The sequence below is a fragment of the Quercus lobata genome, chromosome 4 (assembly GCF_001633185.2).
Source record: "Quercus lobata isolate SW786 chromosome 4, ValleyOak3.0 Primary Assembly, whole genome shotgun sequence".
NCBI classification, from domain to species: domain Eukaryota; kingdom Viridiplantae; phylum Streptophyta; class Magnoliopsida; order Fagales; family Fagaceae; genus Quercus; species Quercus lobata.
Genome location: NC_044907.1, coordinates 96,646,683 through 96,718,771, shown reverse-complemented (window position 1 = coordinate 96,718,771; position 72,089 = coordinate 96,646,683). Strand labels below are relative to the sequence as shown.

General features: G+C 36.3%; 2 protein-coding genes, 1 non-coding gene and 1 pseudogene across 5 annotated transcripts; 3 read left to right on the top strand and 1 right to left on the bottom strand.

Moving 5' to 3' along the window:
- Positions 1 to 4,017: 4,017 nt before the first annotated feature.
- On the top strand, positions 4,018 to 12,565 carry LOC115986262 (annotated as a pseudogene).
- LOC115988243 lies at positions 4,031 to 4,139 on the bottom strand. Its single transcript, XR_004091413.1, has one exon. It is a non-coding gene; the product is annotated as a small nucleolar RNA R71 (small nucleolar RNA).
- A 20,843-nt stretch (positions 12,566 to 33,408) lies between the features above and the next one.
- LOC115986261 (protein RETICULATA-RELATED 1, chloroplastic) lies at positions 33,409 to 45,458 on the top strand. Its single transcript, XM_031109107.1, is given in 10 exon segments — positions 33,409 to 33,590; positions 34,265 to 34,697; positions 37,007 to 37,207; positions 37,309 to 37,401; positions 37,477 to 37,592; positions 43,335 to 43,433; positions 43,536 to 43,670; positions 43,672 to 43,836; positions 43,960 to 44,124; positions 44,852 to 45,458. Coding segments are annotated over 10 exon segments (1,872 nt in total). The 3' UTR covers positions 45,135 to 45,458.
- An 18,848-nt stretch (positions 45,459 to 64,306) lies between these two features.
- On the top strand, positions 64,307 to 71,676 carry LOC115987356 (probable polyamine aminopropyl transferase). Of its 3 annotated transcripts, none has more exons than XM_031110876.1 (8): positions 64,307 to 64,854; positions 64,971 to 65,023; positions 67,173 to 67,274; positions 67,361 to 67,438; positions 68,971 to 69,100; positions 69,468 to 69,520; positions 69,807 to 69,992; positions 71,250 to 71,676. In XM_031110876.1, exons 1-8 carry the CDS (start codon positions 64,449 to 64,451, stop codon positions 71,397 to 71,399), a joined length of 1,158 nt encoding a protein of 385 aa, XP_030966736.1. In that variant the 5' UTR covers positions 64,307 to 64,448; the 3' UTR covers positions 71,400 to 71,676. The 3 variants fall into 3 exon arrangements, with proteins under 3 accessions (XP_030966736.1, XP_030966738.1, XP_030966737.1); XM_031110877.1 differs by having other exon boundaries at positions 64,309 to 64,854; positions 67,173 to 67,232; XM_031110878.1 differs by lacking the exon at positions 67,173 to 67,274.
- Positions 71,677 to 72,089: the final 413 nt, after the last annotated feature.

The following is a 72,089-nucleotide window of genomic DNA, read 5'->3' as shown; positions in this document are numbered from 1 at the left end:
ACCAAGAGTTATATCTTAAAAGTTCCAAGCACTTTGTAAGGTATCACATTCATGGACGAGTAGAAGTTTATAACAAAAACACAACTTTCGTCCTTGTTATAACAAAAAGAAATAAACAAGTGTTTTAAGGGTGGACGACCAACGTCCAAACACCCTCTAAAGTAAAACTTGATAACTCGTCTGAAAGCTATGGACGAGATTAACATAAAGTTGAAACTTGTCTGAAAGATATGGACGAGATTAACATAAAGTTACAACAACAGTCTTAAAAAAGAAAAGAAAAAAGAAAGTAGAGTAAAAAAGCATAATCAGGCTGGAGGGGCGTCTGTGTGCTGGTCGTCCTGAGGTGGCTGGGTTGTAGCATCATCCTCTACGTTAACATCTTCTGAGCTCGTCTAGAGGAGGGAACTGCTAGGAGCACCACTAAGATTGAGTTTGATAGAGCTGAAATCAATATTGGGGAAGTTCTCCACGGCGTCCATCCTGAAGTCCTCAAACCCAGCTGCATAGTTGGTATTCAGTAGGTCCGTATACTGCTTGGACGCCTTAAACTCTGTAACCGCGTCTTCCTTGGCCTTCTTGAGAAGATCACTCAGCTTGTCATTCTTCTTTTGCAAGTGGTCAAGATGGGTGACCTTCTCCACAACATCAGTCTTCAACTCGTCATCCTTGTCCTTCACTTCCTTGATTCTCTTTTCTAACAAGACCCTCGTCTTGTCCAGATCAGTTGCTTGCCTGGATGTAGCGATGAACTTGGACATGGCCTTAATCATGGTTTAGTTAGGAATCTTGTCAAAAAGGACAAGACAAAAAAAAAGGGAAAACATACATACTTTGAAAAGATCATGAAGCCCAGAATGCTCGAAGTCCTTCAAAGACATGTTATAGCAGGTAGACACGTTCGCATCAGTCACAGCCATCCAAAATCTTTCCCAAGCAAGATCCTCGTTCCCAATGAGGTGTTGAGGTACTTCGTGAGAAGGCTAAGACGAGGAAGGCGCCTTAACTGTGGACAGGGCTTGCATAGGAGAGTCCTTGGGCTCTAAATCAAGGATCTGGATGTCTTCAGGGTCATGAACAGTAGGTGTGGATTGAACGTCCTTAGGCTTGGACGACTTGTGCTTGACCTTTTTCTCCCTACGCCTGCTTGGAAGATTCCCCAAGTCAACCCCTAGATAAGTTCTTTCTTTTATCACCTACGGACGGATGAGATTGAGGCGGTGCCTCTTGCCCAACTGCAGCTGCCTCATTCACAACTTCTTTGCCTTTGTTTTCCTTCATTGTTGCTATTACTGAAAAGAAAGGTATTAAAAAACAAACAAAAAAAAAAAAAAAAAGAGGAAAGAGGAAACAATTAGCCAAACTTACGTCTACAAATAGTAAGCTCGTGTGCAAGGGATTCAGTGGACGGGTTGGGACCCAAACCCCAAGTGGCAAGATGTTGGAGACTAACCAAAGAATGGAAAGCCCTGTTAGTGTGCAGACGAACCTTTTAAATTCGTTCAATATAAAACTTGCCTAAGTGAGGTCGTCTAGTACCTGTGCAAAAAAAAAAAAAAAAAAAAATATTATTATTAAACAGCCGTCTACAAAGATAAGTACAAACATAAAGCAAAATGACAACCATAAGCATACCTTCAGGATGAAGGTTCCCTAACTCTCCTGTGTAGGGAGGAAATGGGTCTTGAGAAACCTCGAGAGGGCGTCCAGCCCAGAAACCTGAGACGAAGAAGAATTCCGTCTTCCAGTTCCTATCCGAGGAAACTATAGACTTAATCAATCTATAATCCTTCCCTCTGGCTGTGAATTGATAAAAGCCAAGGGACTGATTGATCTTAGAAAGCTTGTAACAATAAAAGAACTCGTCCACAGTTAGAGGACGGTTCCCCTCAAGTACCTCCCTTCACAAAACTTCCATGGAGACAATTAACCTTCATGCATTGGGGTTAAGTTAACAAACACCTATACCTAACCTAGTAAGTAATTCTCTGGCAAAAGCATTTAAAGGTAACCTAAGTCCACCTAAAAGATAGGCTTCGTAAATACCTATCCCAAAATGTGGCTGACAACACCACTCCCCACTAACTGCTAACTCAGGTTTGAGGTTGTCTGGGATCTGGTACCATTTTTTAAGCAAATCTAATCTCCTATCATCCGTCTTGGATTCTATTCCTATAGCACAACTGTACACTACCTCAACCTCGTCCTGAACTGTAGACGAGGGGGGCACTTGTACCAGCCTGGGATCCAGACTCGCTCCTCATCTTGAGTCCTTGGAAAACCTCTAAAGGTACCCCAAGGACACCGGACACATACTCGTTCGTGGTGCTTCCGCCACTACTAGTGCTGCTATTACTACTATCACTAGAGCCACTAAAACTACTTGGGTCATGATACTCGTCTATGACTTTGCCCAGACTATTACTAGATGAAGAAAGAATGGTCTTAGACATTTTCAGGAAAACTTAAAATCTAAGGACAAGGATTAAAGAAATACCTGAAATCTAGAAGAGGAAACTAAGAACGAGATGATACTTCTAGACGAGGCGCTAAGACGAGGATGCTCAGGGAAGGAAATCTCAGAAATGTGAAGGGTACTGGAGGAATTCTACTATTTATAGGCTGTAAACTTTGGGATGCGAAACAACGCAGCTAACCAAAGTATGACACGTGGCATACTCCTCGAAAAAATAACCAGACGCATCAGTTTATCAATTAGATTGTGATACGTGGCATTAAGTGCACACTTTGAAAATTACCTAAAATTATCCTTAAGATGACCCATGGACAAAGGGGCAACTGATGGTGTCTAAAAAATAACCAATTCCTTATTCGTCCATAGAGGTCGTCCATATAAAGGGTAAGAGTGAACACTCGTCCTTAGTCCACAAGGCATAGATTACTTGTCTGTCGTCCACAGACACCTCTGGACGACGTCTACTGATTGATGAACAATCTCTCGTCCAACAGCGCTTAGGACGAGCCTAACGGCAGTTTTGACATGAAAAGATAACCGCTGTAGCGGTTATCAAGTTATACGCTCCGGTCTCCGTGAAAAGGGGGGAAGTTATCTAATGGATAACTGTTTCCTAAACCTATAAAAAGGGATGAATCTCCGACAAGAAGAGGGTTAAGTATTTTTATTTCCAAACACTATCTTTCTTTAAAAGGAGAATTCTTTCTTTCATGAGAAAAGGCTAACTTCACCATCGGAGAGTTTGTGACTGGCCAACCCTGGTCTCCTCTATCTCTTGTTTCTTATCTTTTAGGCCCTCAACATCATCGCAATCTGTGCTGTTCAACTAACTGATTCCTTGATCGTTATCAACAGCTATCGAGAAGCTATCGAGGAGCTGTCGAGGAGACAGAAGCTTTCTCGATCGATCCACCAGCTATCGAGAGGTGTCGAGCTATCTGTCCGCAGCTATCGAGAGATGTCGAGCAGCTGTCGAGCAATCTGTCGCAAGTGTCGAGCTATCTGTCCAGCTTTAATGAACAGCTTTTCTTCACTTGTTTCTTGGTCCAATCTTCATGGCTTTAATACTAGACTTGAACAACATGTTTCTTGAAGTATTAAACACATCCTAGATCTACCCAAATAAAAATAAAGTGCGTCTTGTCAGAGGATTAGTCAATTACATAAAAGAATGACATATGTTCTTAACAAGTGAAACACATATGTCCTAACAGTTGTTCTCACCTATTACCACCAATCCTTCATCTCGCATAGTATTGCCTGCAACCACTACTGCACATTTTGAGTTGAAGCCACAGATAATCCACCTTCTTCCTACTTTTCATGGCTTGGATAGAGAAGATCCTTATATGCATGTAAAGGATTTTCTTAAGATTTGTACTACTTGTAAGTTCCAGAATTTCACTGATGACTTTGTTTGTTTACGTTTATTCCCTTTTTCCTTGAAGGATAAAACAAAAGCATGACTTAATTCTTTGTCACCTAGATCTATCACTTCGTGGGAACTGTTGGTCACAAAATTCCTCTCTAAATTTTTCCCAATGGCCAAGACCAATACTTTAAGGAGAGAAATTGCAGGTTTTTATTAGGATGAACAAAAGAAATTTTATGAGAGTTGGGAGAGATTTAAGGACTTGATCTTAAAGTGTCCTCACCATGGTTTTGAAACATGGAGACTAGTACAATATTTTTATAATGGTTTGACTCAGACAAATTGTAACATGACTAAGTCCATGAATGGTGGTGGATTTTTGAGTCTAACAAATGATGTGGCATACAAATTTCTAGAGGATTTATCAGAAAGTTCACAACAGTGGGATTTTTCCAACCATAGAGAAAGATCAACCCCTATGTATTTTTCAAAGGAACTTTTTACTCTGATTCTTTATTGCTAACCCGTTTTTGCTATTGGCTCCGTCCCCTTTTATAGGGCTTTCCTAGGGCTTTTGGTGTACCACTAATTTCCTACATTTGCTGCCTTGGGTACCAAAACTAATGTTATGTCGACAACATTGATGGCTGGTCCTTTCCTTATTCTCTCATTATTTCTCCCTTTTGAGGTTTCCCCTCCAAAAGTCCCAAGCTAGCCTTCCTCTTTTGGTAGGTCCTAAGGGCTAACTTTCAATCTTCCTTTTCCAAGGCTTCTAGATGCTACTTTTCAAACCTACCTTTTTGGTTGCTTCACCTTTTGTCATTTTCTCTAAATGGGCAGATTCTTCTCTATTAGGCTGAAAGAACCCCGACCACTTTCCTTCTGGTCCATTTTCCTGTGTTCCCCGAGGTACTAGGCTTCTTTTCATAAAGTGCCAATTTCCTAAGTCATCAGCCTTTTTCTGAACCATGGGTGGCTGATGGGACATATCCACCTTCGTCCTTTGTGTCCATAAGCATACTTCTTTGAGCTGTCTCAATTCCAGCTATTTTTTTCTGCATATCTTGAGGATCCCAGGTTTTTGGGAATTCCCAAGTATCCTGGTTTAATCCTTTCTAGGCTCCCTTGCAAATTTCTTTCACAAGGGTTGGGCTGAGCTTCCTTTTTTCTTTTCCTTTATTTTTTAAGGCCCAAAGTTTACCTATTCATGGGTTTGGACCCCCTCCTACTTGTTTTAAGTGGCCTTTAATTGGCACATTTGGGCCTTGTCCCTTCTTTGAAGACCTGAATGGGTTTTAAATTTCAATTTTGTAATGTTTTGGGCCTTGATACAATGCTTGTGATATTTTGGACCTCAACAATAAGCAAGATCATTTTTTTTTGCAAAGAGACTACTCCTTGTGCAATGGACACAGAGGAGTCTAAAGAATACAAAAGAACAAAATCATGTACCAAGAGACAATGGCTATATGAATTTTGGAAGGGAAATGGTATGAGTATATCCTCATGCTTGAGACCAATCAAATAAAGAACCACTATACAAAGCTAACAATTGAGTTCCTGTTGTTTTTGGATCCTCAAACATATGACGATTTTGTTCCTTTCAAATTGTCCACATCAAACATAGTGGAACTAAATTCCAAATGTTTGATAAATGCTAACCAACCCAATTATGTATGATGTGGACAATTTGAACTAAAATCCTTTGTTCTCCAATTATGTACATTTCATTTGTTGTATTCTTGTAGGGTCATTTATAAAAATGAACTTTTGGGTTGGCTATGGATCTTTGGATCCCCACAGATCAACTGAGGTTGGCTCATTTAATCCTCTTTAACTAGCATCATACCAAAGACAAAGCCCTTTGGACAAACCCCTAGTTAGTAAATCAGTGATACACGACCCCAGTTGCCACAAATACTTTCTAACACCTTCCTAATCAACATGTCCTTTATTCTTAGTAACAATATTAGTTTAGGTGTTCTTATACCTCTTTTGTTTGTTGACTTGAATCAAATGACTCTTTCTCATTAATGCATTAATTGTTCTCCTTTGCTCACGACCAAACCATATTAAGTAACTCTCCTCATCTTTTCATCAATTGGAACCACCCTTGTCCCTATCCTTAAACAAATTTATTTGTTTCATAACCTATCTTTCCTTATATTTATATTTATCCATCTTAATGTTCTTATTTTAGTTTGACTCTTTTTATGAATATATTGCGTCTCAATAGCCTAACATTTAGTACCATAGAGCATAGTTGACCTTGTATTAGCCTTATTACATTTTTTTTCTTTAACTTAATAGGTTTTATAACTCTTATATAGCCTTCTGAGATAAAGTGGACTTCTGGTTGTGTTTGAAACTGGTGAAATTGGTAGTTTTGACACCATCTAAATTATATAACTCCTAAATAATGCAAATATTATTTTAGGGGGAACCAACATATTTATAGATTTGGACTTGGGTGCTAATCTAGGTCTAAGTACTCTGATTCGAGGTTTTGCATTCCTTTTACCAATTAACTAAATTTTACTGCTTTAATTTGGTTTAAACATGTTGTGATGAAAATTGTTCATTGTCTTGGGCAACATGACTGATACTTCTGGAATTGCAGACTGCAATCGGGGGAGGTGTTGGAGATATTGGAAAGAAAATAAATCATGGTGGCGGTGATGGTGGTGAGGATGATGGCGATGACGACGATTACTTTGATGACTTTGTTGATGGTGATGAAGGGGATGAGGGAGGCCTATTTAGGAGACGTAAATTTCTTAAGGAGGTTAAAATTCTTTTATATGCTCTTGAGTAGATTAAATGTTTTGCCTGAGTGCTGTTAATTAGTATTTTCTAATGCAGTAATAATTTTGTGCCTTTTATTAGCTTTTTTATCGTAAATACGTAGATGCGGTGTTAAACAAGTGGCAAAAGACAATGATGGATTTGCCTGCTGGATTCCGACAAGCTTATGAAATGATATGGTATTTCTCTAACTACATGCTTTTGGCAAAGAATTCTCTCTCCATATACCAACTCAAATGGTAAAATTCCTAGCAATCATTGCCCGGCTGACTACTACTAGATTTATCTCCTGAGCACTTCCTGAAGGAATGTCGAGGGCATTTATTGGCAGGTGAATATGCTTCCTTTAATTCCACATCATCGGCTTTCAAAGTTGCAGAGTTCCCATATAATCCTATGCTACATTTACATATTAATCTCTCTCCCTTTCTCTCTCTCTGTTTTTGGCTGTAGTTCACATTCACAGTCTTAGCCTTGTATTATGCAATTATCAGGTCCAATGGGAGCATCACTTTGTAATCTGATCCATCTTGAACCCCTTCATCATGCTTGATATCTTACCAACAACATGGATAACATCTAATTTTAAAAATCAAGATCTATAGCACAAGCATGGGCAAAAAGTTTGTGAAAGAAAAAGAAATATAATGAAAATGGGTGATCTTGCTAGTGAAAATTATGTGATATAAGATTGCTAATTTCTAGAGCAAATTCAGGAAGATGTGCAATCCATTTCAATAGAGATGCTCTCTGATGTTTGAAAAAGTATTAGAATTTACTACCATCTGATGCTCACTTGACGAAAAATGCTGAATATTTGACCACTCTGTTTGCCGACAGAGTGGTCAAATATGGACATATACCATTCCAAGAATCTTGTTATGCCCGGGTGTTAATTTGATTCTTATCTGGTTGAAGTTCATTAAAATTTGCGAGTTTCCTCCAATCTCATGTTCTTCTCTTCTGATGTCTCCCTTTTAACAAAATGTAAGCTTCATGATTTCTCTATTTCATGTACTTATAAAAAAAATATTTGTCTATTTCATGTGCTATTTACTAAATTTCTTGATATTCCAAAAACTGTCATTATAATGCAATGGAAAGGAATGACTGCGTTCGTGAAGATAAGTGAATTAATAAGTTAGGCACTTTCCTTTATCTTCTAATATTCCTCCTCAAATTTATTCTTCTTTTTTAGGTTCAAATTTTGTGGCAAATTGATGGCACTTGGGACTTGCGTACCCTGCACATGTTATGATTATCATTGATGTTGGATTCTTGAAGGTTTTATTCCTTTTATTCATTTATCTTTTTCTATGCTTTTCATTTTTATTTTTTCTTATTCATTTTCTATGTATTGGAATAAAATTATGCGCCTTGGAGATTTCCTCTTTCACACTTTGTGACTATAGATGAACCCAATGACAGATATCTGCCAAAATTTATGGCACTGATATTAAACTGTAACAAATGTTTTATATCTACCTTTGGTTTATGTGCTGCTATTGTTTATTTCATTAGACGGTGAATCCCATGCTTCACTATTGTAGTATAATGCCTTGTACGTTGGGACTAAAGATTGATTTCTGTTGGACAAGGCTAAATGTTTAGGGGTTTTATGCACCACCTCAAGTCTGCCTCATCGGCTTCAACACACAGCACCATAATATTTAAAACCATAGAATTAATGGACTTTTTATTTCTTCTATAGTTGGGGGGAACCCTTCATTTCTACATCATCTGCCTGTTAACAGTTGTAAGAAGCCGGAATATCTACTAGCGTCAGATGTGGTGCAGTGCCTCATTAAATTACGGGTGCCAATATTTATCAACAGGCTCTCAATCTGCCTTGTTCCCTTCAAACAGCTGAAAATAGTTTTAAGCAAAACAATGAAATTCTTTCATTTGACTTGTCTGTAAATTACCTATCTATATCCCCAAGAAGAGCAACTTGAGATTCAAATCAAAGAGAGCCTCTTTGCATTCTCTGTCTGATTTCAAGTTCACACAATTTTGGGTAAACCATATTAGTTCTTCTGAGTTTCTTCTTCTTCTTCTTCTTACCTCTGTGAAATTTCTAGCTGCTGGCCAATAGGAATTATACTGCGTCTATATCTACAAATGTTCATAAGTTTAGTCTATGTGGTAGTACAACCCTATGTTGCACGGACACGGACACGACATGGACACGGATAAGGGGATACAACAATTTTTGAAAATAAATGACACGACACGGCGTGGACACAGCAATTAAATAATTAATTAAAATTTATATTTAGGCATATTTTTTAATATTTTTAGACATAAAATACGTTTATATTTAGAATTTAAATTATGTAAGAACTACAAATAAGTAAACTAACACCCAAAGTAGTACAATAATACACATAAAATGTTTAGAGTACAAACCAAAAGTTTAAATAGGCTACATTCAACATCAAAACTAAAAACATAAAAGGAAAACAAGCAGACACAAAAACAAAAATCACAAAAACAAACTTTAGTAAAATCATCTACAATATTTAACTTTAATAAATAAATAAAACTATAGCATTACACACAAAAACAAAAATCACTATATTCATAATGAACATTATAATTTATAAGGCAAGGCTGAGTAAAGAAACAAAATATATAAATATATATATATATATATATAGTAAAGTATAATATTGAGTGGGATTAAAAAAAAAGAAAAAGAAGCTTTGGGTGTTATAAATATAACACGCCACAGTACACCAAACCAAAGGTCCAAAGCAATTAGCAGATAAAAGAAAGAAAAAAGAAAAAAAGAAAAAAAAGAAATCGCGAAACAGAGAGAGAGAGAGAAGAGAAGCTCGGACCTGTCCACACCGAGAGAGAGAGAGAGATCGAAAAGGACAAAGCGACAGAGGGAGCTCGCCGAGTCGTCGATTGGCCCGATGTAGCGCTCGCGAGGGACAGAGGGCAGCGAACAGAGTGAAATCAATGGTAGGGTTGTGTGGGTTTCTGATTTGAAATTTCTCACTTCTCACTCAAGGGTCTATCACAAAATCAACAGTAAGGATTTGTCCATTTGTCAAAATCTTGAATTTTTTTTTTTTAACTGCGGGCGTGTCGGTGCCGTGTCAGAGAAGCAAAAAAAAAAACGACATTGCTCGGACATCGGAGTCCGACGAGTCGTGTTGGTATCTGTGTCCGACACCGACACGTCGCCAAAAATGGCGTGTCAGTGCAACCTTTGTCAACCAACAAAATATCAGGTGCGTCTAAGTTTTCCAGACTTTACATCATGGTTTATTCCATCTCTGATGTACTTAACAATGATCTTACATGTTTGATTTTCTAAATAATTTCTTCTCCATGTCTTTCTAGCTTCAATTAATATCAGTTTTATTCTTCTCTCTATACTCTCTTTCTCTACACACATAAACCTAATACCTCTAACAGATGGAAAGTTGATCTCAGAAGATGGGCTGCTTCAGCATAATGAGAAAAGCATTCCTATCTCAGGTGATGTTGAAATTGCTGGGCTGGCTTTTCCCTCCTACACGCCTTATTTGTCAAAGAGCACAATGATGTATGTGGTATGCTAAAAGTAATTTATTTTTGTTTTAGTTTATATTCTATGATTCTTTTTCCCCATGGTGAAGTTGGTGTTATGTACTTGAACATTTCTGTCATCTAATTTGAACAGTTTTGGACCAGTTTCAGAAAAATTGCAATATTGCTGCATGAAAATTAAACTGTCATATTTAATGCATTTCTAATGCCATTGCTTTCTACTTTACACTTCACTGAAAATCAAATATGTAAACCATGTTTTTTTAAGGTATGGACTTTTGGGGAAGAAATTTAAGGAGTTATTTGGACATATATTGGGATCAAAACTGAGTGGATTGGTTGGTCTTAAAAAGCCAAGAAATCATGGAGTTCCCTGTTCACTAACTGAAGAGCTACAGAATGCATTCACTTCTACCTAAAACACTTGTCCTTAGGGACATCATGTCTACAACTTCAGAAGACAAACATCCTCCCATACTACATGAGTACTTCCCATTCTCTCTTCTTACATTGTATCCGCAAATATTAGGCACTAGTACGATGAACATTTTCTCGCCATTTTTTTCCCACCTTTTATGGGTTTTCTGCATCTTGCTGCAAAGTTTATAGTTTTCTTTGTAGACGTTGGCACAAATGTTCTGGGAGCCCAGAACTATGTGTGCAAGGGCAGAATCAGGATTACAGAATTGGAGGTCAAATTAGAGAGCATTATTTATAATTTAATATCATAAGGTTAAATGTGTAATGGCTACTCTTCTTTTTTTTTTTCTTCTTTTCCGGGGGGGGGGGGGCATCCATATATGTTGTTAAGAATGAAAAGACAAGGAGACTGAGAAACATTGTAGTATTGTGCAAGAGAGAGCCTTTATATAGGCATAATAGGTGTGGAGAACAAGTACAATTCAATGGGCCCAAGAGGGCTAATAGACTAGCATATTCTACAAAAAAAATGGCCTTGAATGTTAGTAAAACTAAGAACATTTCAAGGCTCCCAAGCTCCAGCACAGTACCACTTGCAATGTTGATGGAGGAGAGATGTGTATTATTGGTAGTGGTTGCATATGGTGTTGATGTTGTGCTAGTATTTCCATTTTATAATTCGTTAATAATTTTTTTTTTCTGATTGTGTTGTTAATGATGTGGGGGTAAGAAACAAAGGCTTTCAGATGTAAAAATAGGGTTTAATTTTCCTCAACCTAGTAAGCAACATTGCAATTTTTTTCATTGCAACAGAATAATGTTTAGAATTAATTTTCAAAAGGAAAGTAGTTTGAGATACTAATTAAATGTTACCTTGCTAGAAACTCTACATGACTAACTATAGGGATTATGAATCCAGGGTGCCTATGAGGGAATTGGTGGGTATTGAAGGAGAGAGAAAACTGTCAACAATCGGAATGGAGCAAATGCTAATATCATTGGGTCATTAGTCTTGTGGGGCACTCACATTATGGAACTATCCATCATGGATGAGGAACCCTTGTAGCCCATGATATTAATAGAGAAGACAGACCAGATCCTGTTAATATGGCCAGCTTGGAAAGTATATCATCTCATTCTTCAATTTATATTTACAACTCTCATTTTATTTCCACTTTCATAGTCCAAATCTAATTTTACAATGCTGGACCATTAGTTTATAGAGATAGAGAGAGGGAAGTTCCCAGGTACAATGAGTTCCGGAGGAACTTGATGATGATTCCTATTAGTAAGTGGGAGATTTGACGGATGATGAAGAAGTCATAGAAGCTCTCTATGATGTGTAGGGAGATGATGTGGAGAAGCTGGACTTGCAAGTTGGCTTATAGGCAAAGAAGAAGATCAAAGGCTTTGCAATCAGTGAGACTGCTTTCTTTCTCTTCCTACTAATTGCTTCAAGGTATGCTCCATGTCATACTAAGAATAAGATGACAAATTTGATTTATTTATTATTATTTTTTTAGAGTGCACTAATGCTTTGTTTTGTACGATGATGTTGTTCAGGAGGCTAGAAGCTGATCGCTTTTTCATGACCAGTTTCAACTCCAAAACTTACACACAGAAAGGCCTAGAATGGGTTAACAAGACTGAGACTTTGAAGGATGTGATTGATCGACATTTCCCTGAAATGACGAGGAAATGGATGACATGTTCAAGTGCATTCTCAGTGTGGGATTCAATGCCAAATCCAGTGAATTACATACCCCTGTACCTTCGACTATCCACCTAATAGTCATCTATTTAGTACTTCCAGTAAGTACGGATATCTGGTTGTACGCCATTTTATTATAGACAAGAGTTTAGTTTTAGCTCAAATAAATTGGTATATGCTAAACAGAAGTATGCGTAATCATATGCCAGAGAAATTTCCGTATGAAATATTATTTTAATACATCAAAACGTTACCAACCTTTTCTTTTCTTTTTTTTATAGAAATTTTAAGAAGAAGCTTTACGTCACATTTTCTATTTTACTATTTTAAGATTAGAAATAATAATACAACACATTAAAAAATAAAATAAAATAATTCAACAAAAACATATCACAGCAACAGCCCAAAAATCTACCCCGCAACATAGAACCACTTCCACAACCATGGCAAAAACCACCACTAACAACCAACAAACTGACCAATACACATAACTACAAAAACACTAAGACTAACATTACAGTAGTCACCAACAATCCCCAAACCAAAAACGTATAAAATCCCAAAACAAAACAGCAAAATCGCAGGACACAGCTACCAAATCTGAACCCACCGCTGACCTAAAATCGCAGAATAGGAAAAGAGTCTTATAAATAGACAATACTACAAAAAAAATTGATAGCTTTGGCCTTAGAGTCCTCCCTATGGGGAGAGAGAAAATAAAGTATGAAATCAAGAGATAAAAAAATGGATTTTCACTTGAGAGGTAATGCAAGGAAAAAGACAACAAAGTCTAGGTTTTGTATCAACAACGTTTTTTTGTAAAGCACACAAATCAAAGAGAATTTTGAAACTTTGTTTGATGTTGCAGAGTGCCCAAGAAAGAGGTGCCGCATAGAGAGATATCCAAGGAAAGCTACATGGAAAAGAGAAAGAAGAAGAGAAGAAAGCTAGAGAGGAGATGAGTTCCTTTTATTTGGAGCAACACTTTGTTAAAAGATATGGAACCTTAGAAATAAGTTGTTTGAAGGTGTTAGAGATATATATTATTTATATTAGCCCAATGTAATAGGCCCAAGCCCACTCTTGCTTGTACTAGTAGTCTAGGGTTTAGTCGCCTATATATACTCATGTTAGGTTCATTGTAACACAGGTTATTGTACTACACTCTTACACAATAAAGATGTAACCCTTAAGGGATTCTTCTGTGGATGTAGGCCGTCATAGCTGAACAACGTAACCCTCGTGTTCTCAGTGTTCTTATTCTATACTTCCTCTTCCGCATCCACTCTAGCATATACAATATGGTATAACATATTGCGTTGCTAATAATAATTATATTTAACATGGTATCAAAGCCAAACTTCGTTCTTGGCACTAAACAAACATCACTACACAATAAAGAAGATTTTCGCATGCATACCACCATCTGAGGTCACACATGTTTATCTGCTGGATCTAGACTCCACGGCATCTCGCAGCCACCATGGCTCTGTGTTATATTAAAATCCAACAAACCAAGAAAGCCGTGACTTAACTTTTTAGATCTGTGCAAATCCATGCTTCGCCTGATGAAACCAACACCACGGACGTGCTCCACGACCTCCCGTGACAAAAACCCAGAAACTTGGCCCTCAACGGAAAGCTCACGCGCCACCACGTGTCGCTTATAGCTCTGGAATGTCTCCATGCACCGCCAAACTCTCGAGACCCAGTTAGATCATAGCCACACGCGCCGCCATGTCATCCTCATTGCTCGGCGATCTGTAAAACCCGAGAAGTCCGACCGTCTATTGCGTTCACACGCGCCAAAACGCGTCGCCTGTGTTTCCGGATCCTTCCCAAGCACCGCCACGATTTCCTATTGTGTAGCTCATCCATTGGCCACACGCGCCGTCCTTTTGGCCATGTCGACCACCGATCTGCCTACAGAAGAAATATGGCTTTCAACTACTATTGCACGTGCCTCCATGCGCTACCTGGGTTTCTGGCTTCTCCTCCACGCACTGGTGGAACACCCACGCACTTGCCACGCGCTGAAATCTGTGATGCCATTAATTGATGATGTTAGCAAAGAGCCACGTCAGCCTTAGACACGTCATCAGACACATCAGCTAGCCACGTCAGTAGTGTTGTCTCGTCAGCACCACGTCACCTAGCTGACTGTTGACCTGGACCGACCCGACCCGGACCGCTCAGATCTGACCCGTGAGCACTAACCGTTGACTTTGACCAAGATCCGTTGACTTTGAATTTTGCGTTGACCTTTGACCAAAAGTTAAATTTTCTGAAAGGGCCTATTTTGCTCAGTTTTTCACGTAGATTCCAATTTTGGACTCCGTTTCTTCATTTGAAACTCCAAAATTGGTCAATTGGCACATTCTTCATTATGGTTTCTTCAAGGCATCTCCAAGTGATCTTCTCATGCTTATCCAACCTCAAACCTTCATCGAGCTTCCACCTTGAGTTTGAGGGAGGGTGTTAGAGATATATATTATTCATATTAGCCCAATGTAATAGGCCCAAGCCCACTCCTGCTTGTACTAGTAGTCTAGGGTTTAGTCGCCTATATATACTCATGTTAGGTTCATTGTAACACAGGTTATTGTACTACACTCTTACACAATAAAGATGTAACCCTTAAGGGATTCCTCCGTAGATGTAGGCCATCAAGGCTGAACCACGTAACCCTCGTGTTCTCGGTGTTCCTATTCTATGCTTCCTCTTCCGCATCCACTCTAGCATATACAATATGGTATAACACATTGCGTTGCTAATTGTAAGGTTGAATTTATTCAACCATCTAATTGGCTTTATTCCGTGCCAAATTTGCTTGTAATTCAGCATTTAGTAACCCTGTATTTAGGTGGGTTTGATGTAAGGGTAGTAAGTGAGAGAGAGTGAAGATTGCTCAAGAGTGTGCAAGAAAACAGAGACTCACGGCTGGGACTCGCGGGTGACTCGCGGCTGCAAGCCGCCAGACGCAGCACACGTGCCAAGCATGCTGGAAGGTGAACAGTCATGCAAACTGGAGCACTACAGGACAAAACAGGACAACTGGCCATACGGTTATCTCGCGACTGGATCTCGCGACTGGATCTCGCGACTTAGTCAAGCCGCGAGCCACCCCTGTTTTGTAAAACCTGACGTTTCACATTCCTCTCCCACTCCAGTATAAATACCCCTTTTACCCACGATTGAAAGAGAACTTCCAGAGAGAATTTTGAGAGAGAAACCCTAAAGAAAAACAAGATTGATTCACCCACAATCTATACCTTAGAGTCTCTTCAAATTCCTCAACTCTCTTCCTCTCCATTGTCAAATCCTTGAGAGGCATTATACCAAACCTGGTTCTCACCATCATCATCACTGTGAGACAGCTGTTTGGATTTCTGGGAAGCAGTTAGGAAGGAACCAATCTTCATTGGTTGATGCTACGGTCTAGTAGCGGAATCCGAGAAGCTAGAAAAGAAAAAGGTTCGGCGCAACCTCGTTGGAGCAAGAAGCTTGGAGGGCTTAGATGCATTGGGTAGATTAAGCTTGGAGGGTCTATTGCTGTCCATGTATCCCAACTGTATTTTCTAGTGGATTGTTTACTGCTTGGAGGGCGGCGGAGAGGTTTTACGCCGAGGGTTTCGGTTTCCTCTTCGATAACACATCGCGTGTTGTCTTTGTGTTTGCATCTTCCTTCCTCTCTAGCTTTGCCTTTTTATTATCTGCTGTGGATTGTCTTTTGTTTTGGCTTAGATAGTTTTTAGCCAATTTCATATTATAGCATATGTTAAGTTTCCGCACACTAGTTGTTTGACATATTGCTTGAATTGGTTAAGTTGTTATTTGGGGGTCTAAACGTACAAAGGTGTTTATACACGTTTTTGAACTTTCAATTGGTATCAGAGCGGGTACACTGTTATTGGTTTCATTACCATTGTGTGATCCTTGACTCCCTTTTGAGATGAATCGGTCTCAGTCCCTAAATGCACCTCCATATTTTGATGGTAGTAATTATGCTTTTTGGAAGGTTCGCATAAGAGCTTTTCTGTGTTATATTGATGAATCTGTTTGGGATGCTGTTGAGATTGGTTGGACCAGACCTGAGGCAGCCAAATCCACTTGGGATAAGGCAGCACTTGCTGCATCTAATGCTAACAGTAAAGCACTAAATGTTATTTTCTGTGGTGTGTCTCCAGATGAATTTCACAGGATTTCTCACATTACCGTTGCCAAAGAAGCATGGGAGATTTTGGAAACCACCTATGAAGGCACGAAGAAAGTGAAAGACACCAAGTTGCAAATACTGACCACTCGGTTTGAGGAGCTCAAAATGAGTGAGGATGAGTCTTTTGACTCTTTCTATGGGAAGCTAAATGAGGTGGTTGTCAGTAAGTTCAACTTGGGGGAGAAAACGGAGGATTCAAAAATTGTAAGGAAGATCCTTCGATCATTGCCGGAAAGTTTTCGTGCTAAAGTGACAGCGATTGAAGAGAGCAAGGACCTTGATGACATCAAAGTACAGGAGCTGGTTGGTTCTCTGCAGACTTATGAGATGTCGCTGCCCAATCAACGGAAGAGTAAATCTCTTGCTCTAAAGACCATTAATGAGAAGGTGGAAGATCAAGACTCATCGGGAGAAGATGTGGTTGACAAAGATGTTGCATACCTTGTCAAAAATTTCAGAAAGTTCTTGAAATTCAAAAATAATGGCAAATTTGATGATAAAAGAAAATTCCAAAGTTCTGGAAGGGAGAAGAGGGAATTCAAAAAGAAAGATGGAAAAGAATCCCAACCCACACAAGGTGTCACTTGTTTCGAATGTAACGGACATGGACACTTTAAGAAGGAATGTCCGAATTATTTGAAATCGAAAGGTAAAGTGTATGCCACGACCTTGAGTGACTCGGATTCGTCTGACTCAGAATCTGAAGAGAGCTGTGATGGAGAGGGGAACTATTCGGCTTTTATGACTATTGCTCATGTTGAGTCTTCAGATGAGTTGAATCTGCTTGTACGAGACCTTGGAGAACATAGTGATGATGAATCACTAGGAATTGTTGAAGAATCAGATGCTGAAGAAGATGAAAGCACAGCAAATCTTCAAGAGAATTATAACTCACTCTTGGAGAAGTCGGGTGAGTACACAAGGGTGGCCAAGGTTGCTGTGAGAAAAATGAAGAAGGCTGAGGAGGACTACAAAAGTCTCCTAATCCGATATAGGGAGGCCAAATGTGAGATAGAAACACTGAATGGTGAGTTGTCCGAAACTTACACAAAAGTGAGATTTCTTGAGAATGAGGTTGTGCAAGCAAATGCTAAAGTAGAGAGGGTCACCACCAAGAAGCTAGATGATGTTATCTCATCTCAAAAGAGCTTTTCAGACAAATCCGGATTGGGATATACCGGAGGAAGTAGTTCATCTGGAAATGTCACTAAAGAAGTGAAGTTTGTAAAGGCCAAAGATCCAGTTGTAGCTGACCTTACTGGTGAGAAGCTCGAGGTGGAGGAGAAGAAGAATGTGGTGAACCAACGGATGCTGAATCCCCGTAATCAATCTGTGGGCAGGTCTGAATCTCGTGCCAAGTCACGCCCACGACCACAAAGAGGTCCTAGAGCAACTTATGTGTGTCATTATTGCGGACTTCAAGGGCATACTCGACCAAATTGCCAAAAGCTGAGAGCAAAGAATAGTGTAACTCCTCAAAGGTCAGGAGGACCTAGAAATGATAGAAGAAATTGGGCAGGTGATCAATCTAGAGATCAGAATGGTGATCCCGGAATGATGAACGTGATGAAGATGATTGGTGCATTCACCAACTGCTTGGAAAGCTTCTCACGAAGGTTTGAAAGCCCTAACTCCCGTACCCAATCCTATAAGGAAATCACCCCAAACGCAAGTGACGTGTGGGTGAAAAAGGGTACTCATGCATAAGCATTACAACATGTCCATGCATTAATACTTTCTATGCTTTGTGACAATGTTTGTTTGTTTTGCTTGCTGTTTTTGCTGTTGGTTGTTTGCTTGTCTTCTTGTGCATATTTTTAATTTTGTCTTATCAATCTTTTTGCTTTTAGTGTCAAAAATCCAAAAATCACATAAAAATTAGAAAATCAAAAAGCTTGATTGACATTGTTGAGTTTTTGTTTTAAAACTTGTTTTGCCTTGTACCTTTGTGCTAATGGCTTTGTGCATTTTCGAGCATTACTTGTTTTCTTGCACTCATATCACTGTGGGAAAAATCTTGAAATCTATGTGATTGTTGTAAATAGATCTTCAAACTTGTCATGAATGATTAGTGAATGGTTATGTTGATCTTGAGACATGCATAGACTTGTGTCTATATATCTTCCCACTCTTTATTTTTGTTTTGCTAAAAAGAGCTCACCAAATGTAAATCTCCAAATGAAAAGAGATATTGAGCTGCAAAAGCCTGTCGCACATTCTAGTATTCGACTAGGAAAAAGGGTAAGCGACTTTATATTAAAGAAAATGTTTATTCAAAAAGCCAAAGGCTTGTTCATTAAAGTGAAATGTCATATATCACTCTCACAATGAGAGATGATTGCCTCAAAAGATCAAAAAGATCAAATGTTATGATTGAAAGTGGAGTCAAATGTTAAGCTCCAAGTTATGTTATCAAGTTGTGTGGGAGGTCATATATACATATTTCTATAATTGAGATGGGTCACATGATCTAGTGCTAATTGTGTATGCCTTGGTTGAATTGATCATTGAAACTTCACATTAGACGAAGGACTATCTCATTGTTGATATCCACACACAACACACAAGTTTATGTTCAATAAATGCCATATTCATTTGTGTGATTGTACTTGATGAAATGTGTTTTCACGTGCTCAATCTTTGTTAATTCAAGCACAAAAATATTTTTGAATGTTTTAAGTGTTTTTGGAAAGTATTTTGTTTGAAAAATCTGAAAATTTCAAAAATCCAGTTTTGCCCTGTTTTGGCGGCTTAGTCGCGGGTATGTCAAGTCGCGTGCCTCAGTCGCATCTTCGCGGGTAATTTTTGGCGACTTGTTCGCGAGTGGAAGGTCCAGTCGCGCAGTTTACTCAGAGATTTTCGCGGCTCAGCTCGCGACTCACTCGCGGGTAGACCTTCCAGTCGCGAAAAACACTTAGAAAAATTTTTCAAATTTTTGTCCTTGAGTGTTTTGGCGGCTTGAACTGGCGACTGTGTGGTGACTTAATCAAGTCGCGAAAAACGCGTGTTTGGCAGAAATAGGAGCAGTTTTTAAATCTTTTTCAGTTTTCCCTCGAACATTTGTGACTGTTCATCTTCTCTCTAAAATATCTCCTTTCCAAACACTCTGTGAATCCATTTTCAAACCTCATTGGTGCTTCATTTCTTATCCAAATCATCAAGAAAAGGTATGGGTTTTGCTTTCTCAATCTCATTTTCCCTTTTCCTGGATATTTTTGTTACCGTTTGGATTGATATTGTGTTCGAAATACTTCTCTCTTTGTGTAATGGGTATGGCGTGTTTTGTTTGCTATTGTTCTCATATGTTTTCATGTTGAGCGGTCACAATGTGTTTTTCATTGTTCTGATATTTGCCTGTGGTTGAGTCTGAAAATTTTTTCTTAAATGGGTTTGGTGTTTATTTGTCTTGCTCATTTCACTTGCTTGAGTATTGATGTTGGATTTCGGTGTTGGTTACTGAGTTTTTATGATAACATAATATGGTATTGGATTTCTCTCAACCATGTGCTCTAGTTTGGATGATTTGTTACTTCATGTTGAAATATTTTCTCATGTTCATATCTCTTGTGGAGTGTTTTTATGATGTCTGCTCTAAATGTTCGAATGCTGTATCTGTTTGCATATCATGGTCATGATAACCTGTCTCATTGACAGTTTTGTTAGTTGTTTTGTCTATCTATGCCTTTGTGCACTATCACCATTTTGCTACACCTGTCTTTTTGTGCTCCTTTGTATTGTTGGAAGTCTGGTTGGGTCTGCACTATCTTCAGTTTGTATTTATGTATTGAAATTTTTTTTTGCACTGAATCTTGTTGACATTTATCTTGTGTGGTACTATTGTTTGGTTCTTTGCTATGGGCCTGTTCTCTTGCAGATGTCTCGTCGATCTTCCAGGGGTAAAGACATTGTTGCTGACGAACCAGCAACACCAGTTGCTAAAAGGACTCGACTATCATCTCAGGCATCTCAAGACCCCAATGAGGATAGGTTCAGACTTCCGCTTAACTCACACGTCTACTCAAACGTTTTTGACAAGTCAACTACTATAGTGGAATGGGTGGTCGAGTTTAACACCTTAGGGACCACTTTTATCCCTCGAATCTTTGAGAAACGAGATTGGGCAAACTTGTTCGGGAACTTTGATGATCCAATGGATGAGCTGGTCAAAGAATGCTTCTCCAATGCAACTGATCTTGGAGTTCAACTCATTTTCTGGGTCAGAGGAACAGAGTTTAGTGTTTCCCCAGACTCCATCGCAGATCTTCTCGGCATCACCAGACCTCAGAATGTGAATCTAACTCCTTACGATGAATGAACTCCAGAAGTTGGAGAAATTCTACAAATCCTAGGATCCGATCATGAAGTATCCAGTGCAGGAACATCCATCAGCACCGCAAAGTTTGCACCAGAGCTGACCACACTGAAGTTGATCATGTTCACCAATCTCTACCCACTGTCCAACACTACATTCATCAATCTTGGGAGAGCTATTTTCCTTTGTGATCTTATTACAGGAGCCCCCATTGATATATGTGCTCACATCTACTACACCTTGAGGAAGACCGCGTGTAGAACTGCAGCTCGAGGAATTATTCCATTTTGCAGTCTCATCATGAAGCTCATTCTTCGTGAAGGCATTATTCCTCCTGCAGATGGAAAAATGTTGACCCGTCAGCGTCCCATTTCCATGTTCACTCTTCAAGCTAGCAGAAGTCACTCCTCTAAATCATCAAAGAGTGTTCACATCTCTCCGGTTACTCCATCTGTCCCTGAATCAGAGACACCTGCACATACTACATCTACTTCGCGTGCTGTTCCTGAAGCTTTACCAGCTAGTATTCCGCAAGCACAGACTGCTCCTCATACTGATAGAGTCGGGAGTGTACTTGAGCATATTCAGAAATGCATTGATGAGATTGTTGCACTTCTCTACTCCACAAACAACCATGTCCAAATGCGTCTTGAGACTATGAAGAATCAGCTAGATGATATTCAACGAAAGTTGGACGAGAGCCTTTAGCTATTCGTGCCAAAAGGGGGGAGAGAATTCAGTAAGGGGGAGAAAGTTCAAAGGGAAGTGTGCATAGTGATAAGGGGAGTACACACATACTTTTGTTTTAAGTGGTTTATGTTTGTTATATGGGTTTGATACACTGTGTTTGGTGTATAGTTGTTTCTAACTCTTAACCTATACTCTTGGTTTAAACTTTAATATATTTTGATGATGTTATTCAGGATGTTTTGTGTTTGTACCCATGTGCTTTTGTAAGCTTTTAGGGTTAATGTTTTACGCATAATTTGTAGGCTTTATGGTATGTACCTTGCTTATTGCAGCCTTTATGCTATGTTGAAATCAGTACTTTAATCTAAATGTCTTGCATTTTGGTTTATGTACTGTCACTCTTGTGCCCTTGTAGGATTGTTCCTAGATGCATATACCTTGTGTATTATGCATTGGTTGAGTTTTGAACATATAAGTGTCTTGCCTTGTGCTTGTTAACTTGTATGTCTTTGTGTTCATTCCAAGTGTGAATGAGCACTGTGATCACTACCTTGTGGTGTTCACTTGGTTGATCAAGCCATGGTTTGTTTCTTAACTCCATCTTTGCTTGATCACATATTGCTTGTCTCATATGCATTTTATGATTCTTTGCTTACAATGATCATGGTGTATTGTTGTGTTTCAGGAGTATTATGTTCATATGATTCAAGTGCTTCACAGCTTCTAGAGTTAGGTGTGAGTGAGTTTTGTTCAACTGTTCCCAACTCACATGTTAAGTCTAGAGTCTGTTTTAGGGTTTTGTCACGGAATAGCCAAAGGGGGAGATTGTAAGGTTGAATTTATTCAACCATCTAATTGGCTTTATTCCATGCCAAATTTGCTTATAATTCAGCATTTAGTAACCCTGTATTTAGGTGGGTTTGATGTAAGGGTAGTGAGTGAGAGAGAGTGAAGATTGCTCAAGAGTGTGCAAGAAAACAGAGACTCGCGGCTGGGACTCGCGGGTGACTCGCGGCTGCAAGCCGCCAGACGCAGCACACGTGCCAAGCATGCTGGAAGGTGAACAGTCATGCAAGCTGGAGCACTACAGGACAAAACAGGACAACTGGCCATACGGTTATCTCGCGACTGGATCTCGCGACTTAGTCAAGCCGCGAGCCACCCCTGTTTTGTAAAACCTGACGTTTCACATTCCTCTCCCACTCCAGTATAAATACCCCTTTTACCCACGATTGAAAAAGAGCTTCCAGAGAGAATTTTGAGAGAGAAACCCTAAAGAAAAACAAGATTGATTCACCCACAATCTATACCTTAGAGTCTCTTCAAATTCCTCAATTCTCTTCCTCTCCATTGTCAAATCCTTGAAAGGCATTATACCAAACCTGGTTCTCACCATCATCATCACTGTGAGACAGCTGTTTGGATTTCTGGGAAGCAGTTAGGAAGGAACCAATCTTCATTGGTTGATGCTACAGTCTAGTAGCGGAATCCGGGAAGCTAGAAAAGAAAAAGGTTTGGCGCAACCTCGTTGGAGCAAGAAGCTTGGAGGGCTTAGGTGCACTGGGTAGATTAGGCTTGGAGGGTCTATTGCTGTCCTTGTATCCCAACTGTATTTTCTAGTGGATTGTTTACCGCTTGGAGGGCGGCGGAGAGGTTTTACGCCGAGGGCTTCGGTTTCCTCTTCGATAACACATCGCGTGTTGTCTTTGTGTTTGCATCTTCCTTCCTCTCTATCTTTGCCTTTTTATTATCTGCTATGGATTTTATATTGTTTTGGCTTAGATAGTTTTTAACCAATTTCATATTATAGCATATGTTAAGTTTCCACACACTAGTTGTTTGACATATTGCTTGAATTGGTTAAGTTGTAATTTGGGGGTCTAAACGTTCAAAGGTGTTTTTACACGTTTTTGAACTTTCACTAATAATAATTATATTTAACAGAAGGCAAAGTTCCAAATTTTGAGACTCTAAAGTCGTGCCTTTTCAAAAACTTTGAGCACTCTAATGTTAGAACAATCTCTAACTCTTCAGTGCAGGTTAGGAGACCTTACTCTTGGTCTAAACCAGCAATGAGTACAATCAAATTTAATGTGGATGCAGAAGTAGGGCAATCTAGAGCAGCAATGGCTATAGTGGTAAAGGACTGGAAAGGGATATTGTTACTTGCGTGTTCAAAAGCAGTACACTCCAACAACCCCCTCCAAGGCATGGGTTGCATACATTGCTTCCCAATCCAATTACCAAGCTGTCATTTTCGAAGGTGATTCCTTGACCTGCATCACAACTGTTCTGAACAAGGGTACTAATGTGCCATGGAGAATTAAGAATGTAATTCAAGAAATCATTGCTTTGACAGGGTTAGTACCTCATGCATCCTTGTGCTGGGTTCCTAGAGAAGCTAACGGTGCTGCAACCTCTCTAACCAAATGGTCTCTTAAGAATAGATTTGTAAGTTCCTTTGACTTGTGCAACTGCCCTCACTATGTTAGTGATATTCTAAGGGTTGAGGCCTGTTAATCTTTTTGTTTGGAGCCTTGTTTCTTGCTTTCAACGAAGAGAGAGTAGGTCTAGTACCACAATAATTCGCCAAAACAGAAAAAGATAAGCACTCTTCAAAAAGAGAAGAAGAAGTAGATCAAGCTACACGTGGATCTCTAGGAGATCAAGTCAATCCTTAATTACTTAAGTGGGACTCCAGGAGATCAAGTCAATCCTTTAAATAAAAGATTTTAAAAAAAAGTATTGTGAAAAATCCAAATTTTAATAATGTATGATAACAATTAGCAGTAAGAAAATATTCTATTAATATAACCAAAATTCAACAAAAAATCATGATTGCAATACTTTAAAATCATTATTGAAGCATTTAGTCGAATTTCTATTATAACCAAAAAAAAAAAAAAAATGTTATATGATTGCAATACTTTAAAATAAATCATGATTTTTTGAAAAATTTCTTGAAGCTTAAGATTTTAGAATTTTAATTGATTTTTTTTTCAAAATTTCTCAAAAGCCTTTTTTTTTTTTTTTTTGGTGAGAAACAAGCCAGAGAAGCCAAATTATTCAATAGTTGAAAAATTCAACAGATAACAATTATAAAGATCTGGTGGAATAGACTCCATCCAAACCAACAACGGAAAAGAAAACTTTGCTCTTTCGGTAAAGGCATCAACCATTACCTTACCAATAAATGTGAGAGAGAAAAAAAAGCTTTGAAGAGAGGTAAAAGACAACAAAATGTCTTTAATAATATGACCACAAGATGAATGTAATAACTATCCTTTACTAATATCATTAATGGAAGTCTCAGAGTTGCCCTTAAAGATGGAGTTATGAGGGCCAAGTTCTTGAACAAATTGAACCGCTCATCTAGCCTCCAAAGTCTCAAGGGTCAATACTGATTCTGGTATGGAAATTTCCTCAGCCAATGCAACGATCACCTCATCATGCTCGTCTCGAATCACCACGCCTATACTTGCTGCATGTAAATCCTCAAAGATGGCCCCATCAAAATTAGTCTTAACATGACCCGCATCTAGAGGTTTCCACCATGGTCTTCTTGGGTGCGAAAATTATATGTTGTACTCGGCATATATGCTGGGTCTCTCACACATAGGTGGGCCCTATAGTGTGTGGGACCCGCCAGTCTATGAGTGACCCGGCATATATGCCGGGTACACCATATACCTGCTCTCTTGGGTGGACCTTCCTCGGTGGACACTGCCTGACCCGCTAAAATTCCTTGATAATAGGGTCTCATTTAAAGTGAATTACATTATATAATATACAATAATATTTATTATTTTTCTAGCTAGATATTATATTAATAATAATTATGTATACATATTGATCTGCACATTATTATATTAGCTATAAAACCATATGAACAAAGCGTAACACATAACTTTTACGGAATAACTTAAAAGTTAACAAGATCAATTATGGAATATTTAAATCTTGGTGGGAATGGTGGTTGTGAATTGGGACAACTTACAAGTTAGATTAATTGATTCGAGTTGATTAGCCTTGTCATGAACTTAGAGGAAGAAAAAAAAAATTTATTTTATTTTATTTTATTTTGATGGAAAATACTAGGACTTTATTAATGATTTGAAAGTGAAAGTACATCATGGATCAAAGCTTGCTCAATAAAGCAAGGAGTCTCTTCAATCCAAGCAGTGAAATCAACAATGCTAGACGCATGTTTTGCTAGTAGGTGTGCAAGCCTATTTCTTTGTCTCCTAAGGTGAGAAAACTTGACTCTACAAAAATCTTTTGAGAGATCCAATATGCCTTCAATAATGGGAGCCACTGAAGATGGAGGGGTGGATAGCTCACATAATGCTCTATAAATAATAATCAAATCACCCTCAAGTACAATATCCTGAATCCACACATCCTTTGCAAATTGCATGCTTGCCTCAAAAGCCTTTGCTTCTACTTCCAAAGCACCAAGCGGGGCATGGAGTTTCATGGTCATTGCAACTTCAAGTCTTCCCCCATTGTCCCGAATAATCACTCCCACACCTGTAGCTTTTTGTTTGGAAAATACAGCCCCATCCACATTTACTTTAAAATAGTTCGTCGATGGTGGAAGCTAGACTTGCCTCTCTTCACTCCGTGTGACTGGTGCATCATTTTCCTCAACCGCTACTTTATATTCTTCAATATACTGAGCTGCCTAATTAATGATAGCTATCCCAGATTTTCTTGCACCACCTAGTTTGACCTCATTTCTATTGTGCCACAATGCCCAAGCGATTGTCACAACCCATGCTATCTTATCCACCTCTAATTGATCCTCCATCATCATAAGCCACATCAAATCCTGGAAATTTTGGCAACGTGATGACCTCACTGAAACCACCATTTTAGAGCACTCCCAAGCTTCCTTAGCTTTCGGGCATGTCCATAATACGTGTTGTATGGATTCAACCTTTGTTCTGCATTCCTCACAATAGGCATCCTGCACCACTTTCCTCTTGATAAGGTTAACTTTAGTTGGTAGCATGTCCTGACATGCTCATCATGTGAAATGGCACAGTTCATGTGGAAGAAGAAGGTTCCAAATTTGATTCCAGAACCGTCATTGTTGACTAGAATTTGAAGGAGCACCATTGGTTGCTTTCCGAGACATCCTCATTGCTACTGCATAGGCACTTCTCACACTAAAAGGACCATATGAGGACTCGGCCCAAAGTTGCTTTTCTACAGGAAGTTTGGAATTGAGTGGGATGCTTTTGATAATATCGGCTTCAAATGGAAGAAACAGGGCATCGATGATCTCAGACTTCCAGCTTGCGGTATTCGGATTAATCAACTCACTAACTCTTGTGTCCGAGTTCAAAAATTGTCTAGGAGACACCACTTTGTATGTAGATACTGTGGGTAACCACTTATCCCCCCACATCCGGATGTTTTCTCCATTTCCCACCCTCCACCGTAGGCCCTCCCTAACTAGATTCTGAGCAGACATAATGTTACACCATGTATAGGATGGGTTGTTGCAAAGTGGCGCATTTACAAAATCACACTGAGGGAAATACTTTGCCTTGAGCACCCAATAAACCGAGGAATTCTAGCCTATTTGAAACCTCCATCCTTGTTTTGCTAGCAGGGCCAGATTAAACTGCTTAAGTTGTTTAAAACCCAAACCTCCACTAGCTTTTGGCTCACACATCCTCTCCCAATTAAGCCCGGCTATTTTTCTTTCATCTTTCTTCTACTTCCACCAAAAATTTCTTGTCATACTCATCAATTCTTCGTAAAGAGAATCCGGTAATTTGAAGCAACTCATGGTATACGTAGGGATGACTTGGGCTACTGCTTTTACCAACACTTCCTTGCCCGCTTTGGAAAGCATCTTCTTCTTCCAATCTGCCAATTTCTTTCCAAGTTTTTCCTTGATGTCATTGAAAGTATTTTTTTTTTCCCTCCTTCCCACTAAAGACAGTAGGCCTAGATACTTCTCATGTTGCTTGATCACTTAAGCACCAAACTTGCTTTTTATCTCCTCTTGCACCTCCTTTGATGTATTGTTGTTGAAAAACAATGATATCTTAGCCCTATTCAACTATTGGCCTAAAGCTTGCTCATATACTTGCAAGACTCTCGGAAGAGACTCACATTCAACAATAGAAGCTTTGCAGAAAATCAAGCTATCGTTAGCAAAGAAGAGATAGGAAAGCTTGGGACCCCCACAACATACAGCAATCCCTTCCATCTGTCCACTCCCCACCACCTGTTGAATTAGAGCTAAAAGTCCCTTTGCACACAACAAAAAAATGTAGGGCGATAAGGGGTCTCCTTGACAGATTCTGCTCGAAGGAATGATACGGCCTTTTGACTTGCCATTGATCTTTATGGAGTACATAACAGATGTTATACACAGCATGATTAAACTTCTCCATTTCAGATCAAAACCCAATCTCTCCATAATTTTATCCAAGCACCCTTATTCCATCCTATCGTATGGTTTGCTTATATCAAGTTAAAGAGTCATCTCACCATCTTTCCCTCCTTTTTTCTGACTAATATAATGCATAGTCTCAAAAGCCAAAAGAACATTGTCTATAATGAGTCTACCATGCACAAAAGTACTTTGAGTATCTCTAATGATGGAAGGTAAGATCTTTTTCAGCCTATTAGCTATAGCTTTCGATGCAATTTTGTAAACTACATTGCACAGACTAGTAGGTCTAAAATCAATAATTTTCTTTGGCTCTTTTATTTTGGGAATAAGCACAATTTGAGTTTCATTGAAATTAGGGGGAGAAATACACAGGTTGAGGAAATCTAGTACTGTTTTAGTTACCACTTCACCACTTTTGGTCCAAAAATGTTGAAAGAAGAGTGGGGGCATACCTTCAGGTCCCGGGGCCTTTAACAAATACATTTGTTTGAGAGCCCGTCTACATTCATCAGTAGTGAAATCACTTATTAGCATATGGTTCATTGTTGCACTTACCTTTGGCTGAACTACTTAGAGCAGCTGTGTGAAGTCTGTCAGTTGCTTGAGGTAAACAAATTTGTATAATACTCCACAGCCACTTCCTCAATGCATTTCTCATCTACCTGCCACACATCAAATTGCATCCATCAGACCTTCAATGAAATTCTTCTTCTGTCTGGTTGAGGCCTTTGTATGGAAGAAACTTGTATTTCTATCACCCGATTGAAACTAGTTGAGTCTAAATCTCTGCCGCCATATGGAATCCTCCTTCTCCAACCAAAAATTTAGATCAATCCATGTGCTCCTCAGTGCTTTAATCATCTCATGAGAGAGGGTTGTTGTTCGAGCCACTCAAGCCGAGATTGTGGCTCTGCTACTTTCTGACCCACATGATTGAATTCAAGCTTGTTCCATGTATCCAATCTGCTTTTGCACTTTTCTAAACAATTATTCAGCACATATTCTTGAGCCGTGATTAAGCCCTCTTCCCATGCTTCTTTCACGATCTCCTCATATTGCTGATCTTTCAACCATATCGACTTGAACCTGAACAATTTCTTGGCCTTCATCTTCCAAGGTTTTTGAATCATACGAAGGAGCAACAGTGAATGATCCGACACCGATGAGGATATGTGGAACAGCTTTGCGGTAGGGAAAAGGTCCATCCATTCTTGTGTAGCCAATGCACAATCCAGCCTTTCTCGAATCTGCTCACTATCGGATTTCTAGTACAGCCACGTAAACTTTGGGCCAATAAAACCAATATCACGGAAGCCACAGAAGTTGATGGCTTCGTTGAAATTATCTATCTGCTGTCTCGATCTTAGACTACCCCCCTCCTTTTTAGATAAGCCTGTAATCTCATTAAAGTCCTCAATGGCAAGCCATGGCAATGTAGATGCTCCATTCAAGTGCTTAAGCTTTGCCCAAGATTCATGCCTCTTCATTGTGTCTAGATTGCCCTAGAATCTTGTAAGGTGCCAACAACCCACATCTGCCCCATTATCTACGAACGCATCAATATCTGATTGTGAAAACGCTTGAACCTCCACCGTAATACCCTCCTTCCACAATAGTGCCAATCCATCACTCCTCCCTTTACTTGGCACAATTAATCTATGTTTCATGTTGCATTTGCCTTTTACCATCTCCATCCACTCTCTATTCGATTTCATCTCCATAACGAAAATGATACTGGGCTCTTCTTTATTCGCTGCCTTCTCTAAGGCTTTAACTGCTTGGAGCTTAGAGGTTCCTAAGCCCCCGGTAGTTCTAACTTAACAGATTTATTGGTCCCGATGGGGTTACCTTACAACCTCTGTCGATACTTGGTTTATGGACATCAGTGCATCGAGTTGTTGAGTCCCCTCAAGCAACCTCACCTTCTTTTCCTTCCCCTCTGATTCTAAGCATTCATCCTCCGTACCAACATGCTTCCTCTTTGGTTCACCCATCGACCTCAAAGAATCATCTTCCATTTGATGCGTTGGCATCTCCCTAAGCCTTGTCTAGCTTCCTCATTTTTGACTAGCCTGACCCACTCGGACCTCGACTAGCTTAGGCTTAGTTTGAAAGTCTTGGGAGTGTTCCACATTTTTGCTTTCTCATCCCAACTTGAACGTACAATTCGAATCCTTAGTAACTTCCATTTCTAAAAGAGGTGTGTTTTCCTTAAACTCCTTAAAATCCAGACCCGTGTACTTCATGATATTTCCAAAAACTCCATCCACTCCTTGATTTGAGCTATTGTCAATCCTGTTCAGCAATTTATTAGGGATATCTCTTTTTGAATTTGAAACCCTTGGATCATATTGAATAGCCTCATCAATATCCATAATAATCTCCTCAAAATCAAAGATTTGTTTATTTAGATTCCTGCCATTACTGCCATGCATGTTGTCCATCTTCCTCTGATCTCAGCCGCCACCATCTGCTTCCATAAGCACCACCTCCTCCATAGAGCTGTAACTCAAGTCGGCTTGGTTTAAGGCTACTGAAGCACTCTTGTTTAGGGCAGGAGACCTGGCCAAAGGTGACTGACTTCGGACACTCTCCGAACTCTCAAAACCCTATACCTCCATTGTTAGTTTCTTTGCCAAGTTGAATTGGGAAGCCCTAAGCCATGAGCCAAACTGTTGTTCATCTGTTGATAACGAACCTCTGCTACTGAACCATAGAACATAGTCCTTATCGTCAATGTGAAAGATGGCCGCACCAATAACGAATATTCGGCAAATGTTCATACATGAAAGAGGTCCATCCTTCACCCATTTGATCCCACGAGATCTTCCTACCCCTACATAGTGGCTTCCGAATGTCTATGGCAACACTGACTCTCATAAAGTTGCCTCCTCTCATCTCATTAACGTCCTTTGGTTTCATCACCATACCTAGTGTTTCACTAATGCTGAAAGCGGCTTCAACCGTTAATAAGGAGAAAGGTAGGTTGTGAATTTGCACCTAGAAAGAGGTTTTATCAAAGCTTAGATTTGCAACAGGAGTTATACCATCATATCTTTGTAACACCACCAAATGTCTGGCAAATGTCCATAGCTCCCCTTGGAGAACCTTCTCTACATCCACTTCCAACTCAAAAACTATCAACACCAAATTATCACCAGCAAAGGTAAACTTAAAATTCCTTTGTGTACACCATATTGGCATGAAAGTTCTAGCCACCACTTTGATATTCACAGACCTTCGAGTAAGAAACTTCACTACCAGAACAGACTCCATTGGTTTTCTTTCCTTTGAGAGATCAACATTCATCCCCTTCGTATTTGATAGGGACAGTTTTTTCCATCTATTTGCGATGTCCTCTATACCTATTGCTAATACTGTTTCCCAAAACCCACAAAGAAAAAACCCCTAGCCCTACTAGTAACGTTGTTACTAGAGGGAACTCAACTTCCTTCTCAAAAAGAGAAGGGGACCCTATGCTACAGTGAGAGAAAAGGTAGCCCCTATTCTCCTCGAGAACTTCAAGTACACAATAGTACTATAATTGTGCAATAAACTTTTTTTTGTTAATTTTCTACTTAGATTCTATCCCTTCCTTCATTGTACATAAATAATACTCATAATGAGATAACTATCTTAACAAATAAGAACTAACTCCTATCGAATACAAATTTGAAATAATAAAAACCTAATCTACTATTGCTAATTTATCATTCAAATTCAAAAAATATTCCAATTTGTATAGCAGGTGCATCCTGAACGTATTACAACTCTAGAATTATTGATGATGCTTGGAGTACCTCACTTTGATTCTCCAAAATTTCATAAGATCCTTGTACTTTGATTTACAAATTACATTGGATTGTTTATCTAAGACCTCTATAATTTGATATCATGAATCTTGCATCTTTGCTTCCATCTTTGGTATGCTTTTGGACATGTCCTTGAGAATCTCTAACATTCGGTTGACATGCTCTGACATTGTTTGTTGTTCTTCAAGATTGAAGCTTTGATATGGGCTAGTCATGAAGAACTTTGAGCATGATGCAAAAACTGATTTTTAAGAAGGTTTTTTTTTTTTTTTTTTTTTTTCTTTTGGGAAGTGGGATGGGTGACGTTTTGAGTAATGGGTCAAGTTAAGAAAAAAATGTTGGCTTTAGCAAAATGGTCTAGTGGAAAATGGAAACGCGGTGATTTTTATTTATTTTTTGGCTGTGCATTATTAACAGTACTAGTGGGATGTAGGACAAGGGTGGGTTTGACAGAGCTTTTTTTTTTAGTGCGGCTTTTTTGATGGAGATGCAAATTAAAATGCTTTGATTCCAAATGTTGTGAACTAGGATAATTAAAAGATAGATTAATCAATTCGAGTTGACTAGCCTCCTGAACTTACAAGGAGAATAGACTCTTTTTAGTTAATTTTCTGCTTAGGTTTCATTCCTTACTTCAGGACCTTCATAGTACATAAATAGTACTCACAATGAGATAACTATCCTAAGAACTCTAACCGACTCTCTATATTTTTGTAACATTTGGAGAGTAAACAGTACATTTTGTCTTTTATCTATTTACTTTTTCAAATACACTTTTCAGCGTACTCTAATTTTTTTTTTTATCCAATTTAAATATTATTTTTTCATTCTTTCTTTAATCTTCATTTATTATTTTTTTAATCTTTCTATATTTTTCATTTATTTATTCCCAACAATTACATTTTTCAAATTCCCAATTGCTATATTTTTTAAATCATAACATTTTTATAACATTTTAATTAATTTGAAATTTATCAAAAAAATTTGTTAGTCTTGAAATTTATCAAATATATGTAATTTGGAATGAAATTATTCATTGCATTTTCCATTCAAAATCCATAATTTTTGCCTAGTTTTTTCTTTTTCCTTTTTAGGTTATGATTATTATTCAATAACTTATCATTATCTCTTTCAATTTTTTTTAAACCCTATTAACTTATCAATAGTTCTTCCTTAAAAAAAAAAAAAAAAAAAAAAAAAAAAAAAAAAAAAAAACTTATCAATGGTTAGATGAATGGTTTATTCTTTTGCTAAAGAGGATTTTGGGGGTGTAATAGTAATTTGAGGTCTGGAAGAAACGACCAACAGGTGATGGTTAGTTAGAGCAGGAGAAGAGTGAAGACCATTCGGGGATGGTTAGTTAGCCCAACCTATTAGAACTAAAAATCAAAGCCGGCCTTGACTCACCCAAGCACGCCTGAGTCAACTCACCTAACTAACTTTCAGATTGGGTATTTGATAGTGTGGAGGGATTTTGCAGGCTAGCACGGTGAGGGGAAAAAAATATAACAAGTTAATATACGGTCGAAAAAAATTTGGAAACTAGCATCTCGAGTTTTCAAAACTCGAGATCAATGACAAAAATCGAGGCTTTCAAACTCAAATTCTGATTGCTGCTCGTGTTATGATTGCTAAGATGGACAAGGTTTTGCCACATGGAACTCAAGTCTTAAAGACTCGAGTTCCAAAGAAGAACACGAACAAAGATGGCGATGAAGATGAAGAACCAGAAATGGGAAGAAGAAGTAGAACAGGGGAACTAGAAATGGGAAGAAGATGCAAAATAGGGGAAGAAGAAGCAAAAGTACTGATCAGCCCGTGATTCAAATTTACAATAATTTTCCCCAATCCTAGACCTAAGTGGCACTGAATACTCTTGCCGTCCATCGACTTCAATTAAATAAACTTTCAATTTTAGGTGGGTATCAATGACGCTCGTAGGTTACAAAAGAATTCCCATCCACTCATCGCACCCATTAAAAGGCACATGTATGTTCACTTTTTTTATTTTGAAAATAAAATTCATATTTGGGTTGTGGGATGAATATCTTTGGAAACTCTGAGAAGAAACAAAGGAGTTACAGGGCAGAAAGTAAATGGTGGAACTCGAGTCTTTCTTAAAAACTCGAGTTTCACATGGATTTTTTTTTTTTTTTTTTTTCCGCATCAGCTTCCACTACTTACAACTCAAGTTTAGAAACTGAGTTCTAGACACTCAAGATGTTAGTTTGCTGAATACTTTGCAAACTAGACAATTAACTAAAATATTATAAAAATAAAGCTAAATGAAAAAAAAAATTCTGATAGTGAGTTTCGCAACTACATCAAACACCACCCCCCCCCCTCCCTCTTTTTCTTAACATCTTCACATCTCTCTCTCTCTCTTTCTCTCTCCCTCTCTCGTTAACACACTCCCCTAAAACTTTTTAGAGAGAGACAATTAAAAAAATTAAAAACCCCTATCCTATGTAATTTTCTTGGTATCCAAACAGGAAAAAAAAAAAGAAGAAGAAAGAAATATCTCACGCGGTGTTACAAACGGCGCAAATTATGCCGATAAAGACCTTATCATCATCGTCGTCATCATCGAAGGTGGTTGCTGGTGGTCCCTATTTGCCGCCGGTAGCCGGAAAGAAACTTGCTCGCAGTAGGAGAGGAGTTCTGGTACTCAAAGCCTTTTCTTCTTCTTCTTCCTCGTCGTCGGCAGTGGTGGAAGGAGACTTCTCCTCCTCCTCCTCCGTGAGTTTATTGGAGCGTTGCTTGGTAGCGCCACCGGCACTTTCCGATATAGCTGTTTCTTCTTCTTCTTCTTCTTCTTCTATGCTGAGTCCGGTTATGAAAGGGCAGTACGGTGCGTTTGGTGCGGTTACCTTGGAGAAAGGCAAGCTCGATATGTCTCAGAAGCAATCCCAGTCTAGCCCCGAGGTACTTCTTTCTCTCTTTCTTTTTAACATCTATTAGTGTTTGGTTGCTCAGAGTTTTTTAGAATTATTTGAGATATTACACATTTAGTCTATGTTTCAGAATTATTTGGAGATAAAAAGAAAATTTATGTTAGAGTTAACTGTAGGACCTTTTTTGCACAAACTTAAAAGTATTAAGAACTAAAATGAATCATCATGTCCAAGCTAGGATAGGCTAAGATTTGAGGACTAAATGTTTACTTCAACAATAGAATTCTTGAGATTCATTGCTCTAACTTTGTCACCAGAATAAATAATTTAAGATTCTGCTTAAGTTTCCTGTTTGAATTTCTACAAGGCTTTTCTTAGTTGGAGGAACCCGTATTGGCTTGCCATCATCTTTTGCTTTTCTGGGTTTATTACCATTTCTTCAATGGATGTATGGAATCTGGTGTCGACATTCTTGATGTGGATGGGATGGTGTGGAAGTAACAGAATAGTCGTATGTTCAAGGATGTTGGGGGTCTCTCAATCAGATGAAATCCCTGTTGATTCGTACCTTGTTTGTTTGCTCTCGGGCATGGGGTTTTACACATTTTACCTCTATTTTTGAGTTCCAATACGCTTTTAGATCTTCTGTATGACCTTCTTGTAATTTTTTTAAGATACTTTGTGTTCATCATCGCAAACATAAAGTATGTTTCGTCTTCAATAAAACTTTTATTACTTATCCCAAAAAAAAAAAGATTCTTGACCAATTTTCCTATCAAAAAATATCTTGACCAATTCAAATGCTTTTTAGTAGATTTGTAACATTTATATTATTATATATGTAATCAGTGATGCATGACATATAGTATGTCATTTTAAGTTTTGAATTTAGTTGTTTCAATAAATTTCAACTTCAGTGAGCATGTCTTTAGATACCATCCCAAAATAAAAGAGCATGAATTGATTTAGGACGCCTTTCTCTCTCAGATATAATACTTCAATTTGTAGTTATCCTTTTAGTACATAAATGGTTTCATTAGATTTTTACTTTAAAAGAATGTCATTATTAGATCCTTTTTTATTTATAAGTAAGATGAATTTTTTTTGCAAAGAGACTACTCCATGTGCAATGGACACAGAGGAGTCTAAAGAATACAAAAGAACAAAATTATGTACCAAGATACAATGGCTATATGAATTCTGGACGGGAAATGGTTTGAGTAAACCCCCATGCTCGAGACCAATCAAATAAAGAACCACTATACAAAGCTAACAATTGAGTTCCTGTTGTTTTTGGATCCTCAAACATATGACAATTTTGTTCCCTTCAAATTGTCCACATCAAACATAGTGGAACTAAATTCCAAATGTTCGATGAATGCTAACCAACCCAATTGTGTATGATGTGGACAATTTGAACTAAAATCCTTTGTTCTCCAATTATGTACATTTCATTTGTTGTATTCTTGTAGGGTCATTTATAAAAATGAACTTTTGGGTTGGCTATGGATCTTTGGATCCCCATAGATCAACCGAGGTTGGCCCATTCAATCCTATTTAACCAGCATCATACCAAAGACAGAGCCCTTTGGACAAACCCCTAGTTAGTAAATCACTGATACACGACCCCAGCCGCCATGGATACTTCCTAACACCTTCTTAATCAACATGTCTTTTATTATTAGTAACAATATTAGTTTAGGTGTTCTTATACCTCTTTTGTTTTGTCAACTTGAATCAAATGACTCTTTCTCGCTAGTGCATTAATTGTTCTCCTTTGCTCATGAATAAACCATATCAAGTGACTCTCTGCACCTTTTCATCAATTGGAGCTACCCTTGTCCTTGTCCTTAAACAAATTTATTTGTTTCGTAACCTATCTTTCCTTATATTTATATTTATCCATCTAAATGTTCTTGTTTTAGTTTGACTCTTTTTATGAATATGTTGCATCTCAATAGCCTAACATTTAGTACCATAGAGCATAGCTGACCTTGTATCAGCCTTATTACATCTTTTTCTTTAACTTAATAGGTTTTATAACTCTTATATAGCCTTCTGAGATAAAGTGGACTTCTGGTTGTGTTTGAAACTGGTGAAATCGGTAGTTTTGATACCATCTAAATTATATGACTCCTAAATTATGCAAATATTATTTTAGGGGGAACCAACATATTTATAGATTTGGACTTGGGTGCTGATCTAGGTCTAAGTACTCAGATTCAAGGTTCTGCATTTTACCAATTAACTGAATTTTACTGCTTTGATTTGGTTTAAACATGTTGTGATGAAAATTGTTCATTGTCTTGGGCAACATGACTGATACTTCTGGAATTGCAGACTGCAATCGGGGGAGGTGGTGGAGATATTGGAAAGAAAATAAATCATGGTGGTGGTGATGGTGGTGATGATGATGGTGATGACGACGATTACTTTGATGACTTTGATGATGGTGATGACGACGATTACTTTGATGACTTTGATGATGGTGATGAAGGGGATGAGGGAGGCCTATTTAGGAGACGTAAATTTCTTGAGGAGGTTAAAATTCTTTTATATGCTCTTGGGTAGATTAAATGTTTTGTCTGAGTGCTGTTAATTAGTATTTTCTAATGCAGTAATAATTATGTGCCTTTTATCAGCTTTTTGATCTTAAATTCGTAGATGCGGTGTTAAACGAGTGGCAGAAGACAATGATGGATTTGCCTGCTGGATTCCGACAAGCTTATGAAATGGTATGGTATTTCTCTAAATACATGCTTTTGGCAAAGAATTATCTCTCCATATACCAACTCAAATTTTACCTCCAGGGTCTGGTTAGCTCTGCTCAAATGGTAAAATTCCTAGCAATCAATGCCCGGCCGACTACTACTAGATTTATCTCCCGAGCACTTCCTGAAGGAATGTCGAGGGCATTTATTGGCAGGTGAATATGCTTCCTTTAATTCCACATCATCGGCTGTCAAAGTTGCAGAGTTCCCATATAATCCTATGCTACATTTACATATTAATCTCTCTTCCTCTCTGTTTTTGGTCTTAACTGTTCATATCTGCAACGTTTTTGGGATTGTTTTGCTTTTGGCACTTGATACAATTTATTGTGATAAAATCCCTCAGTATGTTCATTTCCAATAAAAAAAGGATCCTAATTATATTCTTAAGGTTTCACTTTTGCTTCCTTAGATGCTGATACAGTAGAAATAGCTCAAGGAATTCAGTTTCTGGCATCAGGCTTATCTTTTTTCAAGAATGACAAAGCGTTACATGTGCATTCACCATGATATTTGAATATAAAAAAACTAAGCTTACCTGTGTGCGTTTATCATAATTTCTGAATATAAAGAAACAAAGCTTCACACTTGCATTTGCCATGAAATGTGAATATATAAAATTGTTTCATGACATTGAAACTTTTTGTGTGATATAAGGTTGCAATTAGCCTACAACTTAAACTGATTCCCCTGAAATTTGGGCTTCTTTTAATAGATTCCTGTTCCTGTTCTGTGATATGGGCATATGGCATCTTGTTATTGTCACTCCATCTTTCTCTCTCTCCCCCACCCCCTCACCCCTTTCAGAAAAAAAAAAAAAAAAAAAAAAAGAAGAGAGAGAGAGAGGAAGAAAAGAAAATCCAAGAATGAAAAGAGAAAAATGAGGAGAATGTAGGGTCTTGCAGGATATCACCTTATTCTCAAAAAAAAAGTTTACCTTTAAACTAGTTTGGTGGAAATTGGAAAATTCCTCCAACCTACTACGTGGCGATTGATAAAACCATCCATGTTATCTTTTAGTCACATCATCTATTTACTGAGTCATGTGACTTGTTTAAGTAATACAAATGGATGGTTGCATGAATCACCACGTAATGGTTTGGAGGAGGCTTTTGGAGGAAAAATCTATCCTATTATTATTCAGTTCTTTAGCACTAGATTAGAACCCTTGCAGAAGTGTAAGATTAAAGACCTGGTGAACCCCTTGAGATGCAGTAAAGTATTTTATGTTGATTTCTGTCACATGAGGGGACCCTGGGTTTAGAATGTGCAGTGTATGAGATAATAGGTATTGATTTGTTAAGGCAATCAAGTTATAATGTAACTCAAGCCTTTGGACATGTGTCATTTGGGTTCTAAGTATACTCTGATGTTGGACAGCTGTAGTATGGATGCGTTTAACAACTGTCTTATGTAATAAAGGTGGTGAGTTATGTGTAAACGGAATGGGGAAAATTTAGAGGTTTTGGGGTATGTCTACCCCGGCCCTATTTCCATGGAAAATTATCAGTAGGTCTTAGGATCCCCCTAGGGTTTCTTTCTGTCCTTGGACTGCTGCGAAGGGGAAGATTTTGACTAATGATTAAGAGGCTGTTTGGATTTGCTATTTCCATAACTCATAACTTAAAAATGGTGGGACCTATGGTTGAGAAGTCCGTTTGGATTTTGTTTCCATCATTCAATTCTCTGATTTTTAAGTTATGAGTTATGGAAATTGAAAACACATTTTAGGTGTTTTCAGTTTCCATAACTCAATTTCCAATGGCATTCTCGTAATTAAACTCACAACTCTCTCACTGTTCAGCGGCAATGTTTGACTTTTGGGCTTTTTTTTTTTGAAACAAAAAGTAACGGCAAAACTGAGTGATGAATGCTGTTTGGGTGGATTTGGGGAAATTGTGGTATTTTAAGTGATGAGTGATGAGTGAGGAAAATTGAGTGAGGAGTAATGAATGATGACAAAAAAAAAAATCCAAACAGCCCCTAAGTATGTAAGGTATTATTGTTATTGATTGGTGTGTTGGGTGCAAATGGAATGGGGAATGTGGACCATTTGCTCCTACATTGTCCTATGGCATTTTACCTGTGGTTTGTGGTTTTTTGTTTATTTGGTATACTTTGGGTTATGCCACAGTGGGTTATGGATTTGTTAACATCTTAGGAGGGCAGTTTTGGCTGGAATCATAATGCCGTTATATGGAAGATGGTGCCACATTGCTTGATGTGGTGTATTTGGTGGGAGAGATGCTAGTACTTTTGAGGGATGTGAACTTTCTAGCAGTGAGCTTAAGTAGTTTTTCTTTTACTCCTTGATGGATTGGACTAGAGTTCTTCAATTAGATTCTTCTTTTTCCTTGTTAGAGATGATTGAGCAGTATAATTTGAGAGGATGATTAAGGATTTAGGCTTTGTAATGATATGGAGGTAGGGTTGAATTTGTGATTGAGAACAAAGCAAGGACAATAGGAATAAGGTTGCTGTTAGCAGGGCTTCCAATGTTGGTGACATGAATACTAACTGAGCCTAGGTTTTGTATTTTTAGTTTGCTAGATTTTCTTGTTTGATGAGAAAAAGGTTGGGTGTTAAAGTATGATTTCTACTGTGAAAAGGAAGTTTTTAAGATTCTCCTCTCGTAGGTTTAAAAATGATAGAGGTACAATAGAACAAAAAAGAAGAAATAAAGAATAGAAGGAATTGAAATATCTTTTTTTTTTTTTTAAGATTTTTTATCAGTGAAAAATTAAATAAATTGCAACATTACTTTTTTTTTTTTAATAAGATATTTTATTAGAGAAAAAGGAAAGAGAGTGATATAGGTTTATGGTTTATATACGAGCGAACAATGTTGCCCTAGATAACTTACAGATACAAAAATTTTAGAATATTCAATAGAGTATTCCCATCTAACAACATCCAAATCCAAAATTACATGCTTAACAAGCAAAGCTATAAATCTCAATTAATTAAGTGCTAACACAACAAGACAGAGTTAGGAGCCTTTTTATAAATATGAGAACTCTAATTCAAAATAATCCTAATCCTTAGATTAAGTAAATTATAACCCTACATGTAACTATATAATATAAGTCGTGTCCTACACGTTGAGATTGCATCAAGTGTGTGTATACACACACACACACACACACACACACACACACACTGCATTATAAGTATATTAAAATTATTAATCTAATTATACTCTCTCTCATGCTGCACAAACAGTACATAAAACAGAAGAGTCCTTACCACGTTATAAGCACATTATAATTACTAAGCTAATTAAATTCTAGGTGAAACTCTACTGCCAAACTTCTGGAAGTTTATAGTTCTATTTCAATTGAAAATCTATTACTAAAAGTTTGAAGAAATTGAAAAGAAATATCAATGGAAATTTCAAAATATTATAATCATCGCCAGTGACCCATTAGTTCTGCTGGTACCTATTGGTGTCCCCAAATGGTGATGTCCAGGGTTCGTATTGAGAAACTACAGAGAGATTTTCTATGGACTGGTATTGGTGCTGAAACTAAAGTCCACCAGTGAAGTGCTCTCAGATTTGTGAACCAGTGTAGAGGTGGGGGTTAGGTATTAGATGTTTGAGAAAAGTTAACCAAGCTTTGTTAGGCAAATGGTTGTGGAGATATGAGACTGAGAGAGATGCTCTTTGGAGAAGAGTCATAGAGGCGAAAGATGGGAGTGAATGGCAGGGATGGTGTACAAAAGCTGTCTCTGGTCCATATGGTTTTAGTCTTTGGAAATGCATCAAAAGAGACTAGTTGACTTTCTCCAGTTTTCTTTTTTTTTCATAGGTAACAAAAAAAAAAATATATATATATATATATTAAGAAAAAACTAGCCAACCCGAGTACATTGGGGATGTATTGTGGGGGAAAAAATCAAGAACCAAAATTACAATGATCAAGTAAAGCAGGAAGGGAAAAACAAGAAAAATGCAAGAAAAAAGACTTAATCTCTAACACGGGCTTCTCACATCCCTCAAAGCATCTAGCATTCCTTTCTCTCCAAATACACCACATCAAGCAATGTGGCACAAGTCTCCAAAAAACAATGTTGCAATGTCGCTTGAAATTTCCTTGCCAAGACTCAAACAACTGGAGTCCAAACAAACAAAACACCAAAGACCATAGCTCATAAGCCATTGGGCAATGAAGTAGAAGATGATCCACCGACTCCCCCCACCACTTACACATATAGCACCAATCAAGAACAATAATACTCCTTCTATGGAGGTTATCAGTTGTAAGAATCTTAACTAAAGAGGCTGACCATGAAAAGACCACTTACACATATAGCACCAATCAAGAACAATAATACTCCTTCTATGGAGGTTATCAGTTGTAAGAATCTTAACTAAAGAGACTGACCATGAAAAGAAAGCCACCCTTGGAGGGACCTTTGATTGCCACACCAACCTCCAAGGGAAGGAGAGAGTAGGAGGGTAGAAAGAAAGATAGAAACTTTTAACCTCAAAACCACCCCGACTCCATGCTGGCTTCCAACAAACCTTATCAGGGCCAACCCCTCGCACTTTCGAAGAGTAAACAATGGCCATGTGGGTGATGGTACAAGAGTGAAGTTTTGGCATGATGTGTGGTTTGGAGATTATCCTCTTAAGGAGGCTTTTCCGGAATTTTACTGTATTAGTCGATGTAGGGAGGCTTCACTGGATGCACAGCTCTCGTCAATTGGGAATTAGAATCATTGGCATTGTTTATGGACTTGATCTATTCCACGTCTGTGCAGGGTGATGGTTGCAATAAATCTGTTGGAAGCCGGCTAAGAGTAGAGGTTTTGAGGTTCGTGGATATTATCATTCTTCATCCCCTTCTAATGTCATGCTAGCATATGAGTTGTGGACAATGGTGTTTAGCTTGTTTGGAATCTAGAGGTGTTACCTTCATGGCAGGGCAGGTTCAGCCAACATTGCAATATAGCTTTGTGGAGGTTTGTGCCACATTGCATAATGTGGTATATTTGGAGAGAACAGAATGATAGAAGTTTTGAAGGATGTGAACGCTCTATTCTCGAGATTAAGTCTTTTTCTTTCGTACTTAACTCGAGTAGAGTTTAGCTTCTTACAAACATTTTCATGTTTTTCTATTTCTGATTTGCTGGATCATTATAATTTGGGATCTTGATTATATTGTACCCATAGTACATTTCTAGTGTATTTGGGTCTGTTTTGTTTTCAATACAATTTTTGTTACTTATCAAAAAAAGAGATCCTCCATCCTCCAACTTAAAGTAGCAAAATATTTAAATCATCTAACCAAATCAGTAGTTTTTTGACAAAAATCTTTAACAATAGACTTCCATCATATAACTTAGGATAATTTTCTTTTAGTTTTATTAATTTTCTTCCTTGTTTTTTTTCTCTTCTTTTTTTTTCTTCTTTGTAAATTTTGGTTTGCTTTGTGCTTTTCATGCATAAAGTAGCCTTTTGAATATACATCTTTCTTACTTATCAAAAAAATAACTTTTCTTTATATATGAATTTTTAAGTAATCTGTGCACTGGAGAGGCATTTTGCTAGTTCATATTATGGTTTTCAATTAGTTGGTTAAGAATCAGAGTTCACTATTGTAAATGTTCATTCGTAGTATACATACCTGGATATGACTGTTTTGTGCCATCAGAGGTACATAATCATAGGCAATGAAGTATTAGAAATGGATTTAATGTTCTGGATAAACTTCTTACCAAATTTTAAACACAATTATATAACAGATAATATCTTTACGCCAACCTCTCAATAATGCTGTGAACAAATTAGTGGTTGATTCTTTTCTATGTGCATTGACTGATTGAATATCAGTAAGCAGTTGAGTCTATCCTCGGATTCTTGTGTAATCAACTAAAATTATTCTGTTGCACAGGATGATTGCAGATCCTGCCTTCTTATATAAGCTTCTTTTGGAGCAAGCTGCTACAATTGGCTGTTCAGTTTGGTGGGAGTTGAAGAACCGTAAGGATAGGCATGTTCTTTATTTATGACAACTTTTTATCTGTTATGCTCATTAAATATAATTAACTGATTAGATAATTAACTGATTAGATTCTCTTTACTATGGTTGTAGGATAAAGCAAGAGTGGGATTTGGCACTAATTAATGTCCTTACCATAGCAGCCTGCAATGCTGTTGTTGTTTGGTCTCTTGCTCCTTGTCGTTCATATGGTAACACATTCCAATTCGACTTGCAAAATACATTACAGAATTCCAAACAATATATTTGAAAAGAGTTACCCACTTCGGGAATTTGACTTGCAGAAGAGAATCCATTCATTCTTCTACAAGGCTGCAGAGTTGTGTATGGTTGGGTTAAGTGCTGGAGCAGTACAGGGTGCAGTATCAAACTTTTTGGCCAGTAAAGAGGGAAGGTAAATATTTCTTTTGTTAATCTATTTTCTTCACCTTATAAGTAGGAAAGTAAATAACTCTGTCTGTGATGGGGCGAAGTATTCAGACTAAATTATTTTGGGTGACCATTAATTGTTGGGCAGGTTATCTGTGACAATTCCAACTGTGAGTACCAATGCACTTGGTTATGGTGCATTCCTCGGTCTCTATGCAAACCTCAGATATCAGTTGTTAAGTGGATTTGATAGAGCAATGATCAGCCACTTTGATGTTATTGGAGTGGCATTGTTTTTTAGCACAGCTTTGAGGTTTGTTTCTTTCTTTACCAAGTCATTCATGTAAACCTGACAATAGTGCTGGTTCACACTTACTGACTTACGTAGTTTTTGCATTTTCCCATGCTAAAGGAAGGGATGTTTTCAAACCTTTCTCTCATTCTAATTTATTAAATTGATATGATATTGTTGGGGATTTTCTTCATTGTTGATATAATCAATATGTTCACTTAGTTGTATAGTCTTCTAACTGTAGTGGCTTCTCTTTCATTATTTTAGCTTTTGCTAATAGCTTATTCATTTCTAGGAAAGAGCTTCTTATTCTATTCTATTCTTTTATATATTTATTTAGAACAAAATATGTGCTATTCCGTTGGGTTTATATTCTTGTCAGTCTGTCAATATATATTTTATGTTTGCCTCATATGCTCTGAGAATTCCATCTGGTGGCATTAGCATTCTCTGTCTCCTTGCTTCTATGTCAAAGGACCCATTTACATTTGATGCCAGTTTTTTCATTTAAGGTTTCTTCCTTGATAAATTCCTTCTGTAAGTGATAGATTTGCAATCTTTGTCAGAACTTGTTAATATGCATCCACATATTGATTATATTGAACTCTGTAACCATAGATTATGAAAGCTTGTTTGTTTGATCGGTATTGGTGTCCAAACTTTATGTACCTAAAATAATTGTCCTTGCCTTTGGATACTTTCATCAGAGCTTGAGCAGTTTAACTTTGTTATTAATCATTGTATGCAGGATTTTGAATGTTCAATTAGGAGAGAGATCAAGGCTGGCATGGTTAGGCGTAGAGGCAGATCCACTGGTTCAATCAGATAGTCTCTTGAAGGTTTACAGCAGACCTTCTGAGGATGTTAATAGGCCATCTTCAAAATGGTTTATATCAAAGAATGCCATTGTTTCTGGGCTTGGGCTCCTTGGCATCAAACAGGGGACTGTTGACTCTGTTGCTGATGGGGAACCAGCAGCTCCCAAGGCACGGAGAAAGAGGATTGTCCGGAAGAAGGTGACTACAAGTTGAGCATAGTTCTGTTGATCTAGTCACTATCACTGTCCAATTTTGCCATATGACGAAGACATTGAGAGCTTGCTCACCAAAATTTAGAGAAAGAGCGGATGGGAAGTATCCATAATGATTCATGGCTGCTTCTGGAGTGGGGCAGTTGAGAGAAAATTTAATGACTAGTACAAGAATAATATTTTTGGGGAGGATTTTTTTTTTTTTTTTTTTCCCCCCCTTTAAAGTACTTGCACTTAATCTAAATTGACATGTATAACAATGCTGTATTCAGAATTGATTGTTCTTGAAATTTTTTTATAGATTGAAGGTTTAGTTACGATATTACACCTTTTTTTTAAATGGGAATATTACATTGTTTTTAAAAATAACTTCTAAACATTTCTTTTGGGCTCTCAAACTGTCAAGATTTCGCAAAACCTGTTTGTCATGTCCCAAACAATTCAATGATTTTGAATTATAGCCATCATTCTCCTTAGTTATGAATGTTAAATCTATTCTATCATCAATTGATCCAACTGCAAATATTTGTAATGAACTTCTGTAATTCACCCCAATTGAGTCAGTATTCAATTCAAGTAAGCCTTGTTTACAAGGCTGGTCTCTTATCCTTGAAAAAGGATACAAGAAACAATGCTCTCTCCTGGCTAGTTATATGTACCGGATACATGATATATCAGCTTTGTTTTTGCAACCTTTTGTATCCCTTATAGCTGGGATGGGAACATATATCGTACCCCCTTGTGGGTGTGATAAATTTGTTACATCCCAACAATTGGGATTGCAATTTAATCCGTTACATCTAAGCTGGTGGATCACTTTTTTTTTTTTTTTTTTTGCAAGCGGATGGATATCATTTTATGTGTCGTCTATCCCCAGTACAAGGGTCAAAACTTGTAGCACATTGGTTGCAAGTGTAATCGAAAAACAAGGTCTATGGCAACAAAAAAAATTTCTTGCTACATATGGCAATGAAACACCTTTTGCAGGCTAATGTTTGTCGTCATTTTCGTCGCATAATCTATATCTATATATTACAAAAAGCTGAAGCATAACATTTATTGCTACTGAGCTTTTGTTGCGCCACTTCATTGCCACGTCATTCGTCAAATAATTATTATTTATTATTTATTCCTTTTTTTTTACAAAAAAAAAAATATATATATATATAAATAGATTATTAACTTTGCATATCCATCTTTGTCGGTTTTAATATCTATATATTTCTTTTTTATTTCCAAATTTTCCTATAATTTTTTTTACATTCACTTCTTTTTTAAATATTTACACTTTTTTCAACTTTTCTTTTTCCCTTATCTTTTCATCTCCCCACTACCCTCTACTTTAATATTGCAATTCATCTTTCTCTTCATCTTCCTTTATTTGTCTCTTCTTATCCCTTCCCTCTTACTATAAATTTGTCACTCTTTTCCATTCTTTGCATAGTTTTCTCTTACAAAAAGGTCTCTCTCTCTCTCTCTCTCTCTCTCTCTCTCTCTCTCTCTCTCTCTCTCAATGTTTTGGTGGATTTTTATTTTTTATTGCATCTCCGCTTTAGGTTGATAAATTTTTGTATTTTTAAGAACTCTAATTTAGGTTGATACGGTTTAGTTTTGTATTTTAAGTTATTATTATTATTATTATTATTTTTCTCTTTAATTGTTAAATTTTATCCAATTACATTATAAAAAATTAAAGATAGTAGATAAAAATAAAATAGTATTCCATTACATAGCATAATTTGGATAATTTAGTGTTTATTTTTATATCTTTTAATTTTTCTTATTTTTTTCTTCTCTTCTATTTTACTCAATATTGAAATTCAACCACATCCTCCTTCTCATTAAATTATTTATTTTCTCTCTCTTTTTGTTTTAAAAAATAAAAATGTAATATTTTACTTAAATTCAAATAAAAGAAAATTGTGTTCATCAAATTATACTCATTTTTTTTAACAATTACACTTTCTCCAACATTTCTCCTTCTCTTTACCTTTTCATCTCCCCAAACATTCTACCCTGATATCACTCTTCCTCTTTCCTTTTATCTTCCTTTATTTTGTTTCTTTTTATTATCATCCTCTTAGTATAAATTTGTCATTCACTCTTCTATTTTTTACATAATTTTATCTCACAAAAAAAAATGGTTATCTCCCACTCTTTCCCCCTCAATTTTTTGGTGGATTTTTATTTTTATTTTTCTTGCATCTCTATTTTAGCTTGATAAAGTTTTGTATTCTTTAGAACTCTGTTTTGATTGATGGGATTTAGTTTTGTGTTTTAAGGTTTTTTTTTTTATTTTTTTTTTATTTTTTTTTTTATTTATGACTTTGATTGTTAAATATTATCATATTGCATTATAAATAATTAAAAATAGTATATAAGAATGTACTATTATTATATTACATAGAATTATTTGGATAAGTTAGTGTTTATTGTTATGTATTTTTTTTTTTTTGGCGAAAAGCACATTTTAGTCCCTACATTTTCAGGCGATTCCCATTTTAGTCCCTAAATTTTATTTTTACCGTTTTTAGTCCCTATCCTGAAAAACGCTTTTTATTTTGGTCCCTGCCATTACATCAGAAACGGAAATTGCATAGCTGGCAAACGACATGCACTGTTGGCCTGACGTGGCCATTAAAATAATAATAAAAAATGCCACGTCAGCATTTAAATTAAAAAAAAATTAATTTATTAATTTTAACTAAATAAAAAAAATTAAAAACAGAATTAAAAACTAAAAATCATATGAATTGAGATCTAAGTGTGTCTTGAACAAGAACAATAAGAACACAAACTCAAATCCAAGAACACAAACCCAGAAATTAAAAAAACAAACAAAAAAAAGAAGGTATTTTTCACTATTTATCCACCTGACACTTCTTCTATTAACTAAAACTAGAACCGGATAATAAAAAAACTCTCCTTCCCCAAAAACTCATCTCTCAAAAATGTTAGTCCCCAAAAACCATCTCCCCTAACACTATTGAAAAAACAATCATTAGCGTAAAAGAAAAACCCAAACTGAAAAACCCTTTTGAACCCATAGCTAACGCATCAATTTCTGGGTTTGGATCGTCAAATCCGTAGATCTCAGTCTCTCTATCCTTCCTCATTCTCAGATTGGAGCTTAGATTTTTTTTTTTTTTTTTTTTTTTTTTTTTTTTTGTGGAGAACCAAACGGTCCTCACTCTCAGATCGGCATGGAGCTTAGATCAGTGTGGATTATGAGATATCTTCATTGAGTGAAACGGAAAACAAATCAGTAAGTTGTGGTTTGGGTAAGTGATTGTTCTGATTTGGTATTTGTTGGGTGGTGGATTTCTGGGTTGATCTGAGTGTGACCGGAGCTGGGTGTGTGCTGTGATGTGTGCGTGGGTTTGGATCGGTGGGTTTCTCAGTGGGTTTCTAGGTTGATCTGGGCGTGACCGAAACTGGGTGTGTGTTGTGATGTGTGCGTGGGTTTGGATCGGCGGAGATCAGAGTGGGTTTGAACTAATGCTTTGATGGGTTTTTTTTTTTTTTTTTTTTTTTTTTTTTTTTTTTAGTTTCTGGGTTTGTGTTCTTGGATTTGACCTTGAGTTCTTGTTGTTCTTGTTCAAGACATACTTAGATCTTAATTCATATAATTTTTAGTTTTAAATTCTGTTTTTTAATTTTTTTTATTTAGTTAAAATTAATAAATTAATTTTTTTAATTTAAACGCCGAGGTATTTTTTATTATTATTTTAATGGCCACATCAGGCCAATAGTGCATGCCGTTTGCCAGCTGTGCAATTTTCGTTACATCAGTAACGGCAGGGACCAAAATAAAAAGCGTTTTTCAGGATATGGACTAAAAACGGTAAAAATAAAATTTAGGGACTAAAATGGGAATCGCCTGAAAATGTAGGGACTAAAATGTGCTTTTCGCCTTTTTTTTTCTTATATCATTTTATTTAACATTTAAATTTAGCCACATCCCCTATATATATATATATATATATATCATTAAATTATTTAAATATCCACTCCTTTTTTTATTTTAAAATTTTTAAAATATAATATTTTGCCTAAATTAAATAAATAAAATTGTCCACATTAAGTGGAGTAGTGCTAGGGAAACACTCATTCTCACACCCAATGCATCAAAGGAAGAATGAAATACAAAACAAATCAAGTTAGAAACACTAAATTAAAAAAATAAATAAAAAAATAAAAAATAACTAATAATGCATATTTAATGTCATAGAATCATCATCAAGTTTTGGAAAACAATAGGTTGCCAATGGGGAGAGAGAGAGAGAGAGAGATGGTATAGGAAAAAACCAATACAAAGTAATAAAGAGTAGATAAAGAAAAAAAATCAAACGTCAATTAGTAATCGTTGATTGGAAAACAAAGAGGTTGTAAGGAGAAGTAAAAAATAAAATAGAGATTACCATGTGGAGAACATTAAAAACTTTATAGTGTAGTAACATAAACCGTTAAATTCACTTAAAAAATTAAATCAACAATCAACAATTAAATACAATCATAGTACTAAATTTAAATTTAAAACTAATCAAACTCTAACTATGGAAACCATATTAATCATAACTAAAAAAGAGATGTTCACTGATAGTAGTAGAAATTACATAAGAAATAAAGTTAGAAAATTTAAAAATCCATTTTTTGACATTTCATTTAACCTTATTTATAATATATTTATAATATATATATATATATATGTATAATTTTCATACAGTATTACTTTTGAAAATCTAATAAACAATGTTACCTTTCATTTATCGTCTTTGTTATGCAAATCATCAGTTAGTAAATATATAATAATGGTAAGAAGCGTTACAAATGAGATCACTAAAAAAAATATATATAAAATTAATTAGCTACTGTCATTATGGAATAGTAGTCTATCATTTTACGCATCTAAAAAAGTGGAATATATAGAGTTTTCTTAAAGTTATGCGTAAAGATTCACTATATGTGTGTGTGTGTGTGTGTAAAGGTAAAAAAAAAGGTATATTTAAGGTTTTTGTTAACTTAAAAACTAATGAAAAACCAATAGTTAATAACTAAAATTATAGTATTAATAAAATATTTAATGAGATTCCTTGTATGAATGTGGTGGTGAGAAAGGAGTGCATAAAGGTCCTACAAGAATATTAAAGAAAAATACGTCAACGTACATGTAATATTTATAAATGATTTCAAGGCTTACATATGAAGGATTGGAATATATGTTCCTTCCATGCCAACAGCTTTGATGGCCCCAAAACTTAAATTCTGCATTTTGATTGAACAGTACACTGAGACAACAAATAATCAAGTGAAGATTATGAAATACAATGCCTAAAAATGAGTGTAGATATTAAAGTATGTAAATGTAGAACTGAAATAGGAAGGAAAATGAGTGTAAATTGTGATGCCCCAATTTGATTGATTGTGTGATATGTGTGGGTGTGTGATGAGTCCCACATCGGGTATTTACTGGGTAGATCTGGACTTTATTAACAACTACAAGGAGCCTTAATTGTGACTAGTCCTTTCGAGGTATAGCCCAGATGTGGCTAGCGTTTTTCCTTGGGTCGTTACATATGATATCAGAACCAGGTTATCTCTAGTAGTGACCTGTTGTTGGACCACTCCAACCAAGGTCTGCATCATCTAGATCATCTCTGGTGGTTGGCCTTGGTCGTGCTTAAAGTCTCGGTTCCCATCTTGTTGATTCCTACCATTGCCAAAGTTGTTGGGAGTGTTCCCAGTATTTTTGCTTCGAGGTGGCATCCTAACCTCTGTTCATTATGCACATAACAAACTAACATGTTATCAAACTTCTAATTAAAAAAAAAAAAAAAAAAAAAAAAAAAAAAAAAAAACTCATCTAGTATAATATTGTCACGCCCCGAACCCAAGTAAGAGTTAAGCACGTGACAATAGCCACACACTTATAAAGTTTACACCCTACAAGTGTGTAAGGCCCTCTTAACAATTAAAGAATTAACCTCAAGAAAATTTCATCAATAAATTTTAAAAATATCCTCAATAAAACAATTCTCAAAAGATCTCCAAATAATAATCTTCCAACATCAAATAAAAATAAACTAAATCCTTTAAATCTAAAGGACTACACAAATGGTAATCTTAAACATAAAAGTTCAAATCTTATTCCATTGATTTCCTAAACTTCACTCATGCGCACATCCCAGCGGAAGCCTAAACATATGCTACTCTTCCTGATCAAAATCTGAAAGGAGAAAGAGGGGGGTGAGTTGACAACTCAATAAGTAACCAAAATCTAAATAAGTTTTATCCAGCAATAGATTTGTAAAATAATAAGATGTAATATGAATCTTCATGTTATAATATGCTATGAGTTTTCAAAAATAGCTAAAGAAGTTTCATAATATGGAAATAATACTTTGCAAAAAGACCACAAACTTTAATCTTACAATTATATCATAGATGATTTAGATAGTAATTAGTTTTCCATATATCAAAAGCTATAACTTACAATAGGTTCCAACAAATGCATAAGCGGTTTTAATGACTCAAAATAGTTAAATATTCAAACGTAATTCATATTCTTAAAAATCTTATAACTATGGTCACGTGATATCCCCGTGACTAGGTATCAGAGTACCAATAAATAACCCTCATTGGTTTGGGTATCAGAGTACCAATGAATAACCCCTATTGAATTGGGTATCAGAATACCAATAAATAACCCTCATTGGTTTGGGTATTAGAATACCAATGAATAACCCCCATTGGCTGGGTATCAGTGTACCAATAAATAACCCTCATTGGCTGGGTATCAGAATACCAATGAATAACCCCCATTGGTTTGGGTATCAGAGTACCAATGAATAACCCCCATTGGCTGGATATCAGAATAAATTCATAGTCAAATTGCTCATAATCATATATATGAAATCATAGTTTCTAACAAAAATATATCTTATTCAAACACACACACACACACACACACACATATATAATCATATATTCAATATTCAAATCTATTTGTGATATTTCTATAATTCTTTACTTTAAATCAATATAGCTAAAAAAAACAATTAAATAAAATACATCATACATTCAGTAATAAGATATGTTTGTGATAATTCTTTACTTGAAATCAGTAATGCAATAGAAATAAAATTGTAATAATTATAAACAATTTTCAGTAATTAAAATACGCAAAATAAAATTAATTAGGATAAGATTACTTACCTCTAAAAGCTATTCCAAAAGAAACTTTTCCCTAACACTTCCTCTAAAATTCTTAGATATCACCTAGAACAATTTTCAAATATTTTTACTCAATAATCAAATAATTTTAAAAAATAACTTATAACGGTACTCGACCAACAGAGACTACTAAAATATCCAATAATTTCACTTTATTATCTCAAAATAAAAAAATAAAAATCCTTGAATTCAATATATATATATATATATATATATACACACTCTACTGCCACTAAAAAAGCCTAGGATAGCTAACATCATTTAGAGTCAAAAGCACTGCCTATACCATCTTCTATAGTTCTACACGTGTTCTTTTTTTTTTTCTTTTTTTTCTTTTTTTTCTACTGCCACTGTCGCCTCTAGTTTTCTCTTAACATGAGGACAATTCTTTGACACAAGATTTTATTGAACTCTATAGTCTATTCTTCATCTACCAAGTCAATAAACAAATAATAATATATTAGAAAGAAATTGATGTTCCTTCTCTACATCAAGCGTTTTTTTTTTTTTTTTTTCATCCATTTGATTCAATTCCTTTAAGAAAATTTCGTAGAACACACCCATGCGGCCATGGCTAAAGAAAGTCTCACTATTGGCTAAAATACGCACATAAGAAAATATTCTAATACCTCATAAAGTCTAAATTTGACAAAAGAATAAGATTTCTTAAGCTTTTACCTCAAGAGTGTAGTCAATTCTTCTCTACTTCAGTCCTTTGAGAAGTCTTCTCTCTCAAAACATCTGTCAGTATATGCTGACTTAAAATTAGACTATATAAACTAGGGTTTCAACCTTATTTTCTAAAAAAACCCCTTAGTAATATTAATTATAAAAGTTGACCCCATAAATAAATTTACTTAAATACCCCTCCTTTTTTTTTTTTTTTTTTTTTTTGGGGTATTACATTCTCCCCCCCCCCCCCCCCTTAAAAGAAGTTTAGTCCTCTAAACTTGACACACCTGAGTCCTCAAAAAGATATGGGTATTTCTCCTTCATTTCATCTTCTAACTCCCATGTAGCCTCTCTCATAGACTGATTCCTCCATTGAACCTTGACATAATGTATGGTACGATGCTTCAACTCTTGCTCCTTCTTGTCCACAATTTTAACTGGTTGCTCTTCATAAGTTAAATCATCTCTTAATTTTAGAGGCTCATAATCCACTACATGACTGGGGTTTGGAACATATTTCCTCAACATTGAGACATGGAAAACATTATGTACCCCTGATAAAGAAGGTGGTAAGGCAAGCCTATAAGCAACTTTACCCATCCTCTCCAAGACTTCAATAGGTCCTACAAAACGAGGGCTCAACTTACCTCGAAAACCAAATCTCATAACTCCTTTGGTAGGTGAAATCCTCAAGAACACATGATCACCCACTTGGAACTCTAATTTCCTTCTTCTAACGTCTGCATAACTCTTTTGCCTACTCTGAGCTGTTTGGAGCCACTATTTAATCACTTGAATTTTATCTACTGTTTGTTGTACAATCTCAAGACCCAACAATCTTCTTTCTCCAACATCATCCCAACATATAGGAGACCTACACTTCCTACCATACAAAGCCTCATATGGTGCTGCTTTAATACTTGCTTGGTAGCTATTATTATATGCAAACTCCACCAAAGGTAGATGTTCATCCCATGAACCTTTGAAATCAATTACACAAGCTCTCAACATATCTTCCAATGTTTGTATAGTTCTTTCTGAAAGTCCATCTATTTGAGGGTGAAAGGCTATGCTAAACTTCAAGTTAGTACCCATTGCCTTATGCACGCTCTCCCAAAATTGAGACAAAAATCTTCGGTCTCTATCAGACACAATGGATACAGGTGCACCATGCAATCTCACTATTTCATTAATATACAATCTAGCTAACCTTTCGAGTGAGAAGTCCACCTTAATGGCCAAAAAGTGTGCAGATCTTGTCAACCAATCCACAATCACCCAAATTGCATCTTTACCGGTAGGGATTCTAGGCAACCCCGTCACAAAGTCCATAGTAATGTCCTCCCACTTCCGTTCTGGAATGGGAAGAGGTTGCAAGAATCCAACTAGTCTTTGATGCTCCATCTTGACTTGTTGACACACTAGACATTTAGCAACATATTGAGCAATCCCCCTCTTCATGTTGTTCCACCAAAAAGTCTCCCTTAAATCCCGATACATCTTAGTGCCTCCTGGGTGTATCGTGTAACTCGTGTTATGAGCCTCCTTTAGAATTTCTGCCTTAAGGTCTGGATCATTTGGTACACAAAGCTGATTACCAAACCTCAAGGATCCATCCTCATGAATGCAAAACTCAGATTAAGAGCCTAGATTTATCAAATCTCTTATCTTTTGCAACCGTGGATCATTACTTTGTGCAATCTTTATCCTTTCAATCAAGGTAGGCTGAACTCTAAGGTTTGCCAGATGTGCCTCTGCTTCATGAAACCGTACTTCTATCCTCATTTTCCTCAAATCTTCCAAGATGTGTTTTTCTGTAGTCAACAATGCTGCCAAATTTCTTGCAGACTTCCTACTTAAGGCATCAGCTACCACATTGGCTTTTCTAGGATGGTAACTAATAGTCAGGTCATAGTCCTTTAATAGCTCCAACCATCTTCTTTGTCTCATATTCAACTCTTTTTTAGTAAAGAGGTACTTGAGGCTCTTGTGGTCAGTGAATATCTCACACTGTTCTCCATACAAATAGTGCCTCCAAATTTTTAGAGCAAAAACCACTGTAGCTAACTCCAAGTCATGTGTGGGATAATTTTGCTCATAACGCTTCAACTGTCTAGAGGCATAAGCCACTACCTTCCCATGCTGCATAAGAACACACCCCAAGCCTTTCTTAGAGGCATCACTATAAATGGTGAAACCCCCACTACCTAAAGGTATGGTGAGAATGGGTGCTAACACCAACCTTCTCTTCAATTCCTGGAAGCTTTCTTCACACTTTCCGGTCCACTCAAACTTAGCTCCCTTTTGGGTCAAGCGAGTCCAAGGCATGGCTAAGTGAGAAAATCCTTCAACAAACCTCCTGTAATAACCAGTCAATCCCAAAAAGCTACAAACCTCTATCACATTGTTCATTCTATTCCATTCTACTACTGCTTCCACTTTCTTAGGGTCAACAGCAATCCCATCTTTAGATACAACATGCTTAAGGAATGCAACACTATCTAGCCAAAATTCACATTTTTTAAGCTTTGCATACAACTTCTTCTCCTGCAATAGTTGTAGTACAAGCCTCAAGTGATTCTCACTCCTCCACACTCTTGGAATATATCAAGATATCATCAATAAAAACCACAACAAATTTATCTAAGAAGGGTTTAAACACCCTATTCATCAAGTCCATAAAGGCTGACAGTGCATTGGTTAAGCCAAAAGGCATCACCAAAAATTCATAATGACCATATCTTGTACGGAAGGCTGTCTTGGGCACATCAGCAGTCTTAATCTTCAATTGATGGTAACTAGAACGAAGATCAATCTTAGAGAAAACTTGTGCTCCTTGGAGTTGATCAAACAAATCCTCTATCCTTGGTAGGGTATTTATTTCGCACTGTCACCCTATTCAGCTCCCTATAATCAATGCAAAGTCGCATGCTCCTATCCTTTTTCTTTACAAACAACACAGGTGCACCCCAAGGGGAAACACTAGGCCTGATGAAGCCTTTGTCAAGCAGCTCTTGCAACTGTGCTTTTAATTCCCTTAAATCAGCAGGTGCCATTCGGTATGGGGCTTTAGAAATTGGGCTAGAACCTGGTAATAGGTCAATAGAAAACTCTATCTCCCTATTTGGTGGTAACCCTTAGAAGTCTTCTGGAAACACATCTGGAAACTCTCTCACTACAGGAATGTCTTCCAACTTCAATTCACCTTGTTATGTGTCTCTCACAGTGGTCAAATATCCTTTACACCCTTTCTTCATCATACGTCTAGCTTGTAAAGCTGAAATCACCCTTGGAGAAGTACATGCCCCACTTCCCACAAAGCAGAACTCAATCTCGCTAGGTACTTGGAAAATTACCTTCTTTCTATGACAATCAACTATGGCATAATGGGCAGCCAACCAATCCATCCCAAAGACTATGTCAAAATCCCACATCTCCAACAATGTTAGATCTGCTAGTAACTCTCTATCTGCTATTTTGACAACACAAGACTTGCAAACACTATTAGTAACTACTACACCCCCAACAACTCTAGCAATGGTAGGAATCAGCAAGATGGGAACCAAGAATTTAGGCACGACCAAGGCCAACCACCAGAGATGATCCAGATGATGCAAACCTTGGTTGGAGTCGTCCAACAACAGGTCACTATTGGAGACAACCTAGCTAGGATGATGGAGCAATGTTGAGGTCATCATGGTGGGATGATTGAATTCAAGAGGTTGTCTCCTCCAGTTTTTGAGGGGACTACTGAGCCTATGGAAGCAGAAAAATTGATCATTGAGATGGAGAAAGTATTTAGAGTTCTTGAATGCTCTGAGGGTGAGAAAGTGGCTTATGCAGCTTATATATTGCGTGGAGATGCTTATGACTGGTAGTGGCTGGAAAAAGAAAAACGTGGCCAAGAGACTGAGCCTTGGAGTTGGGAGCTATTTAAGTCTATATTCTATGAGAAATATTTTCCTAAGAGCATCCGTTTTCAAAAGGAAAAAGAGTTTATCAAGTTAACACAAGGTAACATGACAGTTGCTCAGTATGAAGCAGAATTTTCTAGGTTAGCCAAATTTGCTCCGACAATAGTGGTGGATGAAGAATCTAAGGCTCGAAGGTTTGAAGATGGATTAAGGTTCCGAATTAAGCAAGGAGTTGTGCCCTTTGAGTTGACTACCTTTAGGGTGGTGGTGAGTAAGGCTTTACTAGTGGAGATGCATAGTCAAATTGTCCATAATCATATATATAAAATCATAGTTTCTAACAAAAATATATCTTATTCAAATACGTATATATAATCATATATTCAAAAATCAAATATATTTGTGATATTTTTATACTCTTACTTTAAATCAATATAGCAAAAAAACAATTAAATTAAATAAATCTTATTTTCAATGCTCATATTTATTGGTATTCCGATACCCAAACCAATGGGGGTTATTCATTGATATTTTGATATCCAAACTAATGGGGGTTATTCATTGATACTCTGATACCCAGCCAATGGGGGTTATTTATTGGTACTTTGATACCCAGCCACAAGAATATAGCGTGACTAGAGTCATAAGATTGTTAAGAATATGAATTACGTTTGAATATTTAACTATCTTGAGTCATTAAAATTGTTTATGTATTTTTGGAACCTATTGTAAGTTATAGTTTTTGATATATGGAAAACTGACTACTTTCTAAACCATCTATGATATAATTGTAAGATTAAAGTATGTGATCTATTTGCAAAGTATTATTTTAAGATTATGAAACTTCTTTAACTTTTTTTGAAAACAATAGCATATTATAACTTTTAAAGATTCATATTACATCTTATTACTTTACAGACCTATTGTTGGATAGAACTTATTCGGATTTTGGTTACTTATTGAGTTGTCAACTCACCCCCCTCTTTCTCCTTTCAGATTTTGATCAAGAAGAGTAGCATATGTTTGGGCTTCCATTGGGATGTGTGCATGAGTGAAGTCCAGGAAATCAATGGAATAAGATTTGAACTTTTATGTTTAAGATTACCATTTGTGTAGTCCTTTTGATTTAAAGGATTTAGTTTATTTTTATTTGATGTTGAAAGATAATTATTTGGAGATCTTTTGAGAATTGCTTTATTGAGGATATCTTAAATTTATGATGAAATTTTCTTGAGGATAATTCTTTAATTGTTAAGACTCCCCCACTTAAATCCCTAACGTCCTCGTTAGGGCCCACTTTGTGGGTAGTGTCTTTGAGCCCACACGGGGTTACCGGGTCGGCTCTGATACTATATGTAATGACTCAAGAAAAAGCGCTAGCCACATCTGCGCTATACCTCGAAAGGACTAGTCACAATTAAGGCTCCATGTAGTTGTTAATAAAGCCTAGATCTACCCAGTAAATACCCAGTGTGGGACTCATCACACACCCACACATATCACACAATCCATCAAATTGGGGCATCACAATCTAGATAAAAAGAATTTTATAAATTCAAAGTTAGCGTCATGCTAGGTGAAAACTTTAGAGGACTGTAATTAAGTTGTTTCAAGTGTTTTTAATTAAATTTTAATAATACAAAAAGATCTATTCCTTTAAAGATAGAGATTAGTATTATAAATAGGATGAGGAAATTTTATTGTATTATGCTTTTTGGAAACATAATTTCTACCAAACTCAGTTGGCTAATTTGTACATTTCCAAGTCAATTGAGCACATTTTGCATGGTATTCGTTTGCTGTTTTAAATCTGCTTTTATTATTGGAGTTTTAATATCTTATTTTAACCTTATAAATATTTATCTATCTAATAATATAGTATTTTTTTTATTTCCCATGTGTATGTTTAATAGTTACAGCAAATATATGATTGCTGTTTTAAATCTACTTTTATGCTTGGAGTTTTAATATCATTGAACAATTTCTTATTCTTTGATGCCCCAATTTGATTGATTGTATGATATGTGTGGGTATGTGATGAGTCTCACATCAGGTATTTACTGGGTAAATCTGGGCTTTATTAACAACTACAAGGAGCCTCAATTGTGACTAGTCCTTTTGAGGTATAACACAAATGTGGCTAGCGCTTTTCCTTGGGTCATTACATATGGTATTAGAGCCGGCCCGATAACCCCGTGTGGGCTCAAAGACATTACCCACAAAGTGGGCCCTAACGAGGACGTTAGGAATTTAAATGGGGGAGATTGTGATGCCCCAATTTGATTGATTGTGTGATATGTGTGGGTGTGTAATGAGTCCCATATCGGGTATTTACTGGGTAGATCTGGACTTTATTAACAACTACAAGGAGTCTCAATTGTGACTAGTCCTTTTGAGGTATAACGCAGATGTGGCTAACGCTTTTCCTTGGGTCGTTACATTTTGTCACATTATATTTTCCTCACTTAAAGTTGTATTTAGTTTGAAAAGGTCTACTTGAAGGCAGCAATTGATCGTTTTTGCCTAAAAAGAGTGCCATAAAAGAACATTACCTCTCATAGTTGTATTTATTGTGACTTACCTATTATTGTTTGTCCAACACAACATGTACCTTCTCTTTAGCTACGACATTGGAAAATGTGCCCTAAGATCACGTCCCTTTAACCAACCTTGGAGGATGGCATAATGTTAGAACTCTTTCCTAACAATAAGGGGGAATGTTTACTAATAGGGAATACTTTCACCATCCCAAAATTTGGCTAACACACTAAGTCTTCAGGTACAAAGGCATCGTTAGACAATAAATAATCTTTAGGTCCCATGAGCATCGTTAGGCCTCATGTGTACCTTCAGGTGTCCCCAAGGTTCATCAGGCACCCCAAAGATCGTTAGGCCCCCTGAGTGCTCACCAACATCTGTGACAATGGTAATATTTACTTGTTTGATACAAAAAAATGGCAGACGAAGCAATGCATTACTGACGACCCTTCATACTTAGCTCCACACCGTTTACATGTTCTCCACACTAGTATTTCCATATGGAAAGAACTTTCACACCACGCCCAAAGATCTTTCTACACGTTCGTATCCTCCAAACATGGAAAGTTAGGCCCAGGTATCTTAGAGAATTAACTTCATACTCTTCCGTTCGTATCCTCCAAACATGGAATGTTAGGCTGAAGGATCTCAAAGCATTAACTTCATACTCTTCCTATAAGGAAAGAGCCTACATTCATAGGATCTTGGTCAATTCTATACCACTTTATAAGTATCATCCCCCTCCTTTCCAAGGTACGTAGAATTTCCTTGCTCTCATATGTTTGGAGTTATTAGAGATTATTCAATCCCACATGTTGATCTTTGGTCTAATTAATATCTTGTTCCCCTTTGCAAGTCCTCAAATTGACAACCCCTTAAAGGTTTGAATTGTGTTCTAGGTAGATTGCTTGTAGTTCTCTTTCCAACTTACTTTCTTACTCATACTTTCATAATTTTTTTTATAAGACTTATGTTTTCATATTTTTTTTATAATACTTATACTTTCATAATTATAATATTAATAAAAAAATGCAACTTTGTTTTGGTTAAGTGATTAAACTTTTAGTAAAACTAGCTAAATTCCTGCACAATATGCGGTGCAACTTATTATTAGTTTTCTCCAATATTTCAATAGGTTTGCCAAGAATATTATAGGTTAATTGGTTGGTACCTCAATTTCCAATAGAGATATTCATGATTCATATCCCCAAACTATTGATGTATAAAAAAAAATTTTGAATAAATTTCCTTGTAAAAAATTGTAATATTTAGTTATTTTATAGAAAAAATAGAAATGATACTACGTGTGTGTGTTCACAAATTGAAAATTGCATGATATAGTGGTTAATATAGATAAGCATGTTTCATGCCTAATAAAAAAATGCATATATCCTTCAATTATTGTTTCTCATATAAATGTAGAAAAATTATATTAAACACACACACACACACACATATATTACATGTGATTGAAAGTAGTTAGGAAATTTAAAGGACTAAGATTTATTTTAGTGCATTTACAAATATTAAAATTTTTTTTTTATGACTCTTGTGTCAATTGTTGTCAAAGCAACTAAACATGAGTAAGAATGTCGTATTCTAAATTTATTATTATCATTCCAACTAAAAATTATCTCTTAGATAGAATTTATAAAATAATGATATAAATTCATTTGATATAAATAATTAATGCACAACTATAGATAATTAATATAAGCATTTACTCTACTGGCTAATTTAATGAACTAATACTTTAGTATAAATGCAAACTTTGTTGATTTAGAACCCTAAATAAAGAGAACTTTAAAGAATGCTCCACATGGCACAAATGCTAGAATTTTCTTTTTGAGATTTTTTTTTTTTTTTTTTTGGCATTTAGAGAATTAAAATATACAAATGCTAGAATTTTTGTTCTCATTAAATTAAAAGACGCTGTTGTAAAGTTGTGATTTCCAACTAGTTTGTGTTGGCTTTAATTCCATGCCAAATTTTATTGTAATTTCTTCAATTATTTTCCTTGTATGTATGTGGGTTTATTTGTAAGGGATAAGTGTGAGAGATCGATGAAGAATCAAGCTTCAAAAAATGAATCAGTGCAGTTCACGAGTAGCAACCCGCGAAAAGGCCACGTGTGAAGCACATGACTGAAAGCTGAAGAGTCGCAGCAGGCTGTTAAGTTTGCAAGTGTTTCGCGAGAAGAGTCATCCTGTGAAGTACCCGCGAAACATCTTATTTGGCAAAAAGTAAATTTGCTTTACAAAATTCTTTATCCACACTATAAATACCATCATTACCCACGAATTGTAAGGAGTGTTTTTCAGAAAAAAACCCCAGCAAATATACTTGAGAGTTAGAGATTGTTATACCCACAATCATCTACACATTTCCTTGTGATTTTCCTCAACTTCTACCTCTCCATCTCTAGATCCTTGAGAGATTGTTAGCCCAAACACTTACCACACCCATGCTGAATGTTAAGTGAGATTTTGGTGTTGTTAGGAAGCATTGGAATGAGTCATTCATTGGCAGATGCAATCAGGCTGAATTGCGGGATCTGGAAAGCTAGAAAACACAAGACTCCGAGAAGTCCGTTGGTAGCAGGAGCTTGGAGGGCTCGAGTACATGGGGTAGACTAGGTTTGGAAGGTATTTTGTTATTCGTGTACTCCAACTTTATTCTCTAGTGGATCGATTTTGACTTGGAGGGTCGCGGAAAGGTTTTTTGCCGAGTTCTTCGATTTTCTCTTCGATATCACGCCTTGGTGTTATCTTGTGTTTGCATCTCTCTTTCCTACTCTTTAAGCTTTTATTTTTTTTGTTGATAATGAATGAATATGGCTTAGGGTAGTGTTATCAGTTCATTGCGCACATTTACTCTTATTCTGCACTTTGTTTGAGTTAGAGTAAAAACAATCTAACCGTAATTTTTAATTGGGGATCTAAACAAGCTCTTGTATTTCAGCACAAATTCGAGCTTTCAGCTATGATTTTCATGGTTAACACTTTAGGACAAATCAATAAGTTGGTTTTAATTTCCAAGAGAGGAATAGACAAAAAAGAAAGAAATAAAATAGAAGAAGGGCTAAATTAACGGTGGGTAATGTGGAAACATTAGTCAATTGTGTTATTGGGTAGATGAGGAGTTTAGAATCCAAATGCAAAATGTTTCAGCTTTCGCGTAAAGTGGATTGAGTAGACTAAAATTAACCAAAGTGGGCCCAACAAGCCGAATCGGTCGAATTGGACTGAATTGGTTTAAATGGACCAAAATTGACTAAAATAGACTAAAGTTGACCAAAATCTAATGCAGCTCAACATAAGCATAACAATAATATATATATATATATATATATAAAACCGAAACCTCTGAAACTCTCACAATTTTCCACATCATCATTTTAATTTATAAAAAAATTTTAATTTTTTAAACTAAATAGTGAGAGAGTCCTAACAGGAGTCTTTCTCTTCTTCTTTTTTCCTTAATCCTAAAGTTTAAAAAAAAAATTTAAATCTAATTTAAAAATATAAAGTTTCATCCGACTAAAATTGTATGGCCGCAAAACCTAGCTACTCCTCTCACGCTTTTATACGCTTTTATTGAGAATTACAGTCGGAAAACATAAAACCCAACAAAAACTTGGTACTCTCTCTTCTCTGTTTGCAATCTCTACTACTTTTTATTTTTATTTTTTATTTTTAACTTTTGCATTGCTACAAGTGTTGTAGAGGATCCAAAAGAAGTATATATGAAGCCCTAGAAAGCCTTGACATCTAATTATGTATTATGCAGTTATGATTACAATGCGATTCAAATCTTATTGCTAAAGACCAGCAACAGAGCCTATTGATTGTCTGTGCATGGTTTGTATCAGTTTTACGGGTCATGTTAACGAGTGTCGTAGGGCATTGGTTAACAATCCAATTAAAGAAATTTTTTATGGGAAAAGAAAAAAAACAATTAATGTTTTGACAGTTTTTTTCATTTCCCATAAAAGTGATGTCAAAACTTTTTTAAAATGAATTCTTAACCAATGCCCCAACGGCACTTGTTAACATTTCCCTATATAATTATTATTTGCAGTTGTGATATAGGAATTTGAGTTAGAGAACATGCAACCCTTTAATTTGAAGTTAGGAATTTGCTTTTGATAATCAAGTGTGCTATTCATAAATCACCGTTGAATTTCCAATAAATCTCTACAAATTCTGAAGCACAATTATTTCTTATGATAATCCCCCTTTGGTTCTTAAATCTTTTGGTATGTGGCTATAAATGTTCCACAAATTAAATTCATATACAAACTAAGGCACATTTATTTCTTATGACAATCCCCTTTTGGTTCTTAAAATTTTTGGTATGTGGTTATATATCTTGACAAGTTCTAAAATTATCTTGAGCTTCTTTAGTTTATGAATCTTTGTTTTCATGGTTGATTGATTTTTTTTTTCCCCTTCACAGGAAGGATTTTGTCTTGAATGTTGTTGGTGTAATGCCAAATGAACTACTTTGAATTTCTTCTTCAATAGGTATGATTTTATGTTTTACGGTTACAATGACGATAGACATGGGATGAGTACCAATAGTAAAGATGAGATAACTAGATTTATCTCAAGATAACAATTGAGTTAAAGCAAAATTTTACATAGAAGTTAAAAGTAGTAATTACTGTGCAAAAAGAGAATGAAGATCAAAACTGACATGGTATCTTTCTGATAAATTACATATAGGACCTTGATGAGTTGTAACTACTATACTTCAGCTTAGATACTACCGAACATAAATATTATGTGACGTTAAGAGCCCTTCATCTTGTTTTTTGCATTTAGGCAGGAGCAGCCGTGTATAACAGAACAGTAGTTCTGGATAGGGCTTTTGTGCTGGGAATGTTCATGTAAAGGATAACAAACTCTATTGCCGAGTCTGCCGTGTATTGTACTTTGTTGAGTGACTGTATCTCCATGTCAGGATATGTATTGGGTTTGAGGGGTTTTCAGCCTCTTCACCCAATCATCAATATCAGCCTCAGCCAAGGAAAGGGAAATGGGTCAAGCTTCTCTTTACTCACCAACTCCAACTATGTCTTTTCCAATTCCATTTCAAAACAACTAGTATTATCATTATGGACCTCTCCAACTATAGCTACAACATCATCATCATCATGTACTCCAAAACTAAAGAGCCAAGCAACAAAGTCCCAGGCTGGTTCTTCTTCATGGCCCCAACAACAAAGTCAAAAACAAGAAGAAGAAGAGGAAGAAGAAGAAGAAGAAGAGTTTCAATTAGTGACAGCAATAAGAAGCCAATTCAACGACATTTTAATTCTCGATACTCCAAATTCCAGGATGCTGCTTCTCGACGCTACTCGTAAACTCTCTCATAATAAAAGTCTAGTTATTAAAACAACTTCACTCACCCCTACTCTTTGAGTTCACTTCTAACCCAGTTGTCTTTCTGTGTTTTCTTTATATTGATGCGTGCAGATAATGTTCATAGCATTCTTTACAAGGACCAGAAATGGACTGGTTCCTATTGGGTATGTCAAGCTTCTCTCTTTCTTTATTGTTTCCTTTATTTGTTTGAATATGATAATTGAAACCAGATAATTGCTGCCAATTAAGCATATTAATTTAATTAATTATGCAAATTATTAGATTGTGTCCTCCTTTTGGTTTTATTGTTGACAAAAATATTCATGATATTCCTTTTTCTGGGCTCGGTATTGAAGTTTTACTTGGTGGTCATAACTCATAAGCCTCTTATATATAGCAGGCAGTGTGAGAGTTCTAATGTCAATAAGTTGGATATGCATATTTTTTCTTTCAATCAATTTCCTATGTACTCTTGGCATCTTAAGCAATTAGTATAATTGTTGTTTAGTAGTGTGCTGATGAGGATATTGTTTATCCTTTTTTTTTTTCATTTTGTAATAAAATATCTTCACCTTTTGTCTTTCAAATTTGATATATGGGTTTCGCCAATTGTTTCCCCAATGTCGTATCATAATCTCACAATTGAACAAAAATTCTAGTTTGAATAGTAGAGGGGAAAGTAGTTCTTAGTACCATCTGGTGAAGAGCACAATTGAACATTATAACTCTCTTGCACTAGAGTACCTTTTGTGGTAGATTTTGTCTTTTGTCTTATCTCTCATAACCTGCTTGGTCTCAATACTTTTATTTGAAATATATTTGTCTCAAGAGTGATGAGCTGGATCCTAAGGCTTTCACTGGATTTTCTTGAGGCTTCAGCCAGAGAGAGAGGATGAATAGGATTGAAATCTGCTTAAGATAACTTTTGGCTTCATTGATGTAATTTTTCTTGAGCATGTCTACTACTAATCAGATCTCATGTCTCTTCTAGGCTTCTAGCAAATTGGTACTTGAGAAGGTGGAAGGGAATGGACAATGTACTTGTTTCTGTTGTTTTTTGACTTTCCAATTAGAAAATCGCCTAATTTTTTGCCAATAATGCTATTAAGCATGTTGGCATATTCACAAGTGAGTGATGTGGTTGTTTAAGTAGTAAAGTCTCATATTGGATAATAATGACAAGAGTGAGTAGTTAATAACATAATTGGGTCCATTGGCTATAGCTTTTGGTCAAGTGGTGCCCCGATATATTATATTAACTCCTCAATTGGAATCTTTCCAAGGTGTTATCTGCCCAACAAAGTAGATAGGAGTGTACACTAAATAATAACCAGAAACTAGTCAACTACTGTCACCAGGCAACCATGCGTAGTTGTCTGCACAAAGATAGATCCCCTTTCGGTTGATACAATATCTCATGAAGGTCATGAAGAGTGGGTGAAAAGAGAATTGTGTAAATTTCATCCTTCAAACTTACTAATAAATAAAAAGGGGGAAAAAGAGTATAGGATGTGAGAGAGAGAATCCATAATGACTAATTAATTATCTTAAGTTATAGAGTTCCTACTACTTATGTTTCCTCTTGACACCACATGCTCTCAGTCCTGCTTTCCATGTCCTGAAGTTTTCCTTTTATTGTATGATGTGGCAGAGTCTTTAACTTTGCCATGTAGACGATAAGTGAATGGTTCATTTACATGGTTTTCTTCCTTAACTGATGTGTTTTCCTTGGGAAGTTGAGGAAAAGAAAAAAGCTTTTTTCTGGTGTTTGATGCCACTCCATGCATCCTTTGGAGTAGTCTCAAAATTTCAAGAAGAATATTGTATTTTATGATCTTTGGGATCTATTCATCTGATAAGACGCTAAGAATTCTCATAACAAAAAAATGTATGATAAGCTTTTTACAACTTTTTAGAGGGCAATGGATTTTTTTTTTTTTTTAATGACATGGAACCTCACCAAGGCAGGGCCCCTTGGACCCATCCCTATGAGTAATTCACAGATACACGACTCCACCCACCAGAAAAAAAATATCATATTATACTACCAATCTCAGGTGTCCATTCGATGTTAAAAATCATTCAAATGTTTAATTTTATGTTAAGGTTATCACTGCCTGATTATTTTTCTCAAATTCTTTGTACTTGGAGAAATAAAGAATTCAGCCATGAGGAAGTTACATCCTGCTCGTTTACCCTCACTCTCTGTGCAAACATTTATGTGTGCTTTTGTGTGTGTGTGTGCATGTCTTTTAATTGAAAAATAAAATTCCTTTCCATTGATGGGTTCTTTGAATGTGTTGCATTATACAGGATGAGTTTGCTAGCTTGCCGGCTATTGTCCCAAAAGGTCCCATTGCTATCTTTGGTTTGGTAACTCTTTGGAATAATGTGGATATCTTCTTTGAGATTATTGTAATATATATATATATATATATATATATATCTTTCTGAACCAAACTTGTTATTTCATGAATGAAATATTATTCTAATTGTGTCAGGGTGGCGGAACTACTGCTCGTCTAATGCTTGACTTGTGGCCATCATTGCAACTTGAAGGCTGGGAGATTGATGAAATTGTAGGGTACACTAAGTATCTTGTCCAATAGATTTATACAAATATATATTTTTTAAAATAATGGTTTTCCATCATAATTTGCTTTCTTCCTAGTAAAATATTTTTTTGTCTTTGATTGTGCTGTGGTAGTTATTGTTTTTGTAGTTATTTTCTGTAGGATGTAGAGATGTTGGATTTTTTAATTAACAAAGAAATATGGGACACTGTTGGTTTTGCTTACTAACTATCAGTAATGCACTTCAAAATTTTGAGATCCCAAAGACCAGTCAACTTAATAATTTAAATTTCTTAAGGCTATATATATTATAAAGATCTGGGACCAACTTCAAGCTTAAAGATCCCAGAAATTACATTGATCAACTAATCTTTTAAAGGAATCCCACAAAAAACCTCTCACAATGTGCTAGTTATACCACCCAGAAATTCTGATTTGAGAAGCATTGGCCTGGATTCTCTTAAAATGTCAATATCTTAATAAAGTGCATCCACTGACATACACCATATATCTATGAACCTCTAAAACTTATTGGTCTCTTGATCTATTGTCATATGAAAAGCTCAAGAAGGTATTAGTACTAAGAGGGAATCACCTAGTTCTTCCTACTAGGGTATTTCTTTAAAATAATGAAATGAACAATACATCATAGAACTTCTCTCAAGAATATATGCAGTGTTGACTGTTTATGCACACTGTTTGAAGCTGCTTCTGTATTGTTAGAAGTATTAGGATTCCCAATAACTTAAACTTTTGGGACAATCAATAATTTAAAATGGTATCAAAGTAAAAGATCCTAAGTTCGATCATTGTCCTCTCTACTCTACCTCCCATTTAAATTCTCATGTGTTGGGCCTCACTTATTAAAAGGTATTTTGAGCCCACACATGAGGGAGACTGTTAGAAATATGTAGTTAAATGATTAAATTTACCATATCTCATAGCTTAAGCTTTTGGGACTATCAATAATTTAACATGTATTATTGCAACTTCACTATTTCATAGTCTATTGCAGTAATGTCTAAAAAGTAAGAAAAAAGATTAATGAGCCTATTTCAATTAGCAATCTTAATTTGAAATTTATATTCCATGGGAATTTATTTATCGTAAGATATGAAAACACATTGTGCAGCAACATTGAGATTTTATAGGGCCCTCTATTTATTGCTAAGCACTTAGTAAAGGTGCAAGTATAATATTGGCTATTATATTGCAATTATGAAGCACAGTAGTGGTGGAAGGAAAGTTATAATCATTTCAGAGGCTTATAATGGTTTGGATTTTCTAGTTTTCTATCAGCTTTGAAGAAACTTTTTTCTCCTAGCTATAGGATCAAATAAGAGCACTATATGCTGCTTTCCTACTAAGTAACATGGTTTAAAAAACATATTAGCAATAATACTTACATTGGATGTTATTACAGTGGTTTTAATCCAATTGTTTTCTTATACTGATAGCATATCTGCATTAGTTAAATGCTTGAAAGCTTTTGGTTCCCGGGTTGACTGCATCCATAGCTCATAATTTTTCTATTCTAGTTGATTGAGAAATCAAGAGAATATCTTGGGCTTTCGGATCTTGAGAAACGCACTGTAGCTGGTGGCATTCTTAATGTTCATATTGGGGATGCCCTTTCACAGTCAGTTAATGCTTCTGGAGGGTTTGCTGGTGAGATTCCTTTCTGCATTGCTTTTGTATTACCTATTTCATCTCCTTCTGTTTCTTTTTAGGAATTTTTGGATGGTTTAAATTTCGGAACTAGATTTATGTTTTGGGGTACTTCTGTATGGGTTCTGGGTCTTGTTAGTCTCTTGGTGGACTTCTCTACTTATCTTTTAAAAAAAAAAGTAGAACAAAAAAGGTGAAGCATGATTATTGTTTCAATTCTTATAGTTTTTGTCATCTAATTTCATTGCACTTCAATCTCTAGGAAATGCCTCCTTTTACTAACTCATTTCTTCCTTTTCACAAGGATGGCTTTTAGTTGTACTTCGCTCCCCTTTGTCTCACTAAGTTGTGCTTGAAATGATATCAGGCATTGTCGTTGACTTGTTTTCTGGTGGAAAAGTATTGCCGCAGTTGCAAGAGGTTTGTATCTCACTTTTTTACATGAAGGGTTGGGACTTGGCTTTTGACATAATGACATGGTGCCATGGTCTTTGATATTTCCTGTTCAAAAGTTCTCCAACACTGTACAAGTGCTGTTTTAAATTTAAATTTGTTAAAAGTTTCAATCATCTCTTCAATTGTTAATGCACTTCACTGTAATCATCTTGTCCTTTGAGCCAAGGTTCTACACACTCTCTGCTGTCATCCACAAACACTGCTTGACTATTTCTTTGTTGATTTTTCCTTGCTTTCTGATTTTTGGCAGGTTCAAACCTGGTTAGAATTGAATGATAGATTGATGCCAAATGGTCGTCTCATGGTGAACTGCGGTGGCATTGATGAAGCAGCTGATGTGATTGACGGAGTGGTTCGTCCCAAAAATTCTTCAATTGATGGTACCTGGGTGCAAAATTATACTATCAAGGCACTATCCAAAGCATTTCCTGGAAAAGTAGGGATTCTTTCATGAAAATATTATGTTCATTTGTGAACCAACATGGCTGCATCATTTCAAGAAATACATAGTAGTATTACAAAATAAATCAAAAAGGATAAGCGACTTTTACAGAGCATTGAAGAGAAAGTTCATAAAGGAATTTAGGATATGTTTAGTTGTCCAGTGTTATTCAATTTCAATGGTTCCAATCATATTTTGCAAACACATAAAATGCCCCTGTTACAGGCTTTTTTTTTTTTTTTTCCAACTGTTGCACATAGTGATGGTTGAAAGTTGAAACTCTTAAACCTTTCTTAAAATTGTATGCAAAACACAATAAAACATTTTAATTTCAATGGACATTCAAACAGGCCCTTTGCTGCCTGGCCAATTTAGTGTTAAGAAATGGTAGAAAAGGTAATCTTTGATGGTTGAAAATCTTAATCCTTTCATAAAATTGTATGCAAAACACAATAAAACATTTTAATTTTCTTTGGACACTCAAACAGGCCCTTTGCTGTGGGGCCAAGAAATAAAAGAAAAGGTGATCTTTGTTTTAGCGGCCGTAGATATGACTCTTAGACTCTAATTGTGGACCATCTTATGCATTGTTTGATAATAGCATAATTTCACTTAAGAAGCTAATAATAGGTTGATACTAGATTAGAACAGTAGAGAATCTATAGAGAATGGAGAATCAATGGTTAGCTGATGGCTAGTAATTATCAAAACTGAACCTTTGGTGGTTTGCTTGATGACTGTTAAGGGTGGATCAGAGATGATACTCAGTATAACTTTTGTCTCATTAACGATGGTAATGGAGTGGATTTAGTGATAAAAATGATGCAGGACAGAAGAATAGGATTCTTGAAGACACCTTAAGTAATTTAGACTAATAGGACTCAGGACTTCTCAAACAAGAATATCAAGCTTCAATGGGCTAGGCATGTGGACAGGGACAGACATAATAAGATTTTTGTAGGGTTCTTCATTACTCATAATTCTCATATCATATTGTTGAAGTTATGAATTTAATCCAATTGTGACAGAGGAGTAATGGTTGCAGCTTCTTGCTCAAGCTGGTGTCAGTGAGACATTCCTAGCTTGCAGAGTCTGACTAATCATCCAATAGATTGTAAACATTGATTATAAAGGAGCATGTATTAGATTATGATGCGCTTTTCCTTTTCTGTAAGTTTTTGGGTTTCTTGTTATTATTGTCCAGTGCCCCTAAGACAAAAGAAAACTAACAGTTTGAAATTTGAATGACAGTTAAGCTGGAAGAGAAAGCCAAACAGTGAAGGTGAAAATTATCTTGCACTCACAGGACCTTTGCCAGATTTGATTTCATGGTCTGCTATAGTCCCAGATCCACTGAGGACAGCAGTAAAGCAATGGAAGCCTTGTGGAACCTTTTCATGAAAGCCTGCATTGAAACCTCCTTGTGCTGTTTTTGGAGTCATTTCACTAAACCACAATGAATTATGTGACATAAAAGAGAGTTGTGTGTTCTGAGGTTCTATCCAGTGGTTATACTGTTTTCTTTCTATACCCACCCTCTGCTTAAAAGTCCACTGTTCCAGTTATTAAGGAGATGAATTTTAAATGCAATAAGTAGTTGGTTGTAGCTCAATATGTTGCCAAAGTGCTATGTTGTAAATTACTTTTCTAATACAGAGGATCACAGCTAGTGTTATTAAACCCAGCCGGTTGGTTAGACTGGTAACCTTGTGACCTGGCACATTGACCGGTTTGGGTCATCAATTGGATAGGATGTGCACAAGTTCTGGTCAAAACTAGTAAAACCCGGCGGGTTTTAAGCAAATTGTGTGACTTGGCTAGGTTTTTGGAAGCCTTGTGGAACCTTTTCATGAAAGCCTGCATTGAAACCTCCTTGTTCTGTTTTTGGAGTCATTTCACTAAACCACAATGAATTATGTGACATAAAAGAGAGTTGTGTGTTCTGAGGTTCTATCCAGTGGTTATACTGTTTTCTTTCTATACCCACCCTCTGCTTAAAAGTCCACTGTTCCAGTTATTAAGGAGATGAATTTTAAATGCAATAAGTAGTTGGTTGTAGCTCAATATGTTGCCAAAGTGCTATGTTGTAAA

Excerpts from the sequence above, each read along its gene's own strand:
- LOC115987356 (XM_031110876.1), top strand. The coding sequence starts at position 64,449 with ATGTCAGGATATGTATTGGGTTTGAGGGGTTTTCAGCCTCTTCACCCA. Across the intron at positions 67,275-67,360 it reads ATATCTTCTTTGAGATTATT|GGTGGCGGAACTACTGCTCG; the intron begins GTAATATATATA and ends TAATTGTGTCAG. Across the intron at positions 69,993-71,249 it reads CCAAAGCATTTCCTGGAAAA|TTAAGCTGGAAGAGAAAGCC; the intron begins GTAGGGATTCTT and ends TTTGAATGACAG.